The sequence below is a fragment of the Podarcis pityusensis genome (genome assembly GCF_964106645.2).
Source record: "Podarcis pityusensis genome assembly, chromosome: 13".
Classification (NCBI taxonomy): domain Eukaryota; kingdom Metazoa; phylum Chordata; class Lepidosauria; order Squamata; family Lacertidae; genus Podarcis; species Podarcis pityusensis.
This window is the reverse complement of record NC_138038.1, coordinates 34,682,052-34,744,019: the sequence shown is the minus strand read 5'-3', so window position 1 is coordinate 34,744,019 and position 61,968 is coordinate 34,682,052. Positions and strand designations below refer to the sequence as shown.

At 47.4% G+C, this 61,968-nt stretch overlaps 2 protein-coding genes and 2 gene segments (V, D, J or C); all 4 read left to right on the top strand.

Annotated features, from left to right (window-relative positions):
• The first annotated feature begins 2,031 nt into the window (after positions 1-2,031).
• On the top strand, positions 2,032-26,050 carry CD19 (CD19 molecule). Of its 4 annotated transcripts, none has more exons than XM_080976183.1 (17): positions 2,032-2,182; positions 6,478-6,723; positions 7,763-7,873; positions 9,802-10,101; positions 11,478-11,585; positions 12,687-12,732; positions 14,643-14,719; positions 15,976-16,086; positions 18,501-18,557; positions 19,165-19,224; positions 21,943-22,020; positions 22,106-22,174; positions 22,920-22,988; positions 23,400-23,468; positions 23,583-23,672; positions 24,250-24,330; positions 24,796-26,050. In XM_080976183.1, exons 1-17 carry the CDS (start codon positions 2,173-2,175, stop codon positions 24,876-24,878), a joined length of 1,665 nt encoding a protein of 554 aa, XP_080832309.1. In that variant the 5' UTR covers positions 2,032-2,172; the 3' UTR covers positions 24,879-26,050. The 4 variants fall into 4 exon arrangements, with proteins under 4 accessions (XP_080832309.1, XP_080832310.1, XP_080832308.1 ...); XM_080976184.1 differs by lacking the exon at positions 2,032-2,182 and adding an exon at positions 2,346-2,948; XM_080976182.1 differs by lacking the exon at positions 2,032-2,182 and adding an exon at positions 4,288-5,102 and having other exon boundaries at positions 21,943-22,005.
• Positions 26,051-26,153: 103 nt separating this feature from the next.
• Positions 26,154-38,967, top strand: LOC308460184 (natural cytotoxicity triggering receptor 3 ligand 1-like). 6 transcript variants are annotated; one of them, XM_080976257.1, is made up of 7 exons: positions 26,154-27,801; positions 28,563-28,663; positions 29,762-30,100; positions 31,174-31,470; positions 37,456-37,800; positions 37,939-38,007; positions 38,166-38,967. In XM_080976257.1, the coding sequence occupies exons 2-7, from the start codon at positions 28,621-28,623 to the stop codon at positions 38,258-38,260; spliced, it is 1,188 nt and encodes a 395-aa protein (XP_080832383.1). In that variant the 5' UTR covers positions 26,154-27,801; positions 28,563-28,620; the 3' UTR covers positions 38,261-38,967. The 6 variants fall into 6 exon arrangements, with proteins under 6 accessions (XP_080832383.1, XP_080832382.1, XP_080832381.1 ...); XM_080976256.1 differs by having other exon boundaries at positions 38,163-38,967; XM_080976255.1 differs by having other exon boundaries at positions 26,161-27,801; positions 37,906-38,007.
• Positions 38,968-39,665: 698 nt separating this feature from the next.
• LOC308460188 (tyrosine-protein phosphatase non-receptor type substrate 1-like) lies at positions 39,666-46,542 on the top strand. The segment is given in 6 exons: positions 39,666-40,179; positions 41,277-41,615; positions 43,874-44,170; positions 45,046-45,339; positions 45,445-45,546; positions 45,705-46,542.
• Positions 46,543-57,434: 10,892 nt separating this feature from the next.
• LOC308460168 (Ig gamma-2C chain C region-like) overlaps positions 57,435-61,968 on the top strand; it is a 19,074-nt gene continuing 14,540 nt past the window's right edge. The window contains exons 1-4 of the C gene segment in view: positions 57,435-57,637; positions 58,798-59,136; positions 59,830-60,126; positions 61,059-61,355.

The window sequence follows — 61,968 nt, the reverse complement described above, 5'->3', positions numbered from 1 at the left end:
TCCTTTCTCCTCTTTCTGCAGTTCCTTAATTTTATCGTTTCCTGCATATTCTAAATTAACTTAAGTTATTCTTTTATTCATCTAATTTAATTATTTACTCTTGTGAAACTGCAGGTTATTACAATAATCCTGCCAATGTCCCTATCTGGTTACAATTTATTTGTACATATTCAATAAACCATTCTTTTATAAAGCTGCCCCTCACAGCAATCGTGCCACTCAGGACAAGTGGTCTCCATCGTCCGCCATTGCCTGCAGCTGGCAGGCAATATAACAGGAAGACCCAGCCCGCCCAGGCTGATGGCCTTTATGGTCTTTATATTGGATCTGGAGACTCCAATAGAGAGCATTCCATGTAAAGAAGGAGGGCAAGTGGGCATCCTATCAAATGACAAGGCAGGAGCTACACGGAGCAGCGCCTTTTCACTGGTGGTGCCCGTTGTACGGCTCGCTCTTTCCAGACCTGCCCTCTTTTGGCCTGTATTTTGGAGCTTTATAATCTCGGAAGATTTTGGAATAACAGGTTGACAAGTCTTATCAGTTGCTGACATATGAGCGGATTTTATTTGCTGTTATTCTGGGTTCCTGGTGCACCAGGGTTTATACCAGTGTAATAGAATTGGCCAGGACAAAAGAAGGGATACAATTTATTAGCTTTCTCCATTATCTGCACAGCAGGGGGTGTTTAGTCAACAATGCAAAGGCTGAGCTGAAGTGTTTCCTGCTGGTTACCTGCTTTCAGCTATAGCGGTCGCTGTTTGGTACTACACAATTGGTTAGCTGTCAGATTCTAGAGCTCCCTATTGGTGGCTCTTAGGTAATTCCAAAAATACAGAGTCCATTAATAAAGCACAGTGTTCATTCATAAAGCAGTAACATAAATCTCCATTGCTACATATTGGGTGTGTATTTCAGCGGTTGAACGTACAGCTTTATGGCCATGCTGTAGTGCAGTGCTTATACGACTGTGAATAAAAGGTGGCTGGGCTCATCGTCCTGGGGTTTGGCGGGGGAGAGGTGACAAAACTGATTTCCAATAAGTGCCCCCCCCCTTTATTTCCATTACAAGTCCTTGAGTCTGTACTCTGAATAGTGACACCAGGGACCTAGAAGATGCAGGGCTTCTTAGTCCAACCCCTGCACAGACTCATCAGAGCTGACCTTAAGGCAATTGGAACAACTGGGCCAAATTGAGCCCTGTGGGCTGCTCCTAAGAGGGCCCCCACACCACGGCAATCTAGATGGATTTTATTTATATCTATGAGATTTTGCAGACCTTGGCTGTGAACTGGGGCCCTACAAAAAAACACACCTAAAGTTGGGCCTCACTTCTTCAAATTGGGCCCCCACTGGCTAGCCCTGAGTCTCATAGTTGCTGGGCCTGAGTTTCCCTGCTCTTGCATGAAGTCTTGGGTTTCCAATTTTGGGAGAGGGGAGACTGCGGCACTGGGGAGATGGCAGGCTCACGAGGCCCCCTAGATTTAGAGGCCCAAGTTGCCCTGCCCTCACATGAAGTATTGGGTTTGCAATTTTGGGAGAGGGGAGGTTGCCTGCTGGGGAGCAGGCAGGCTGGCGAGGCCCCGTAGAGGCCCTAGGATTCAGCCTACTTAGCCTATACATAAATCTGGCACTGGCTATATAAATAGCTCCTCCTTCACGGCCTTGGCAGGCCATCAAGTTTGTTTGTTTTTACAAAAGTTATTTTAAACATTTTTTTCAATTCATTATACCGGTACTTGACTAGAGAAACGCATTGGCAAATTCAGAAATGTGTGAATTTCGAAGAATGGTTATGTTTCGGTTCTCGTATTGTTTCAGAAAGTATGAATGAAGGAGGCTTGCCATTAAGTGTGAACTGAACACAATTGCTCCCCCATCCCTACACCAGAACGGAAGTACGATGCAATGGGGAGTCTGATAGTGACTGCCCCCTGACCAAGGGCCAACTACCACCAACAGCCCTTTAGGAAGGAGTCTTATGACTTGCTTTATGTTGATTGTGTTTTGCATGTTCTTAGTTGTTTGCTGGTTTGCTTTGTTTCACAGTGGCACCGATGTTACCGCTCAGGACTGCCGTGCCCTATTTTGGCACTTGAGGCGAAACAGGAAGTGCAACCCACTTGCCACCTCCATTGTGCGTTTTTATCTTGTGAACTGCCCTGAGACCTTTGGATGAAGAGTGGTATATAAATCTAATTTTATAAATCTTACACATTCTTATAAGAATTCCAATAATAATAATAATAATAATAATAATAATACATTTTTATTTGTATCCTGCCCTCCCTGGCCAAAGCCGAGCCCAGAGCGGCTAACAACAGGTAAAAATAGCATAGTGTACATAAAACCACACAGTCAATTAATTAAAATACATTCTAGAATCAATTCAGAATCAAATTAATGGGAGCCACCGGGTTAGAGTTCTATGAATGTTACAGAAGGAGAGAGAGCATCAGACTGTGCCCTGGCCAAAGGCCTGGCAGAACAGCACCGTCTTGCAGGCCCTGTGGAAAGATGTCAAGTCCTGCAGTGCCCTAGTCTCTTGTGACAGAGCATTCCACCAGATCAGGGCCACGGCTGCAAAAGCTCTGCTTCTGGTTGAGGCCAATCTAACCTCCCTGTGGCCTGGGATCTCTAAGATGTTTTATTTGAAGTCTGTAGGTCCTCTGTGGGACATACCAGGAGAGGAAGTCCTGTAGATACGAGGGTTCTAGGCCATATAGGGCTTTAAAGGTTAAAACCAGCACCTTAAACTTGATCCTGTATATTTGCTTCTCAATATTCTCTGGCTGGCCTCTGTTATTTTCTCCCACCGATAGAAAACCTACATAAGGACTGTATACGGACTCTTGGATACCCCATAAGGGGGAAAGGAACAGTAAGGAGCAGTTTTTTCTTACAATACACATCGTTCAGCAAAATGTCTTAGGGAGACCCTGGTATGCTATGTAAGCAGCAACATTCTCTTTATCTAGTGTTTATCTAGTTCCAACTCCTGGCGTTAGGGTGGAGGCCCTGCTGCTCTTTTTGATGCCTCTTTTTTTCATCTTGCCACATCCTTCACAAATGTTTTGTTTTGCTTTTTAAAACAAAAGCAGTCCTACAGTGCAGGGCCTTCTGTTGCGCCTCTTGAGGAGAAGGTGGCTCTTTGCCTCTCCCCTCCCTCCTTCTCCTCCTCACCCTCACCCTGCTGGTGCTGCCCATTCTTGGCTTCCCCACCCCCAATAATTTGTTTCGTTTTAACTGTTGCTTTTGCGGCAGCAGAAATAGACTCTCCTCTCCCCCTCCTTCCTGCCTCGCTCGTGAGAAGGGACAAGGAGGACATCCTTCCGTGGAGTGAGGCCTTCTGGGCGAGGTGGAGGAGAAAAGGGCCTGTGACACCGCTGCTTGAAGCTCCAGTTTGTTATAAGAATTTAAGGTCTCAAATATATAAATTAAATGTTTATAAAATTACAAGGCAAACACAAACATAAGTATATAAACCACGTGTCTGAAATAGTACAGGAGAGCAATCCTGGAGCCATTTTGACTCTCCCAAATTGACCTCAAATGTTTCTCTGCAAGGAGGAAGGAAATGGGAAAGCCTCTCTCTTTAGGGTGTATGAATAGGGGGAGGCTGTGACTGGATTCAAGGAATTAAAATATTTACCATCACAAAAGAATGGCCGGGCTGCCCAAGTAAAGCAATCAGAGACTATTGTCAGGTATCCTGGCAGACAGGATTTCTGTTGTAGACTGCCTCCTTCTGTGATACATGTATGATGTTTTTTGGGGTGGTCTTGAGCTATAGGGTGGGCAATTTCAAAACTCTATATAAGGGCTTGTGCACCATTGTTCTGGGACCCTCCTGCCTCCTGCGTGTGGTTGTGAGCACCCTGTTGCAAGAGTTTAATAGCGATCAGGCTTACTAGCTGCTTTGCTTCTCAATATTCTCTGGTTGGCCTCTATTATTTTCTCCTACTGATAGGGAACCCGCTTAAGGATTGTATACGGGCTCTTAGATACCCCTCAGGGGAAAGGAGCAGGTTTTTTCTACATCAGCTTGAAATACGTTACAAATCTAAAGTCTCTGGAAATTTAAACTGTTAGCTTATTTTCAGCAAGACTTTTAGCTGGTTCAGCTGGCAGGCAGGTGGCCCAGCAGCGAGGCAAGTAAAGAGGGTGTCAGTTTTGTTTTGTTTGGGGTTTTTTTTTAACAATTTGCACCCCCTGCTCTTATTCCCTGAGACAATGGTCTCATTCTATCTCATGACTGGCCCTGCGACAGTGTGCAAAACCCACAAATATCCACCATTTCGGAGGTGAAAATAGCGAGGAGCTTGTAGAATCTCAGTTGTCATGGAAAAGACCAGGCCAGGGAGCTCCTGCCAAAAGTTCCCGAAGAGACCACCAACTGCCTGAAGGAACTTTTTTTTTTTATTATTATTATTATTATTATTATTATTATTGCTGGGTGATGTTCAACTAAGTTTTACTCAGTGTACGTCTGGTTACATGATGTAACTTAGTCACGCTCACTAATTTCAGTGGGTCCTCTGAGTGGAACTCGCTTGAATATCACCCGCCGTGATTATTTCTTTCATCGCCACTGCGAGTAATAGTAACAAGTCACCTTTTGTCACCTTCATTTTTGTTTGGTTTCAGCAAGTTACATTGCGAACTGCCTCAGATATCTAGGGGTAGATAAAGTGTAATTATAAATTGTGGAAAGAAAGAAAGAAAGAAAGAAAGAAAGAAAGAAAGAAAGAAGCCTGGCACAAGCGGTCTAATGCTGGAGCTTCTCTTCTTAGTTGCTTCTGTGCTTTACATAGTCTCCCCGCCCTTCCTTTCCTCAGCCCTCAGGGGAGCATGGTGGGAACTTCATGCTCCAGGGACCCCCTTTTCTGCCAAAGCAGCTAGTCATCAAACTACCGCCCCTCTGGGACTGCCTGTTGGGCCTCACTCTGCCTGGCTGCCCAGGGGGATGGATCGGTGTGCAAGTGGGGCTGGCTGCAGGGAGGCGATGGAACCCGCTCTGCGTTATCTGTTTTTGCTGTGGCTCGGTTGGTTGGGAGCAGCCACTGGAGTGCCGGGAGAGCTAACTGATGTTGTCCAGGCCACAGGTGGGTCCTGCAGATGGGAGAGGATGGCGGAAGGCAAGAGACAGAGGTTGATGGGGATGGATTTCAGATATAGCGGTGGGTGGGCAGGCGAGGACCACCAAGGTAGCGGTAACAAAGAGTGCCTCTGAGGATGTGCAGGATGCTGTTTCCTGACCACAGCTGGTAGCATCTGGGAATAGTAAGCAGGCAAGCTTCCAGCTGCTAACTGGAAAGGTCCATGGCACCTGAATTTGCTTGTTTTCATCCTCCTTTCCTTTGCTGTTGCGTCTTCCAAATTGAAAGCCTGTGTCATTTATTTAAATCTGTGCTATGCAGCACCTAGAAAAGCCTTAGGGGATCATTGTCACCATTTGGCAAGGCTTCAGATCAGAGATTCTGCTGTTAAAGCAAGTAATCAGTTGTGTGGAGCTGTGATATTGCTCATGAGGCTAGGAAAGGGAAAGTTGACATGGCTTGACGTTTGCCAGCACTGGCTGCAGAGGCGAGAGGAGAAGGTATTTTTGATCTGGGGAATGTGCCTTCATACTGGGTAACATGCAGAAAACAGCATTTTTAGAAAATCAAAGACTGGAACTGAGGGAAGTCAGGGGCTGGGAGATGGGTCCCTGAAGACCTACCTAGTGCCATGAAAACAGTCTTGGGTACTCAGAGGTCTCTTTATAGACACCTTGGCTTTCAGAGGCGAGGCAGGAAGCAATCAGGGAGAGGGCCTTTTGCGATGTTGGCATTTTGCTCATGAAACACCCAGGCAAGGAAGTCTACCTGGTACCTTCACTGCTGAGTTTTAGGTGGGAGGTTAAGGCCATGCCATTTGCCTGAACTCTGATTCACTTAATGAGCTTGAATGAAAGGTTGGACGATGATGACACAGGTGGGTTTACAGGGCTGGCCAAAAACATTTCATTGCCTCAGTAAATGGCAGTAAATGGTTCCTCTGCCTCCACCACCTCTCTGCCCGAGTCAAGGCCAACCAAGCTTAAAATTCTACAAGCCCCTCTCCCTGCCAGTAAAGATTACAACAAATTAAACAACTAACCGTTTGCTGCTTTTTCATGTCACCCAGAACCAGCTGCCTGAGACAGCCGCCTCACTCTCTCTACTTGGCCCTAAATGCTACTTTACCATCTGTTTCTTTTCCTGTTTAAATGACTGTTTTGCTTGTTGTTTTATTGCTGCTTTAAGATTTTTAAGAATTAATTTTCACTGTCTTAAAAGCTTGCTGCTGCTATGCATGTTTTAACTGGCTGTATATTAAAGGTGGTGGTTGTTTGCTCAAACTGTACGCTTATCACTTTGGAAACATTTTAAGTTGAAAAGTGTGTAAGAAAGGAATAACAAAAAATGAAATGCTTGATGTTTTCCTCCCAAATCCCAGCGACCCAGGTGGTTCTTCTGCCCTGCACTTTTAACCACACACTGGCTTCTGACGATTTGAATCTGACTTGGCTTGGTCCGTCTGGGAAGGAACTCTCGTATGTCCATGTCAAGTATAAACACTCAGAGGCAAATCTGGGTGAAAAGTGGCGTCTGTTCATTTACAGCATCTCCAGGCAAGATGGCATATGGTTTACCTGCAGCTGGAATGGCATCTCAGGAAAGAACCACACACTCACACGGACTGGTGAGTAGGTATGGTGAGGGGAAATTAAACTTGAATTTGCATATTGTCTTTTTGGTGCCTACTGAAGACCTTCCTCTACCAATAAGCCTTTTAAACAGAGATCTTTCCCAGTCTATATCTGAATTGAAATGGTTTTTAGATACAGTGGTATTTTAATTGTTTTATCATGGTTCATTTGCTGCCCTGGGGTGCTTTGGGAGGAAGTTGTGGGATATTAAATCAATCAATCAATCAATCAATCAATCAATTAATAATCAATACTGCTACTAATAATAATGGCGAACCAACCTAACTTGCACTTTCTGAAACAATTCATGAACTGAAACACAACCTTCCTTTGAAATTTACACTTCTCAGAATATCACAATACTTTTCTCTAGCCAAGTATTGAGAAGTGTGCATTAAAATGCATGCATTAGTGAAAACAGCATTAAAATTTGCATTGTGTTTGGGGATATTGCTTTGCAAAAAATGTGCATGTTAAGAGAAATTTGCTGGTGAGGATTTTTTTTAAAAATGTATTTTTTGTGTGATGTGGAAATACGGAGAACTGAACTTAAGACTGGCAGAATAAGAAACTGAGAGAAACCAAAACTGGCAGATTCACTCATCTCTACCAGTGAGCAGTTAAGATGGCGGTAAAAAGCAGAAACCAGACTCTACAGATACTATTATTATTACCATCGCCTCTAAGAACTGCCAGGCCCCCATGGCTGACAAACAGTGCAAAAGTCTGTACCTGCTACAGTTGCTCATTTACTTGGCACAGAACCCCTGAATGCTATGCTGGAGAAACTGGTACAATTGGAGGTTATGTGACACACAACCACGCTACACGGAGGGAGGGGAGCTGCAGACCTCTAGACAAAGTGGTGTTGGGACCTTTAACTGGAAGCAAGATGGGCTTGTTCAGCCGGAATGAGCACAGCATAATGTGGGGGGTGGGGGTGGGGGGTGGGGTAGACAAGAGTGGGCAGGGCAGATTGTCTGGGCTGAGAAACAATGGGCTGGGTTGCTCATCTGGGTCTGTTTACTACAGGTGATGATGATGATGGTGATAAAGACCCTGAGGACATTGAAGAGGAAGTGAAAGACAGCATGAGAGATGCTGGTTCGGGCAGTAACAGCAGCTTTTATCCACCACAAGCCTGTGAGATCACATCCAAGTTGTATTTCTACATTTCACTAGGAAATTGGGCGAGGGGTGGATTACTCCTTCCCCCACCTCATAAAGGCCTGGTGGGCTGTGGCTAAAGTACACCTACATTTGTGGGGAAGGACTTCCGGGACTGTACGTTTTAAGGCTTTTTTTCTGTTTGGTTCCTGGTAGTTTTACTGGGGATTTGGGGTGTGGGTGTGTTTGTGACTGGGCTTTTAATGACAAAATTCTGGGTCCAAGGTCAGTGGGCGTAGGGATGGGAGAACCAATTTGTGGGGTTGCTCCATGGGGAAGGTGGGGCAGAACTGGGGGAACTGACCCAGACACCCTGGGCTTGGGGGTGGGACCCTGCAACTGGCACTGGTGGCCATGGCTAGCAGCCTCACTCCCTGACTGGCCCTTCTGCCTCCTTCACACCTGACTAATCTCTCAACCACCTTCCCTTTTGGAGCAAGGGAGGGAGAAGAGAGACAGAGGAATGGGGGAGGAGGTGGTGAGTACAACACAGCAGGTTGTCTCCACCTAAGTTCTACTCCTCTGAAAATCAATACCACTGAAATCAATAGATCTAAGGTAGTTATTACATATACCTCACCCAACTGACTCATTTGCCCCAGCTACTCTGGGTGCCTTCCAACCTAATAGCAAGACAGGAAAACATCAAACATAAAAAGCTTCCCAATGCAGGGCTGCCTTCAGATGTCTTGGGAAAGTCCTATAGTTGCTTATCTCCTTGACATTTGATGGGAGGGGGTTCCACAGGGCAGGCGCAACTACTGAGGTGGTCCTCTGCCTGGTCCCCTGTAACTTCACTCCTTGTAGTGAGGGAACGGCCAGAAGGCCCTCGGAGCTGGACCTCAGTATACAAATAGCAGACAGGTCTTACAGAGCCTGCTCCATTAAAAGTCCGCGAGTACTTGGTAACTGTCAGGGAACTGCCATCGGCTCAGAGGCGAGAGATAGAGGGGCAGGTGTGCTACAGGGAGCCTCCAAAATTCTTGTAAAGCAGTTCCTCTTCCAGCGAGGAGGGAAGCCCCACCTCCAGTTGGAAAGAGGTGCAAGGACCAGAGGATGCTAGTAAGAGCCTTAACACCGCGCCTGAGCAAGGAGGGAGGTGACGAAACTTTTATGTTGGGGGAGGTACAAAAACAGACCACTCCCGGATTCTGCTAGCGATTGAGCCAGACATGAACTTGTGATGCTCTTCACTGTAAATAGTTTGCACCAAAATAAAGCCTGTAAAAGACAGGTCGGAATCCTGCCTGGTTACTCTCGAGCAACCGCAACAGCATCTGACAGTAACCCTTCAAATTAAGGGCAAAAAGCTGGTGGGCGGGGTGTGACAGGGAGGAAAGTTTTTGCCTGGCACCTTTCAATGGGTCAATATTAACTTCAGTGAGAGTGGATAGGAAGCAGTTAGTGTGTAGCTTGCTCTGTCAGTCCCTTCTCAGCTCTGGAGCAAGGAAGGCCCCAAGGCTCACCATGTAGTTCCACATCCTGTTGGAATTTGGGAGTCCCCACCCCGCTCAAAGACTCAGATGGTTTTCTTCCTCTCTGACAGCAGTGGCACCCAGGGCCTTGCATTCCTTCGATTGGTTCTTACAAGCCTAATAGCAGACGTTCTGCTGTGTGGCTCTCTCCTGAAGTTTCACAAACTGGTATTGGGTAATGCCGGATGCTTTTCAGCTGAAGGATTTTGCAAAACCCAAGATGATGGCATCTGGGCAGACATATTCAGTTTACATATTGCTTCCTTAAAAATGTATCGCTAAGGCTTACCCCTCTGCATCATTTTTTTTTTTTTTAGCCAGAATTTTAAAATCATTTTTGAAATTTTGGAAAACATCAGCCGTTAAAAAATATTTAAAAATTGCAGAAAACTGTGTTTCAGCTCAACTTCTCACTACCCTCTTCTGTAGGGCGCCAGGCCGACTCCCCACATCCTGCAGATGGTATGGAATCTTTTCCCTGTGATGCCCCAATACCCAGGAACTGGACCAATGGGACTCTCCTCTGGATTCAGCACGATTCAATGGGCAAAAAGACTGTGCTGGTGACTGTGTCGCTGTGGCGCTCTGTCACTAACCACTTGCTGTTGATGAGGACCAACGACATCATTCTGATGCTGCCATCGGTGACATCCACAGATGCTGGGAACTACACCTGTCAGTGGAAGGATCAGGCCCACCATTTTCAGCTGGAGGTGGCAGCAAAGCCAGGTGGGCGAAGGCGAACAGGGGTACAAGTTTGTATGCATTTGAAATGTGGATCGTCTTTGCAAAGTCCAAATCTCCAGTTTCAGATCCGAAATGTTTCCAAATTTTAATTTTTTCCAGTGCAATGTTGATGATGTTTTTAAAAATAAACACCACTATGGAATATTTACTTTGAAATATGGGGGCGGCGGGATCTATATACATACACACACACATACATAAACAAATAGGAAGCCTCGAAGGGCTCGCCCACACTTCCCTTTTGTCCCATGAGTTCTTCAGTTTGTTCCGTGATTTCCAGGCATGGGTCCGAGAGGTTTTTCTTTTGTCCCACCACTACCCCCAGGAAAACTCTGTTTACTGCTGAATGTCAATCAAATGTCAATCTGCAGAAAACCCAATTGATGTTTGTTCTGATTCAGCAGTAAACAGTGAGTTTTCCTGGGGGAAGTGGCAGGACAAAAGAAAAACCTCTCGGACCCATGCCTGGAAATCATGGGACAAACCCAAGTGTGGATGAGCCCCAAGTTCTACAGTGGGAAAAGTTCTGCAACCAAAATAAATAATAATTCCATATTTGCACACTTAAGGTAAAGGTAAAGGGACCCCTGACCATTAGGTCCAGTCGTGACCGACTCTGGGGTTGCGGTGCTCATCTCGCTTTATTGGCCAAGGGAGCCGGCGTACAGCTTCCGGGTCATGTGGCCAGCATGACTAAGCCGCTTCTGGCGAACCAGGGAAGCGCACGGAAACACCGTTTACCTTCCCGCCCGAGTGGTACCTATTTATCTACTTGCACTTTGACGTGCTTTTGAACTGCTAGGTTGGCAGGAGCAGGGACCGAACAACAGGAGCTCACCCCATTGCGGGGATTCGAACCGCTGACCTTCTGATCGGCAAGTCCTAGGCTCTGTGGTTTAACCCACAGCGCCACCCACATCCCTTATTTGCACACTTACTAGTTTACAAACCCTTCTTCCCTCTGGTGTGCACAGCAATGTGCCGTTGCGACTTGAAACATAGTGGTGGGACAGGGGGAATGGCATTGCTGCGTTGTAGTCATTGATGCTTCCTGCAACACATGTATGTATTACCTAATAACAGAGTAAGCCTGCTTCATGCTTCAGAAATACTGTATTTCCTTGAATGTAATGCACACCTTTTTTGGACAGATTATGTCATGAAAATTAGGGTGCACATTAGATTTGATGGTGCATTAGATTCACGGTATTGGTTCTATCCATCTACAGATTTAAACTGGCAGTTGAATCAATTGAAACTTGTAGGATGAATAGCTAAAATTGAGTTGCAGCCATAATAAAGACATGCATATAAATAGAGATTCCAGTTAATTGTTTTCTTTCTTCTTCCCCCACAAGCTGCTTGGCTACAATTAGGAGCCCAACACTGGATAATCTGGACTGCGACCTTGGTACATATGATTGCCTGCCTTGGTTGCCTTTTCTGTTTCCTGTGGCTCCGGCGAGGTAAGTACAGGAACAAAGGCAAGATCAAGCACAGAAGTGGGTAGCCAAATTCTTCTGGCAACTCATCTTCCTGGTCTTGTAGCTTAACAGTAATTCTTCCGATGTAAATACATATTCTGCCCTTTTAAGCAGCATGTTAACCCAACAATAACTTCATGCTGAGAGGGTTTGCCCTGGAAAGGGGCTGAGGAACTAAATGTGGAATGGTTGCTGTGGCAGGTGTCATTACAATGAGCAACTTGTAAAAGGATTGTGTGGTGGCGGATTGTGATATACGACTCTTGTGTGATTGTTAATATTTTGTTGATCTGAAATGAAATTTGAATTGTCTTTTTTTAAAAACAACAACAACAACATAATAGAGCAAGAATGGGGAGCCTGCCCCCATGTCTCCAAACCTCCCTTGTCTGTCCAGCCTCTTCCTAACAGCAACACACATCCCCTCCTTTCTCTAGGCCCTATTGAGTTTCCTCTAGTTTTTTTTGGCCCCTGAAAATGATTCTTGTGCTCCCCAGATTTATTGTTTTAAAATAAATAAACTATTGAGCACTCTTACATGTCCCTCACTGTATTCTCCCAATTCTGTTTGTTTGTTTGTTTGTTTAAAAAATGTTTTTACTGACTTATCCCATAAACCCATTACTGTGATGCCAAAGGTTTTTTTGTGGCTCCCCTCCCTGATTAAAACAACAACTTCTTCTTCTTCTTCTTCTTCTTCTTCTTCTTCTTCTTCTTCACCTGAATTTAGTGATTAATAATACAGTGATTTAAAACACTGTAGAATTATGTGACAGGAAAGTGTTTTGCAAGACAGCATTGAGAAAGGGCGCTAACCATAGGTTAACACAGTCCTCAAGCCAAAAAAAGTTAGGCACCTCTGGTACAACACTTACACTGTTTATTAGCAGCCTAAAACTAGTAGCTCCTTTTGAATAATATTTGCAAACAGCAGTTCAGCTACAGTAAAATAAGAGCTCTCCTGTGACAACCCAGGTATTTAGCCTATCTGATGTTATTAATGTAGACCAATATGTCACAGTGGCTGCACGGGAAAGGATTTTTTTTATTTAATGTGTTCCCCTTCTATCCTTCTCATTTCAGCCATTCGTGTTCGTAGGCAGATGAAGCTGAAGGGTCCTGTCCGGAGGTAAGTAGTGGTGTAGGGAAGAGTGCAAGAGCATTAGTAGGCAGACCATGGGTAATAAATAACCTGTGGAGGGAGAATCTGGGAGGGTGGTCTCTCTCCCCACAAGACAGCACTGGAGAAGAGGGGATCTCTGGATAACCCCTCTGGAACCAGAGGTGGGATGTGGGGTATGGGAAGAATAAATGAGGGCCGGATTAAGACCTTTAGAGGCCCCGAACCCTGAAAAAATTATGGTGCTCCCCTGTGTTATTCAAAATGAAAGCAAATACTAAACCATAAAATAAAAAATTAAAACAAAACATACATTGCAACACATGGCAGGATCTGATTTCATCGCATCATTTCCATCTACTTTAGAAGGGTGCCCCCTGGTTTAGGTTGGGATAAGTCATAAAAAGAGAACAGGGAAACAGGGAAAGAGTATGTAAGTGGAGTGTAAGGAAGTCTAACAAAGTTCTGTTTTCTCGCATAAGGACTACTTCAATGTTTTATTGAAATATAAAATGTCAATTTCTATTTAAAAAAAACCAAAAAACACCAAATTTCTTTTGTGTGTGTGTCCCTGCTTTGCTGGTATCCTAAATGCATGGCTAGGCTACTAAGGTTACCATATTTTTATGTAAGGTTACCAGATTTTTTTCAATGAATCTGGGGACACTTTTCAACTTCAATGGATTTTCTATGGGGACTGATTTGTAAATCCAGGGGAAACGGGGACGTCTGGTAACCTTAGCCTAGGGCTTATCCACACTTGCATTTACTCATCTCTTTCTAGGCATGATCTGTGATTTAAAGCTCCTTGTTCGAGCGCCCTTTTTGTTGTTGTTGTTGCTCTGGAGCAAATGGATGTTTGCTCCGAGTTTCAAAGAGCGGGGTTTTGTAGGGAAAATGCGGGGCAAAAACAAACAAAGACACAAAATGCCCAAACACAGAGCGTTAAAGCGCAGAGTTCTGCCTGGAAAGAGTGGAGTAAAAAGATAAGTGTGAAGAAGTCCTTAGTCTGCCTATTGGGTAATCTGGTACTGGACTAAGCATCTCTGAGAAGCTGGGATGAGAGGTGGCAAATTATGTCTGAGGGTAATGGGCATTTGAAACCTTGGGTGCATCTCTTGCACTGGCTGTGGTGCCACCTACTTGCAGATATATTTTTATTCTGGGCCTTTTCCTTACCCATCAACAGACTTTCCAAGGTCCAGTAGTTCCGTCTGGTAATTGTAGGCTCCAGACTTAATATGTTGTGTTTGTTTTGGGGGTGGCTTTGGAAGGTTGATGTTTATTACAGTGGTACCTCAGGTTAAGAACTTAATTCGTTCTGGAGGTCCATTCTTAACCTGAAACTATTCTTAACCTGAGGTACCACTTCAGCTAATGGGGCCTCCCGCTGCACGATTTCTATTCTCCTCCTAAAGCAAAGTTCTTAACCTGAGGTACTATTTCTGGGTTAGCGGAGTCTGTAACCTGAAGCGTCTGAAACCCGAGGTACTATACTTCACTTGCTTCAGCGTGTGAAAGCCAGCTGTGCTGCATTTGGGGACCCTTTTGCTCATTCTGCTATGTGGGGGCTCTGGACATTTGCCCTGAGCCCTGCCCAGATGGTACCACTGCCATGTCCAGCCATTTTTGCCACCAGATGTTCCTCTGGGCTCTCCATGGGATGATCAGACTTCCATGGGGATCTCAGCTGCATTCCTAGCACATTGATGGTGGTACCCAACAATCTTTTCCAAGTGAAGTTCGCAGAATCTGGCACGAAGCCTGTGTTGTCGGTTTATCTATTTACTGCTGTTCGTGGTTTTTTAAAAATAATATATATATATCCTGCCTTTGGGCCTAATAAGGATTTTCGAGGCAACATGCATTGAATTCATAGTTTGGTGTCGTTCATTATTTTACTGTTCTGTGGTTTCTAGAAGGTATTTCTGTGCCAAGAGGAACAGGCCACGTGCTTCCAATGGGGTTCTGGTGGGACCCGCAGCAAATGAAGATGGTGAGTTAATGAGTTAATGACTTACTACCCTAACCCCGCCCCCTTCATTCCTTGAGCTTCTGGGCAGGAATCTGTCTTCTTGTGAGGGAAAGTAGAAGTGGCACCAGAACAACATTATTTGACTTTTTTAAAAAAATAATAATTGTTTATTTATTTTTCCAATACAACATTATAAAAATCCATATATATCTCCATATACAGAGATTTCTCCGAATCTCATGACTTCCACCACCCCCCAGAGCTCCATTTTAAACATTTAAAACTGCATCTTCTTCCAAACTCTTAACTCTTATATCAATCCATATTGTCCATGGTAATGGTTACACTACAAGTGAAATAAAAATCCTGCCAGTGTTTCCATCTGCTTAAAGTGGTCTCTTAGATAACTTATAATCCCCCCCCCCCCCCCGTTCTTTTGTAAAAATTTTGTCCTCTTGGTTCCTGAGTTTTCCAGTCAGCTTTGCCATTTCGGCAAAGTGCAACAGCTTGGTTTGCCAATCCTCTCTGGTAGGGACCTTGTCTTCTTTCCATCTCTGGGCTAGGAGCATCTGAGCGGCTGTTGTTCCGTACATAAAAAGTCTTTTCTGGTCCTTTGGGGTGTCTTTGACTTATTTATTAATTAACTATTGCTACTACTGTTGAAGGGACGTGGGTGGCGCTGTGGGTTAAAACACAGAGCCTAGGACTTGCCGATCAGAAGGTCGGCGGTTCGAATCCCCGCAACGGGGTGAGCTCCCGTTGTTTGGTCCCTGCTCCTGCCCACCTAGCAGTTCGAAAGCACATCAAAATGCAAGTAGATAAATAGGTACCGCTCTGGCGGGAAGGTAAATGGCGTTTCCGTGTGCTGCTGTGGTTCGTCAGAAGCGGCTTAGTCATGCTGGCCACATGACCCGGAAGCTGTACGCCGGCTCCCTCGGCCAATAAAGCGAGATGAGCGCCGCAACCCCAGAGTCGGTCACAACTGGACCTAATGGTCAGGGGCCCCTTTACCTTACTACTGTTGAAAGACCTGGTTTACCCAGAGATGGCCAGGTATAGCAATTGAGAAACTGGTGGTACCCTAAACTAACAGTTTTATAATGGCCAAAAACTTTTGTTCACAAGAGTCTGCTTCAATTGAGATTGATGTGCATTGTGTTAGTCTTGGGAGGCAGCAGGCTTTACATGGCTACCTCTGTAAGTTGTCACCTAGGTGGATGGGTGGATGGGAATTGTATCTAGATGGAGCATGTGTTTTTACCCTCACCCTCCCACAGTCTGTGAGCGGGTGGATCCCTACGAGAATGTGTTGCCAGACGGGGGTCCAAGGCGTAGCTGTCAGCTGCTTCAGAAAGGAAAGATCCTACCCAATACCACCAACATGGAAGGTATGTTTGGGGCGGGGGAAGAGGTGGAAGGTTGTTTGTAGTTAGAGGAGAAACAGAATTATGAAGGAGGAGTGAACATTTGCATAAAGTGCATAGATCATGGAATGGCTATTAGGGGATGGGGAAATCATTTAGTTCCGTTCATAGCTGCATGAGAATCTACCTAACCTGCACTCTCTGAAACAACACATAAACCAGAATGCAGTATATGAGGTTTGAAATATGCATTTCTCTAAATTTTGTGGTAAAGTCTCCAACTAAACAAATGTGTGCAAAATATGTGTATTAGAGGAAAGAAGACATCAAGATGCCTTCTATATCTGTGAAAAATGTGTATATTAGGAAAAATGCACACTAAATTACTAATGAATTTACAGGAGGGCTTTTAAAAAGGAAATTCACAAACGGATGCAGAAGTGCAGCAAAATGAGCCTAAGACTGGAAAAAAGGGAAAACAAAATCAACAGATTTGTTCATTCCTGGTGGTGATACTGAATAACATCACAGGGCAAATCTAAAAGTGTTGTTTACAATCGGAATTTATTTCCCCCTTGATTAAAGAATGTACTTTTGTGACTGTACTAAATTGCCCTTCACCAACTTAGTGAATATTTAGACTACATGCTCTCATCAACCCTCTAGGGTGATCTAAAGGCACAAAAATGCATTCTTTAATCAAGTGGGGAATGGTTATGTTTTGATTTGCATAATGTTTCAGAAAGTGCAGGCTTGATAGATTTGGGTGTAAATGCATAGTGAATCAAATTTCTCCTAATTGTGAGTCGAAGTCAGAACACAGGAGACAGAATACACTGAAGCCTGATACGGGTTTTCTTCAGTTACGCATAAAGTAGGGATGGGAGATCAGGGGGTGGGGTCTTATTTAAAGCAGAAAATGTTTGTGCATGCAGGGGATTCTCATGGGGCCAAAATGACAAGAGGGGAGGGTTCAGTACCTCCCACCCACATACCCCATTCGTGCTTCAAATCCCACATCAGTGCTTGACATCTGATTGGAGCAAATGTATTTTTTTAAGAAACGGGCCTGCCACCATCATGCATAATTTGGTACACTGGGTTCAGGGCGTGAAGCTAGTGTCACTAAGGTCACTGCAAGGAGTTCAAGCATAGCAGGAGCAAAACAAATGGAGGTGTTTTCAGACAGGAGGCTTAAACAGAAATGGCTCCAAGCATGAGGCCATCTGAGGTGGAAGATTTGGGTGCCATTAAATAGGGCAGAATGGTGCAGGCAGATGTGGTCCGCAGAGCATCGTATACTCAAATCTTCTCATGAGCCCCTTTGAAATGAACATTGTCATTCACTTGTTAGATGTGTTCTGGAGGTTTTTGAACATTTACATGCAAATTTCCTGTAACTGCGAGGGAAAAGTACAGCCATAGTTACCGCAAGTGTGGACAAAAACCACCTGTGGGAGGCCTTCTCAAAATGCAGAAGTTTTAGCACAGGAAACACATAGAACTGTTTGAAGAGAAAGGAAAAGGACCCACTTCCTCCTCATTTAAGATGAAGATTGCCATGGCGAGCATCTTGCCTCTGCCTGTAGTGTGCAAGGGGCAGGACAGAGAGGCTTTGCACATACACAATACACAGTTTGGGAAAAGAGCCAGCCCACAGCAGCACCAAGCTGAGCTCTTGGTGGCAGGGGTGGCAGTGTGCACAGCAAGCTCTACATGCTGCCCCAAAGTGGGGCACAATGCATGGCTGCACAACTGGCCCCAGCAGCTTGAGGCTCTTTCACAGCATCCCACAGCTGTGATGCTGTGTTGCTCACTTTCACATTCAGAGCACAGTTTTGCAAGGGGGTGGTTGTGGGTGGAAGAGGGAAGGAACTTTGGTCCATTTCACAGAAATAGCAGATGATGCAGTAACCTTCCTCCTGGACTGTTCTGCTTCATACAATCTCATGGTTGAATGAATGCCCGTCAGGGAGGAAAACCCTGCACACATATAATTAGCACAGCGGGGGGGAAGCTAATGCTAGAGCTCTTCTCCCTGTCAGGCTAGTTGTCTATGTGCAGGGATGTTGTCCCCCCACTCCCACTTAATCAGATTTAATAATGCAATCCCCCACTTGCAATTTGAAGTGGCACACTTGAGGAACAGGTTTTTACCACCTCATCCAAGCCTTTGTCTTACCATGCTGGCGAAGCAGCACCCAACAGTATTGAAACCTACCCATCACCCAGTGTCATCAGTTAATTGGCAGGTGGCCATTATTTGGAAGAAATAGTTTTGCAGGCTGAGACTGGCCTGCAGACTGGAGATTACTTGCCTGTCCTAAACATTTATGGAGTCAACTAGAAGAGTGCAGTGATTTCAGACCAGTAAGATGAGTAGAGTAATATCGGTTTTTATGTACATCTCTCTCTCTCTCCCTCCTCTCACTCACCAGATGAAGATGAAGAAGAATATGAACATCCAGACAGTGAAATAGAGCTCAAGTCAGATGGTAAGTGGTGTGGGGGCATTGGGATGAACTTGTGTGACTGCCATGCATTGCAGTCAACTGGGTGCCCAACAAACCCTTTGCTGATTAACTCAGATGGGCTGAATAAATATGGCAGAGGCTACAGGTGGCTTACTTACTATGTGCCTGGTAGGAAACAGCATGTTGCTTGAGAGGGACAGCATAAGAGGATGGAAAAAGCATAGGGGCTGCTACAGATCCACATCCTTCCGCACTTGCTGTGACACACACAGGGAGAGTGCAGGTTGTAGGCATGGGTATGGAACTCAGAAACAGCATAGACCCCTGAACCTGTTTGTGACACCCACTTAGCTATAACAGGTCCCCCATATGCTGCACTGTATTGGGGAACTTGGTCCAGTTAGAGCGTATGATGCACAACCCAAAGAAGCAGGGGAGTCACAGTCACCGAGTGACTGATGGTTGCTGGGTGCTGTGTGACTGGAAGCAAAGTGGGCTGGTGGAGTGGGAGAAAGCACAGCATAAAATTTGGGAGAACAGAATATAAATTGGGGTATGGAAGAGAACAGGGCACCGTAGGCAGAGAGAATGGGTGGGCCTAGTCATCCAAAAATTTTTTTTGCTTCAGATGATGACAACTACGAGAACACCCAGGAAGAAGTGAAACAGGGAGAGGCGGCTTTGAACGGTAAACAATCCTTTCCTTACTTTCGACTCATCAGTCTCCCACATTTTATGAGTAAATGGAGATAACCGAAACCTTTCAGCATCTCAGGGAGGTGACTCTCTGTACAGCTGCCCAAGCATGCTGGCCTTTGTTAGAGCAGGCGGCGGAGACTGTAGTGATTTGTAGAGTTGCTTCATAATGTAATGGAGTTTTATTGAGAATTAGGAGGTGTGTGTGTGTGTGTGTGTGTGAAATGCCCAGTGAGGAAGACCTGGAACAAATGAATCCTGGATTCAGAGGAGGAAAAGCAGACCGATCACAGGAGCACTACCTTGGGAGTCCTTTCTCAGTGCAGAGAGGAAACCATATCTCCCTGAATGGGCAGCTCATTCTGGACTGTAACAGGCAGAAGGAGGGTCATGGCCGGGCGGAAAGGGGGTTGATTTGGGAAAGGCCCAGATTAAGAGGTCTGGTGGGCTGCAGTGGCAGAGGAAGAGGGGTGGGGGGTGCGGGACGCCCCGGGTGTCATCACTGAGGGGGGTTTTTTTGACAAAAATATTATGGTAGTTAATAATAATAATAGTAAGGCTCATGAAAACTTTTTAGTTCAGTTCAGCAAAATACAGCTGGCACCGGGCTCCGCACCGCGGGGCCAGCACTTACCATGGGGCCTGCAGCGTGCCCGAGCCACACATCTCTCTTGGGAGTGACGTAGTAGCTTGGGTGTCTGCAGGCTCCACGCTGCCTAAAATGGCAGCGTGGAGCTTGTGTCTGCCCTCTTCCTCTCCCTCCGCCACCCTACAGCTGAGGAAGAGGCTGTGGAGAGGCCCTGCCTCCGTGGGCTGCTCGCCCCCCCCCCATGCTGGCTGCAGGCTGCACGGGCCAGACCTGGCACCCGAGCAGCCAGCTACACCGCTGGTGGGCCGGATTAGTTGGAGGTCTGGTCCCCATATCTGATCTAGTTTTAATAATTATCGATACTAATAATGATTTATTATTTATACCTCACCCATCTGACTGGGTTTCCTAGGACTTTGAGTTGGGGGCTGTGTGGTGGTGACTGTGTGAGGTCAAATTTTCCTTCTGTATAAAGATGTGGAAGAGGCTAGAATGGGTGGGCTACTGTGCATTTCCACAGTTCAGGAGAAATATCTCTCTCTAATATATCTCTCGAGCAATTGCATCCAGCCCCCCCCCCATCCCAATACAATGGTTCCAAATAGATAATTCTCACTTTAAAGATACTGAGCGTTGGTGAGATGAGTCTACTAACAGTATGTGAACCACAGCAACCCCGTAGGCCTTGTTTCGTAAACTGCCCTATAATAAATCAGACCATCAGCCTACCTCAGCCTTTGCCATAACACAGAGGCAGAGCATTCGCTTCCCAAGCAGAAGGCCCTGGGTTCAATCTCCAGGCAAGGCTGGGTGAGACCCCCTGCATGAAACACTGCCAATCAGTGTAGATAATACTGAACTAGATGGACCAATGGTCTGACTCAATGTAAGGCAGGTTCCTATGTTCTTGTTCCAGCTTAGTGCCCTGCAGATGGTTAGGACTTCACCTTCCCTCAGTTGGCCAGTGATGGGGGATGTAGTCTAAAACACCTGAAGGTCGACAGGTTGACAAAAGCTGGTGTATCCCTGGACACTGCAGTGCGACAGTGCAACGGCACTTTCCCCCCTGGCGCCATTGGGCCCGCCCTCACTTAAATATAGTGCACCCACCTCACAGAACACCAATTCCACGAATTCCCACAAACTACCCCAGATTATCTTGTGGGGGACTTGTGTGAGGGGGAAATTTGGAGTCTCAGGCAGGATTTGATCAAATAAACAAAGATTTTATTTAACAAAGGAAGTTTATGGCACAAGTGGATAAAACATAGGATACTTCAGATTATAATGTTACTTCACTTCAGTGCTTTCTCAGTTGTTGCACAGCTGTTGCCGCTTAATACTTTGGTTCTTAAACAAGGTGGTACTTCCTGTCAATTACACACCCCTTAGACAACCCTACTCCTGAAGTACTCCAAGTAACAGACTCAAGGGATCACCACACCCCTCTTAACAGGTTTGGGAGTCTTCTCTTTTCGTAGAAGAATCTCTCCCCTCCTGACTGGAATGAGACCTAAGTAGACTGTATCTTTCCAGCTTCTACTTCTCCTGGCTTACCCTCAGTCTCCCAGTTAATTCCTGGCCTGTTACTCTTACAGGACACCACACACTGTCCTTCACCCTAAGATCAGAGACTACTTTCTCTAGCTTGTGATATATTCCTCAGAGTGGATGTTTCTATCCAGAACCAACTCTCTCTCCTCTCACTCCCTATCTCCCTCCCTCCCCCCCAACCTATTCTCCCAACCTACAAACTGTCTCTCAAAATCTTCTCCTTTTCAACTCCCCCTCCTAGAACCCCGGCCAACCATAAACTGCCATTCGTTAACCATGTGCTAGCAGGGAAAAGGAAAAAGAAAACACTTGGTGAACCAACCTACCCAGCAAAAATAAACTTTTCCATCACATGCAGCAGCTAGCAGAAGCTCCCCAGGCTCTCAAGAAGAGGTTCTTCCTAGACATGTTGCTGTCTTGGGAGTCTCTTTAAAGTGAAGGTTTCAGCAAGTGAACCTGGGGGTTTCTGCATGCGACACATGTGTGCTGTCCGCCACTGAGCTATGGTTCTCCTTTCCCCACGTTCCAGACTTCATTAAACAACAGCTGCTGTTCTTCCATCTACAGATCTATCGCTTTATGAAAACAGAAAGGACGAGACCAAGTCCGGCTCCCAGAAGTGGGACTCAGGTATTTGGAAGTGCGGTGAGCTATCCGTGTGGGGTGAGGGGTGGATCATGTCAGTCTGTTTACCTGATCTTCTCACCAACGGCTTGCTTGTGACCCACAGCTGACCCATTGTATGCAAACAATACTCAGCACTCCGTGAAGAACCTGGTCCAAGATCCACTTGCTGAAGGTGCGGGATCTGGGTGTGGAAGCAGAGACAGGGGCAGCCAGCTCACAAACACACACGTGTGTGTGTGTGAATGAAAAAGAAGACCAACTGTTTAGAAAATCCAGTATCCTTCATTCAAGACACACTCTTCCTTAAAGGAGGCCGTCTGTACAGTTCCGGAATTATTCAATATGTTGATCAGAACCTGGAAATATTGGGGCTGAAGCTGGAACCTTCCAAATGCAAAGCAGAGTCTCTAATCTGCTGCTGAGTTTTGAACAGCTTTGTTTCTTAATTTCAGAAGTGTAAGGATAAACTGAGCGTGTAACTCAAAATGTGTTGGGGAATAAAGGAGAGTGGAACAACCACACTTCCCTTGTAACTGTGTAATCTGGGAAGTCGGTGCTAACTTGCAGAATTTTGCTGAGAAATGTGGAAGGGCACATGACTGCTGCAGTAGCTTTTCCTCCATTGACTCAGCAGACTGCTTTTGTGGTTGATTACTGCTTGCCATGGCCACCCCTTTTAGCCATCTTCCCTGTAGTAACTGGAATCCAAGTGATACCAGCAAATTGCCATGGGGACACTATGAACCGTCTCCCTTCCCTTCCTTTCTAGCATGGCTGTTGCCCTGAGTAAAAGCTGCCTGGGAGGATTTGGAGAGTTTGCCCCATAAAAATAACACCCTCAGTACATTTGCAACCACAACCCACTGCCATTCAATTCCTCTGGTGACGTTCAGTCTTTCTGTGTTTCCCCCTCACAGATAGTGAAAACTATGAGAACTTGGAAGAAGAGGTTTCTGTTTCCCCTGGTGCAGCCCGACTTATAGCAGGTACTGGATAGGAGCTTGGAGAGGGCAAAGAATCGAGACCCTCTTTCCTGAATCCTCCAAATCATCATCATCATCACCACCACCATCATAAAATAATAATAATAATAATAATAATAATAATAATAATAATAATAATAATAATTTGTATCCTGCCCTCCCTGGCCAAGGCTGGGCTCAGAGCAGCTAACATCATAAAAACAACACAATAAGCATAAAAACAGACATCAATTAATTAAAATACATCTTAATACATTGTTTGGGGACTACATAGCCCCAGTTCAGACAGAGTGTAGCAATTCCAAATGGGGCTTGATCAATGCTGAATACATGGGCACAATGACTGTGTAACAATACTTCTGTAGAGGCAACCTGATATGACACTGGCCTTTGGTATCTCTCTCTGTCCCCCAGACTTACGCAGGCAGCTGGCCCTGGACCCCCATGTAGACAAGCAGGATGGATGCAGTGAGACATCTACAGGTAAACATTAAAAAACAGTTGCTCCTGCTAGTTAAACTCCAGCTCTGTTTAGCTGCCATCCCACTTGGCATAATTTATTCAGTCCCGCTTGTGACATTTCTGCTGCCCCTTCAGGCTCCCAGTCCTATGAAGAGATGAATGGGTCCTTGTGCCCCACTTCAAGCAAGCTTCTCCAGCTTCATTCCAACATAAGCAACGAGGAAGGTGAGTGCCATTTCCAGTAATGCCCCGGAATGCCCCAATAATAATCTCTGGGGCGCTGTGGGAAATTCAAAATGCTGATTCACAGTCACATGCCACCCAACCCTGGCAAGCATCAATGGGACAGAACTCCTGTGAGCAACTTAAGAGGGAAATAGAATCTAGCAATTTGGAAAGAAAAACTCCCAGGATCTCCAGACAGGGTTAGCATCAGGGGTAGGAGAGCTGACGCCCAAGTCTTCCAGCTTTGTTCTTTCATATATTCAATGCTGTTGGTCAGTAGACGTTAGGAACGACCTCTGAGGATTGTTCCTCCAAGCAAAATGGGAGATGCCGTTTTCTAATCCCTATTATACCAGTTGATTAGAGTGGCTGGGCACATGACGGGAAGAAATCCAGCAGGTCAAGTTTTCCTAATCATTCTCCTTATAAATTAGGGAAAGCTACATCTGTTGGGTTTTTTATAGTCAGTCTTTTTAAAAAAATGTTTGGCCAATTATCCTTAGTCCCATAGGCCCCTGTTTAAGGAACTGGAATTCAGGGTCGCTTCATCTCTGACCAGCCCCCCTGCTCCTTGCAGATGCCGATTCCTATGAAAATATGGAGAGCCCCAACAGTGTCAGTTCGCGGAAGGAAGGCAACATGGATTCATGTGGAGAAGGTAGGTGGATGGGAGTACAGGATTGTGCTCTAGGAGAGTTGGGACACTTTCACTAGGCATTGCCCATGCACTTTCAAGCCTGTATTTCCATCCACAGGTCTAGAAGCTTGTATTTATATAAAGGGCGTTTTTTCCCAGCCAGAACTCACTGTAACTCAGTTCCGGCACCTCTCAGGTGGGTGCCATAGCCATTATAAGAGAACAAGGGAGGTGTTCATGGTGAGTTCTGGCACCTCTTTTTCTAGAAAAATAGCATTGTGTGTGTGTGTGTGTGTGCGCGCGTGCGCGTGCGCACATGCGCACACACACACACACACTCTTAAATAGAAGTTGAGACTCTCAAATTGCTGGCTTCAATAATAGCAACTTCCACGTTTGCACAGAATTCATACAAGAAGTCCTGCTCAGATTTAGACCAGGACCCAGGATTTATCTAACCTCTGTTTTCCTTTGTTTCTTTCACAGGCACTGCCTTTGGTCTCCCACGGCAACATCACTCCATACCTTTCGGGGTTGATCTTAGAGGGGGGATGCTGTGTTCAGACTAGAACGAGCCAAGGCGTTGGGGAGGCGGGCTCAGGAGCTTGAACCTTCGGCAATTCCTTTCCTCTCTCAGCCAGGACGCAATGTTTCGACCCAGAAACTGGGACCACAAAAACTATTCTTCTCGTCTTGGCACTACGGATCCTCTGGGAGCAGAGGAGTGAGGGGTGCTTCCAGAATGCTAGAAGAGGGGGTCCGGAGATTGGATTCCTGGGTTTGATCTCCAGGACTAGGAGCAATATCTGAAATGGAAGCAGAAAGACTGAGCTGGAGATATGCAAGCACATTTTTTTAAAGAGTTGAAAGTAAAGAGAGGCCATTTCTAGTGGAAGAAACAAACCTTTCTTTTGTTCCACAATTATTACCTCCAGCCACACTTTGAAACAATACAAAAGCTGATTTTGTGGGTGTTCTAGAGTGGTTAGGCTGATGTGGGTCTGCACACACTCATTTTTAGCCAGATGTAGATATTTCCTCAGAGAATCAAGCTCTGGCGCAATTGGTCCTTCTTTCCAGAAGCCAGTTGTGCAAAGTCCTGACTGTTAGGCCCTTGTGACAATCATGAAGGTACCTCCTTCCTTTCAACCCAACTGGCTGTGCAGAGTGCTGATTGGCTGACCCCTACAATGATTACAAAACCACACTTTCCTACCCTTGTCAAGCTGTCCAATGAATCATCTGTTTGAGACTTGGTGTATTGGTCAGGAATAGTCTAACATTTCAAAATCCTGTAAGCAGTGCCTATCCATATGGCTCCATTTTTTATTATTATTGCACACTATTACAATGGATGTTGCCCCAGAGCAGAAAAAAAAGACACTGCTACCTATATAGGTAGTTCCACCAGAGCAGAAAACAAGACATTGTCACCTATATCTGAATGTAGTCTTCCATGGACAAAAGTGGAACGAGCACATACAATGAGCAACCTCTCTTTCAAACCACCTTCAGCTCTGGGGTGGGGGCACACACAATTGTCTGTTTCTAGCCTTTATTCACCATTGATTTCATTGTGAGTTGATGCATACTTGTATTTTCATATGGGGAAAGGTAGGCATTGTCGGGGGTGGGTACTTTGTGTCTCACACAATGTGTGTGTCTCCCCAGCCTAGCACCTTACTTTGCCATTTCTCCTGCTGCCATATCCTGTAAAATAAAACTGAAATTCTATCATAAACTCCAGTATTGTGGGCTGTCTGTTGCTTCCCACATCTGTTTTTCCTAATGTAAAACAGCCCGGCTCCTGAGGTTTTTTCTTTGCCCTTGAGCAGGAAGAGGGAAAGAAGGAGCTCATAATTCTGTTTTGCTCTTACAACATGCGAAAAAGAAGACAACAGTTCCCTTGAAAATGTACAAAGTCATTTCCCTTGCCTGCATTAAACAGCTGAGATGAGAGGGAGGGCTTTCCAGGACAAATCTTGCTACTTCTGAAGAGGTAGCACCTCTAATACAGGGCCAGCCCACCTATGAGGCAAAATGAGGCGACCACCTCAGGTGGCAGGATCCACAGGAGGCAGTGATAAATTAAAACAGTTGCTGCCACCATTGCAGCCAGACAAGTACTCAAGGAGCCCCACTGATGCAGGGAAAGGCCTGGGGGTCTCTCAAAATTTGGAAGCTGGCAGTGGTTGTGCTGTTGTTTCTTTTAAAAAGATAAAACAAATGGTCATTGCTCTCCTGCTATGGAATGCTATAAGCATGACAGCAACAAAGAGGCTGGCGGCACCTTAAAAACGAAAGAAATTGGTTGTGCATCAAGCCTATGCTGAGTTGCAGATATGGTGGGGGTGGATACCAAACAGTGAGGTAAGAAGGAAATGAAATGCAGAAAAGTGCAGACATTGACAAGTATCTTATTAACACCAGCCTGTTAATGTAATTATCAGGATGTTGCTGAAGTTGCTCACTTGTTCCCAGTTCCTAATTTGCATGGAAGTTCAAAACACAGCTCTCAGAAAATGTAAAAAGAGAACTTTATCTTCACCCCAAATAACCTGTGATCTGCTACATGTCATACATCTCCAAGCCTGAGGGGCAGCCCCCATTAAGAATCACAGTACATTTCTCCAATCAAAACTGTTGCATTGGGACAATGCTCATAAATGCATGAAGATACCCGTCCCCCCGGCAACGACAAACAAGGATCTGGAGATGTGCGTATCACAATAACCTTTGGGAGACTTGGCTAACTACTTAGTGGGTGAAATTGTTCCACAAATTGAAGCATGTACAGAATTCAGCTTTTAATAACACCTTTCATCTTTGGTGCCAACATCTTTTTTCAAAACTTTTTCAAAACACATATTATGCCCTTAGAGGGCCACTTAAATGGCAATTGTTTAGGGAGAAATGAATTGACAGCACCAGTGCCTGACGTTGGGCAAAGGATTCCTGCAATGCAGAGGGTTGGACTAGACAGCCCTCGGGGTCCTTTCCAACTCTTCAATTCCATGAAATCATAGAATCATTGTGGGAGGCAGTGGAAGACAGGAGTGCTTGGCGTGCTCTGGTCCAGGGGTCACGAAGAGTTGGACACGACTAAACAACAATGAAATCATCTGTCCTTTAAACAGCATTAAATTCTGCCCAGGGGCTCAATGCTGCTTTGGGGAACAGCGCACTGTCCCAATGCCCACATGCACCACAATTTGTGGGTGCCCAGCCCCTTTATGGAGAATTTGTGGGTGCTCAGGGGCCCAGGGAGTTGGCACCTATGGGCTTCCAAATAAGCTTTGGGCCGCTACAAATCATTCTAAACAGAGAAGGAGATCTGTGACTGCCAGCTGCTTATGGCAAACTCTGCCTCTAGTTTGTGATCTGCTCTGCCTCTGCCCTGCCATTTTGTGACTGTTAGGCCTCAATAATCCTCAAGGCCGGAAGCAGAAAGTTTTGAGAACACGGCGCTTGATTGGCCATCGAAAAACTAAGGTGACGTTCTCCCCTCGGCAACCATTTTTTAAAAGCAGGTGTATACACATTCTATTTTAAATTACAGTGGTACTTCCAGTTAAGAACTTAATTCGTACTGGAGGTCCGTTCTTAAACTGAAACTGTTCTTAACCTGAGGTACCACTTTAGCTAATGGGGCTTCCCGCCGCCGCGCGATTTCTGTTTTCCTCCTGAAGCAAAGTTCTTAACTCGAGGTATTATTTCTGGGTTAGCGAAGTCTGTAACCTGAAGCGTCTGTAACCCGAGTTAGCACTGTATTTAACAACATTCATATATACCACTTGGTGTTAAGAAAACCTCTAAGCGGCTCACAAAAATATCAAACAGAACATCGTGTAGAACATTATTTTAAAATATGCAAAGGAGACTTTGAAATCACCAGTATAAACTGCAGTGGAACCATGGTTTTCAAACTTCTCGGTTGACAAACGTTTCGGAACTCGAATGCTGGAAGTAACTGCTTCAGTTTTCGAACACTTTTCAGAAGTCAAACATACCACATGGCTTCCGTTTTGAGTTTCCCTATTGTATTGATGCTTCTGTATTGAGTTTTCGGTTTTTGAATATTTTGGAACTCAAACGGTCTTCCGGAACGGATTGCGTTCGAAAACCGGGGTTTTTGTAAAAAGAAACGAAACACGCCCAACTTCTACATGCCCGTCTGGGCTGGCTTGCTTAAAAGCAGGATGTTTTGATCTGACACCCGGGAGTCACAGTTCAACTGAACTTTTGTCTCTCAGGTGCATATTGCTCTCGCATCTTTTCTGGAGAATACAAAGTAAGCAAGGTGGCCCCAAAATGCCCAGCTTCTCGTGTTTGCTGCTCTCCTTGCAGGGTGCATGTAAGTCACATCCCCTCATCCGGAGGACCCTTGCCAGTTGGGGGGGGCTCCTGGGGGCTAGGGCAATGGAGGAGGAGGGAGGGAGGGAGGGAGGGAGAGGCGGCTTCGCAAAGACCAGCAGGAGCCGGGAAGCGGGCGGCCAGGCGGCCTGGTCCTAGAAGGACGAGGAAAGGTTTCCTGTCTGAAACCCTGGAGAGCCTCTGCCAGTCAGTGTAGAGAGTACTGGCCTAGGTGGACCGATGGTCTGATTCAGTATAAGGCAAAGCAGACCAGAGCAATACGTTTGGTACCAGCTTGGCTCAGGAGTTGCCGGAAGTAGGCGTAAAAGGCGCCATCCAACTGCCCAAGGGACTCCACTCCAGATTTGTGTAGGGTTTGCTCCTTAACCTTTGCTGAAGATGTCCCACAAGGGAGTGGAGGTTTAGGGTCAGAGTTTTTTCCTTCTCCTAGATGGGCCACCTTCCCAGATTGACGAGCCCCATCTGCCCCTCACTTCCCTCTATAGCTGGAACTTGTCTTCACACGCAGGGGAAATCTCTTAACTCACTGAGGGTTTGAGACACGTTAGCTGTCCTCACGTCATTTAGCCGTCCAGTCGAAGCCTTCCCCGGGGTGTGGCCGCTATCGCCTGCTGACAGCTTCTTGGCTCTTTTTATGTGAATTGCCCTGAGACCTCTGGGTATAGGCCAGAATAATAATAATAGTAATAATAGTAATAATAATAATAATAATAATAATAATAATAGCCACAGGTGAGAGCTGAGTGACGACTGAGGACCAAAGTTGGACAAGCCACCCCAGAAAAAGCTTGACGTGTCCCACACCAGAGGCACTTCCCCTCCTCTAGCGCCCACAGTGGATGGTTACTTTTTTTGAGCAGTCAAAGGCGCATCCCACATTCAGATTTATAGTAGTCCTCAGACTCCTCTAACCAGCCTGGTTTTTTTGTTTTGTTGTTTTTTTAACCAAAGGGCTTCAGGAATCCCTTTTTTGCATAACTACAGTTTGCAGGAATCTTAAAACTGGCTTATGATAGCTTTAGCCTGTGATGGAGGTCCAGTCTAATTACAGTCTAACAGTATTTCTTGTCCTTTTCAGGGGCAGCCATGATAATCCAAGTCCCTTCATCCCCAGTCCAGGCAGGGCCACACTCTAATGTATCCCTGCCTTGCCACTTCTCCTTAGACCCTCCCAGGCCCATAGACGTTGATTTCCTGATTGTGAGATGGTCGCTGAGAGGAGAAAATGTTGCAAAGTTCGATACCATCATCACAGTGTTTAGACCGAGGGGAGCAGTGCTTGATGCGACACAGCTGCCAAAGGGCAACGCCTCCCTCTACCTCTCGGACGTAAGGGATGAGGATGCCGGGGAGTATACGTGTTTTGTTCTCCATACTCCTGACAGTGCTGAAGGGAAGGTGGCATTGAAATTAGAAGGTAAGGGAGGCAAGGCGGCGGGTGGAAAACCTTTTTTAAAGCACCAAACATATTTCACATTAAAGTCCTTGATGTAGGGCCTCCTTTGTGGTGGTACTACAGAACTGAGATATGACCTCTCAAGAGAGGCTTGACAAAAGCATGCTTTAACAAATATCATCACCATTTATTTATTTATACCCCACCCATCTAGGTGGGTTTCCCCAGCCACTCTGGAAGCTCCCAACAGAATATTAAAAACACAATAAAACATCATACATTAAAAACTTCCCTAAGCAGGGTTGCCTTAAGGTGTCTTCTAAAAGTCAGATAGTTGTTTGTTTCCTTGACATCTGATAGGAGGGTATTCCACAGGACAGATGCCACTACTGAGAAGGCCCTCTGCCTGGTTCCCTGTAACCCCACTTATCGCAGGGAGGGAACCACCAGAAGGCCCTCAGCGCTGGACATCAGAGTCTGAATGATGGGGGTGGAGATGCTCCTTCAGGTATACTGGGCCAAGGCCATTTAGGGCTTTAAAGGGCAGCACCAACACTTTGAATTGTGCTCAGAAATGTACTGGAGCCAATGTAGGTCTTTCAGGACTGGTGTTATACGGTCTCAGTAGCCACTCCCAGTCACCAGTGTAGCTGCTGCATTCTGGATTAGTTATAGTTTCCAGGTCACCTTCAAAGGTAGCCCCACGTAGAGCGCATTGCAGTAGCCCAAGCGGGACAGTTTCCCAGACCTTGAGGGATGGCATAGTGGAGATACAGGACTGCAGCTCTTACTGCATTTGGGAGCGGGCCAGGCAGGACTTGGGGCTAAGAGGATAGTGAGTAACTTAAAGGCCACCTAATGAGTTCATGGGCAAGGTGAGATTTGATCTGCAGATTCCTAGTGCATGTTTTCAACCATGACTTCTACGCCAACTTCCTCGTACTGAGAGCTGCCTTTTATTGTGTGCCTTTTTATTGTGTGGCTTCCGGTGAAGAATCCTGGGAACTGCAGCTTGCTGGTCACAGATCTACAGTTCCCAGCACCCTTTAAGCTGCCCAAGGAGATGCTCTCCTAACTCTCCTCTCTCCCTCCAGCTCCCCCACGCCTAACACTCGGACCCACAAAAGTGCCGCTGGGAAAACCAATCAATTTCACGTGTGCAGCATCCGACTTTTTCCCTGATGGTGTCTCTGTGAAGTGGCTGCGAGGCAGTGAGACTCTGAAAGTTGACTCGCCCCCTGCCAAGCGTGGGGCCAATTACCTCTTCTATGCACAAAGTGTCCTGGAGTTCACAGCACAAATCTCTGACACTGGCGTTACCTTCTCATGCCACATCCAACACCAAGCAGCGAAAGACCCAATCCGTCAAGATATTGAACTGAAGGTGGTAGGTAAGTGGGAGCCTTTCCTGTGCGACCTGGAGTCCTGAAATGCCCGTGCTAAGCACAGTTCCCCCTTAGTGAGACCCAGTTCTGACTCGCACTCTCTACCCTGTTCTGCCTCTGCATATTTTCCTCATCAAAACACTGTATCCCTTTGCTCTAAACAGTAGTGTCTGCTCCATGATAAAGAATCCTGCAAGAACTTACCTGCTGAGGTAGGTGAAGGCCCACCCAGTCGAATTTGCTTCCACACTAGGACCCCTCATGATTGCTGAGGCACCGCTTTCCTGCAAATCAGCTGGAAATCACATTAAAATGGTGGTTTCACACGCTACTTAACATGGTGCTATATTTAGCAAAAAAGGCTTAATGTTCCCTGTTATGTAGTGTAGTTTCACCCTGGGCCAACAGGGGGATACTGTATATAGTTTTCACTCAGGTCTGTAGATAGTTTTCACTCAGGTCCGCGGCAGTTATTTTAGGCGGGAACTCTGGGCTGTTGTGGTTACAATGTTGACAGCCGGCTGCCTATAAATACAGGCCGGCTGAGCTGTTCGCAGTTAGTTCTATTCCAGCTTACCATAATAAAGAGCTACTTGAAGAAATCGCTGTGCCGGCTGCTATGTCAACCCACCACCTAACACTGGCGACGAGGATGGGATTGATGGACATCAGAGCACAGCCAGATGCGGCCAGCCTCTGAACTGAGCTGAATCACTGAGCTGAATCACAGAGCGAAATCACTGAGCGAAATCACTGGGCAGAACCAATTCAGAGCTGACTGTTCTGGGTAGAGCACTGTGTTCCATCCATCGCCCTTCACGCCGGCATCGGAATCATGGCTTCACTTGTGCCTCTACCGCCGTTTGCGCCAGCCTCTGAATCATGGGACTCCTACCTCGCTCGGTTCGACTGCTACCTCCAAGCCAACGAGCTGACAGAAGTATCACAGGAGTGGAAGCGGGGCCTATTCCTCAGCCTCTGTGGGCCTGAGGTGTTTGAGACGGCCCGAGCGTTGGTTGCGCCTGAAGCAGTCCAGGCAACACCATGGGACACGATCCAAGAGAAGCTCCGCAACCACTACGCACCAAAGCCGTCCAAGATTGCTGCCCGCCATGCGTTCTACCACCGGAACCAGGCAGAGGGGGAGTCAATCAACAACTACACCACCGCCCTGCGACAGGCTGCAATGCACTGTGAGTTCCGAGACTTAGACGATGCCCTGATGGATCGAATCGTCTGCGGGGTCCGGGACATCCATCTGCAACGGCGCCTCCTAGCCAAGCCAGACCTCACGCTACAGAAAGCCATTGAGGAGGCTGTGGCCTCAGAAGCTGCTGAACGCTCCGCCCAGGAGATCCGCAAGTCCAGCAGCCCGCGTCTTGCTAGGGAGCCAGTTCCGGTGCATCATGAAAAGGCCAGCAGTGAGGAGGCATCCTCCAGTGAAGACGATGACGTGCACCAGACAAAGCGGGAGCGCAGGAAGTTCCAACAGAAGTCCAAGGGCCAACCGGAATGTGCTGGCTGCGGAGGCAACCATTCCCGTGCCAAGTGTCGATTCAGAGACGCCATCTGTAGGAAGTGTTCCAGAAGGGGCCACATCGCTAAGGTCTGCCGATCGGCTCCGTCTGACACCCCCCCTTCATCGATTCGCAAGTCCAAGTCTTCACTCCAGTCTGCCAAGGAAAGTTGTTTCGCTCTCACCAACTGCCGCTGCCCGTCTGGAACCACGATTGGCCAAACCGACTCGCCTACGCGACGCAAGCTGAACGTCACGGTGCTCATTGAAGGAGCTCCATGTGACATGGAGATCGACACCGGGTCTGCCCTGTCCATCGTGTCATGGAGCACCATCAAAAGACTGGTACCCAGAGTGTCCAAAAGGCAACTCGACTCTCACCGCGTACACCTGAGAGACTACCAGGGAAACGACATTCCCGTGGTAGGCGTTGGCCGGTTCCGGATCGCCTTCAAGGATTTTTCGGGCCTGCTCCGGTTGGTGGTGGTCGAAGGTCAGCGGCCAAGCCTCCTAGGGCTAGACTGGTTTGATGCCCTCGGCCTGGAAGTCACCGGCATCAACTGCATCTCTAACGCAGAGACTGAGGGTCTGGTCAAAGACTTTGCCGAGGTTTTTGACGGCACCTTGGGCCAATATACAGGTACGCCCATCTCCTTTAGCCTTGATCCACAAGTCGCCCCCATCAAGCTAAAGCCACGCCGGGTTCCCTTTGCTCTCAAGGCTAAGGTGGATGAACAACTGGACAAACTGATCGCCCAAGGAGTTTTGGAGCCGGTTGACCACGCAAAGTGGGAAACCCCCATCGTCACGCCTGTCAAGCCAGATGGGTCGGTGAGAATCTGCGCTGACTACAAGTGCACGATCAACAAGGCACTTCAGCAGCACGCTTATCCGGTTCCTGTTGTCCAACACCTGCTGCATTCCCTGGGTGAGGGTAAGGTCTTCGCTAAGCTGGACCTTGCCCAAGCCTATCAACAACTGCCAGTCGATGATGCCACTGCTGAAGCCCAGACGATCGTCACCCACCGGGGGGCTTTCCGTTGCCGCCGGTTGCAGTTCAGGGTGAGTGTGGCTCCTGGCATCTTCCAAAGCCTTATGGAGCGTCTCCTGCAAGGGCTTCCGGGCGTGGTACCATATTTTGATGACGTCTTGGTGTCTGCAGACTCACACCAGCAGCTGTTCGAGCGCCTCCGTGCCGTGCTGACCAGGTTCCAGGAGGCCGGGCTCAAGGTAAAGAGGGAGAAGTGCCAGATCGCCGTTCCACAGGTAGAGTTCCTGGGCTATCTTATCGATGCCTCCGGTCTTCATCCAACCACATCCAAGATCCGCGCTATCCAGCAGGCCCCCACCCCAAAGAACAAAACGGAGTTGCAGGCATTCCTGGGGCTGCTGAACTTTTATAACATGTTCCTGCCCCACAAAGCCACAGTGGCTGAGCCTCTTCACCGACTCCTTAGCACTAAGACGCCTTGGGCCTGGGGTCATCGGGAGACGGCGGCCTTCAACGCGGTCAAGGCTCTCCTTTCTTCAGACAGTGTGCTGGTACAGTACAGTGAATCCAGGCCGCTGGTCCTTGCCTGCGACGCCTCACCTTTTGGCATCGGTGCTGTCCTTAGTCACCGTTTTCCAGATGGAAGAGAAGCACCGCTCGCCTACTTTTCCAGGACACTATCTCCGACGGAACGGAATTACAGCCAGCTCGACAAGGAGGCATTGGCACTTGTGGCTGGAGTGAAGAGGTTCCATGAATACCTCTATGGCAGGACTTTTGACCTCATCACTGACCACAAGCCACTCCTGGGCCTCCTCGCCGGTGATCGTCCAACTCCACCGGTCCTCTCACCACGCATGCTGCGGTGGACTGTTTTCCTGGCTGCCGCGATGGACTGTTTTCCTGGCTGCCTACCACTACCGGCTCATCCATCGCCCGGGGAAATCGATGGGCCATGCCGACGCCCTCAGCCGTTGCCCTCTTCCAGCATTTGTGGAAGACCCGGCTCCAGCTTCATCGCTCCTTCTGATTGAGGATCTTCCGGCAGCGCCTGTATCGGCTGCCACTGTGGCCTCCGCATCTGCCCAGGATCGCACCATCAGCCGGGTGCTCAACTGGGTGTGGAGGGGGTGGCCACAAGGGCCTTTTGCATCGGAGTTCCAGCCCTTCGCAACCAGACAACATGAACTCTCAGCTCATCGTGGCTGCCTGCTGTGGGGAGACCGCGTCGTGATTCCCCAGGGACTCCGTCAGCGCGTCCTGGAGGCTCTGCACGTTGGCCACCCGGGAATTGTCAAAATGAAGGCGTTGGCTCGGTGTTACGTCTGGTGGCCTAATATGGACGATGCCATCACTGCCTGGGTGTCCGCCTGTCAAGCGTGCCAGGAGTCGAGGCCTGCACCACCGGCAGCTAAGGGACACACCTGGGAGACGCCAAAGACACCCTGGTCGAGGGTGCACATCGATCTGGCTGGCCCCTTTCACGGCCGGACCTTTATGGTAGTGGTGGACGCCTATTCCAAATGGCTGGAGGTCGCCCTGATGCCCTCCACCACTACCGAAGCTGTCATCCGGGTGCTGCGAGGCCTGTTTGCAACGCATGGGTGTCCTGATGTCCTTGTCTCTGACAACGGACCGCAGTTCACGTCAGGCACGTTTGAGCGGTATCTTTTGGGACTGGGCATCCGCCATGCCCTAACGGCACCTTTTCATCCATCCAGCAACGGGCAAGCGGAAAGAATGGTGCGCTCGACAAAAGAGGCACTGGCGCGCCTGGACCGGGGAGACTGGCATGAGCGGGTCGCCGAATACTTGTTCGTGCAACACATCACCCCTCATGCGGCCACAGGGAGGAGTCCTGCTGAACTGCTTATGGGCCGCCGCCTCAGGTCACCGCTCGACCGGCTACACCCAGACTTTGCCGTGGCTGAACCCCCAGGCTGTGCCAACGCACCACGGTCATTTGTCCCAGGAAACCAGGTCTTTGCCCGGAACTATGTGGGGGACATCCCTTGGGTGCCAGCCACAGTAGTGGGAGTCACTGGACCTCGCTCGTACCAGGTGGCACTCGAAGACGGACGCTTGTGGCGACGGCACATAGACCAGCTTAGGCGCAGGGTTGGGGACTTGGACACTACCGAGGTGCCCCCAACTGCGCTTGCGGCTCCAGAAGAGACACGTACAGATGGCGAGGCCCCACCTACACCTCTCTCACAAACTGCCAGCGTGGAGCCGAACCAAGCCGTTTCAGAACAGACTCAGACCACTCCACTTGCGGAGGCTCCACCCACAGCAGCGGATCCAGGGGAGTTGGTTCCAACGCCACCTAGGGTCGCACCACAGCCTCAGCGAGAACTGTGTGGCCCTCTGGACTTGGCTACCAGTCCCCGGCGGTCTGGCAGAGTTTCCAAGCGCCCAACTTATTTAAAGGACTATGTTGTTGGACAGGTATCACTGTTGGTCTAAGTATGGGAAATGTAACCGATATGCTTTTGTGCTTAATTGAACCATTACGCGTAGTGCTGTATATAAGGAAACCATTACGATTGTAACTAACGCCTTATCTCGGTGGGGAGGGGTGTTATGTAGTGTAGTTTCACCCTGGGCCAACAGGGGGATACTGTATATAGTTTTCACTCAGGTCTGTAGATAGTTTTCACTCAGGTCCGCGGCAGTTATTTTAGGCGGGAACTCTGGGCTGTTGTGGTTACAATGTTGACAGCCGGCTGCCTATAAATACAGGCCGGCTGAGCTGTTCGCAGTTAGTTCTATTCCAGCTTACCATAATAAAGAGCTACTTGAAGAAATCGCTGTGCCGGCTGCTATGTCAACCCACCACCTAACATTGCTTCCACACTAGGACCCCTCATGATTGCTGAGGCACCGCTTTCCTGCAAATCAGCTGGAAATCACATTAAAATGGTGGTTTCACACGCTACTTAACATGGTGCTATATTTAGCAAAAAAGGCTTAATGTTCCCCATGTTCGGAGATGGGGAGCCTGTGACCCTCCAGATGTGGATGGGCTCCTGCTCCCATCAGACTTGGGCAGAGAAGCCAATGGTCAGAATGGTGGGAGTTGTAGTCAAAGGACATTGGAGAGCCACACTTTCCCTGTCCTTCTCTCACAGGACCTGTAGTGAGGTCCGTCTGGCGCCTCCATTGACCTCGTTCCCCCCAGGCTGTGATGAACTAGAATGGCATTTTTACTCCCTTTAAGGGAGTGCATAGGTCTGACTAAAAATACAGTCGTACCTTGGAAGTTGAACCGAATCCATTTCAGAAGTCTGTTCGACTTCCAAAATTTTTGGAAACAAAAGAGCAGCTTCTGATTGGCTGCAGGAAGAGATTGAACCTGAGACCTTCTGCATGCAAGGCAAATATTCTGGTGCTGAGCTGCTCTTGTGTAATGCATTTCATACAACTGTGGCCTTTAGAGACTGTTAGGTGGGTTGCCTTTATAATCAGCAATGTCTCCCTCTAGTGGCCTTCACCAGACTTGCAGGACCTCAACATCTCTTTCTTCTCCTCGCAGCTCGCCCAGAACTTCATATGCTCACCAGGCCATCAGGGAAGACGTTCTTGGTAGCGGAGTGCCTAGCGTGTGGGTTTTACCCACAAAATGTTACAGTGCAGTGGCTGCAAAATGGGGAGCCGATCCAAGGGAAAATATACGAGTCTGAAGTTGAACAAAATCCTAATGGGACGTTCTCAACCGGAAGCGTCTTCTTCCCAAAGCAGGGCCATTTTGCAGCCAGTTTTACCTGCCAGGTACAACATGAAGCTCTGGAGGCACCACTGGAGGAGAGGATCCCCTGGGAGCCAGAAGGTGAGGCTGATGGAATTACCCACCCCTCATTCCCAGAATGTAGTACCAAATCACATTGGCCAAAACTAAAACCTGCATCTCCAACTGACTCTCCTCCATCTCCAGGATACTTTAGATCACTGTTGACTTGGCTTGTAGGATCTCTGGGACACCTTGTGGGACTTGGCATGGGAGTTGGAGCGACGTTGATGTACCAAAGACGCAGAGGTGAGTTGGGGCTGCTGGGAGTGGTGGCAGAAAGGGCAGCAGAGTCCGTGGGGAGACAAGGCTGCAGTGCTGGGGCACGGGACTTCAGATTGCAGTTTGGAGACACCTGATTATTGCATTCTCTCTCTCCCTCTCTCTCTCTCCCTCTCTCTTAGCAGCCAAGTATAAGCAAGCTGAACCGAATGACCAAACCCTCCTGAAGAAGACGTCGAAAGTCAGGAGGGAAAATCCAGATGACGTTTTTGTTATTTAACAGTCCACGGAATTAAATTTTGGCACAGGGTTGTTCCAGGCAATGAAATATTGTTCCATTTCATTATGTATTTCCTTAAAAATGCATTTCCAGTATGATAATTGCAGGAGGCTTCGTTTTAAAGTCAAGGCGATTTAAATCATTTAAATTCAACCTTCCATTTTGAAATTATATACATATAGTAGAGCTCTGCACTCTTCGGGAATTCAAAGAAACCAAGGGATATTGAGGCTTTTGGGATGGATATTATAATTTGTTAGTTTCAGGGCTGTGCCTCTGCCAACTCAGGGCCCCAAACGAGCCCAAAGAACGCCTGATCCAGCCTGATCTTCATACTGATGACCAGTTGTGTTGTGACATACAAAAGAGTGCCTAGCTTGAGGGTTGGGCTACTGTTTAATTAGGGTTAATAAACCCTTAATGTCAGGAAGGAGGTTGGAGAACAAGAAGCTGCATCTCCTTGCCTCCCTGCTCTGACTGCAGCATCGAGAGCAAGAGGGTTCAATCCTGCCTGGTGCTGCTTTACCAACACATCTTCCAGTCTGCCTCTCCTCTTTCCCCATCATTTCCCTCCCCGTTCCAGTTTGTGTGTAATATGATTTCTTTTCTCCTTTAGTTTTTCACCTTATACGCTGCATTATCTGTATGGCTATATTTTAGCTTCACCTGTTCCAAGTTATGTTTCTTGTTTTCTTGTGTTCTGAATTCTGTATGGAAAAAACAGATTTCAATAAAGTGTTTAAAAAATAAATAAATCCCAAATTTGTAGTAATTCAGATGTAGGAGAAAATAATTGACAGCACCAGTGCCTGACGTTGGGCAAAGATTCTTGCAATGCAGTGTGTTCTTGGGGTCCTTTTCAACACTTCAATTCCATAATTCTATGAAATCATCTGTCCTTGAAACAGCATTAAATTATGCCCAGGGGCTCAATGCTGCTTTGGGGAACAGCGCACTATCCCAATGCCCACATGCACCACAATTTGTGGGTGCCTGGCCTCTTCAAGGGGAATTTGGGGGTGCTCGGGCACCCAGGGACCCAGGGAGTTGGCACTTATGGGTTCCCAAATAAGCTTTGGGCCGCTACAAATCATTCTAAACAGAGAAGGAGATCTGTGACTGCCAGCTGCTTATGGCAAACTCTGCCTCTAGTTTGTGACCTGCTCTGCCTCTGCCCTGCCATTTTGTGTCGGTTAGGCCTCAATAATCCTCAAGGCCGGAAGCAGAAAGTTTTGAGAACACGGCGCTTGATGGGCCACCTAAAAACTAAGGTGACGTTCTCCCCTCGGCAACCATTTTTTAAAAGCAGTTGTATACACATGCTATTTTAAATTATATAACAACATTCATATATACCACTCGGTTTTAAGAAAACCTCTAAACGGCTCACAAAAATATCAAACAGAACATCGTGTAGAACATTATTTTAAAATATGCAAAGGAGACTTTGAAATCACCAGTATAAACTGCAGTGGAACCTTGGTTTTCAAACTTCTCCGTTGACAAACGTTTCGGAACTCGAATGCTGGAAGTAACTGCTTCAGTTTTCGAACACTTTTCAGAAGTCAAACATACCACATGGCTTCCGTTTTGAGTTTCCCTATTGTATTGATGCTTCCGTATTGAGTTTTCGGTTTTTGTATATTTTGGAACTCAAACGGTCTTCCGGAACGGATTGCGTTCGAAAACCGAGGTTTTTGTAAAAAGAAAAGAAACACGCCCAACTTCTACACGCCCGTCTGGGCTGGCTTGCTTAAAAGCAGAATGTTTTGATCTGACACCCGGGAGTCACAGTTCAACTGAACTTTTGTCTCTCAGGTGCATATTGCTCTCGCATCTTTTCTGGAGAATACAAAGTAAGCAAGGTGGCCCCAAAATGCCCAGCTTCTCGTGTTTGCTGCTCTCCTTGCAGGGTGCATGTAAGTCACATCCCCTCATCCGGAGGACCCTTGCCAGTTGGGGGCGCTCCTGTGGGCTAGGGCAATGGAGGAGGAGGGAGGGAGGGAGGGAGAGGCGGCTTCGCACAGACCAGCAGGAGCCGGGAAGCGGGCGGCCAGGCGGCCTGGTCCTAGAAGGACGAGGAAAGGTTTCCTGTCTGAAACCCTGGAGAGCCTCTGCCAGTCAGTGTAGAGAGTACTGGCCTAGGTGGACCGATGGTCTGATTCAGTATAAGGCAAAGCAGACCAGAGCAATACGTTTGGTACCAGCTTGGCTCAGGAGTTGCCGGAAGTAGGCGTAAAAGGCGCCATCCAACTGCCCAAGGGACTCCACTCCAGATTTGTGTAGGGTTTGCTCCTTAACCTTTGCTGAAGATGTCCCACAAGGGAGTGGAGGTTTAGGGTCAGTTTTTTCCTTCTTGTAGATGGGCCACCTTCCCAGACTGACGAGCCCCATCTGCCCCTCACTTCCCTCTATAGCTGGAACTTGTCTTCACACGCAGGGGAAATCTCTTAACTCACTGAGGGTTTGAGACACGTTAGCTGTCCTCACGTCATTTAGCCGTCCAGTCGAAGCCTTCCCCGGGGTGTGGCCGCTATCGCCTGCTGACAGCTTCTTGGCTCTTTTTATGTGAATTGCCCTGAGACCTCTGGGTATAGGCCAGAATAATAATAACAGTAATAATAGTAATAATAATAATAATAATAATAATAATAATAGCCACAGGTGAGAGCTGAGTGACGACTGAGGACCAAAGTTGGACAAGCCACCCCAGAAAGAGCTTGACGTGTCCCACACCAGAGGTACTCCCCCTCCCCTAGCGCCCACAGTGGATGGTTACTTTTTTTGAGCAGTCAAAGTCGCATCCCACATTCAGATTTATAGTAGTCCTCAGACTCCTCTAACCAGCCTGGTTTTTTTTGTTCTGTTGTTTTTTTAACCAAAGGGCTTCAGGAATCCCTTTTTTTGCATAACTACAGTTTGCAGGAATCTTAGTTAAAACTGGCTTATGATGGCTTTAGCCTGTGATGGAGGTCCAGTCTAATTACAGTCTAACAGTATTTCTTGTCCTTTTCAGGGGCAGCCGTGATAATCCAAGTCCCTTCATCCCCAGTCCAGGCAGGGCCACACTCTAATGTATCCCTGCCTTGCCACTTCTCCTTAGACCCTCCCGGGCCCATAGACGTTGATTTCCTGATTGTGAGATGGTCGCTGAGAGGAAAAAACATTGCAAAGTTCAATACCAACATCACAGTGTTTAGACCGAGGGGAGCAGTGCTTGATGCGACGCGGCTGCCAGAGGGAAACGCCACCCTCTACCTCTCGGACGTAAGGGATGAGGATGCCGGGGAGTATACGTGTTTTGTTCTCCATACTCCTGACAGTGCTGGAGGGAAGGTGGCATTGAAAATAGAAGGTAAGGGAGGCAAGGCGGCGGGTGGAAAACCTTTTTTAAAGCACCAAACATATTTCATATTAAAGTCCTTGATGTAAAATACCATTTTAAAGCGCATCCTTTGAAGCGCTGCATGTTAACTCCAGGCTAAACACACCAGACAGGGCCCTAGTTTTATTCATGTATCTGCCTCATTGTGATATTAAGCAGCTGGGCTGTGTCTATTTCTACAAGAGAATAAAATGTGTGGTTGCTCAACCCTTGCCTTGGCTCCCTATGGTCCATTGCTTGAAGCACTTTTCTCCCAGCCCAGCTCTGATAACCAGATTTGAACCATCCTGGAGAGAAAACTACATAAGGCAATGGAATAGAGAGGTGTAGCGAGGAACACCTCTATGTTCACTTTTCTGTAAGACAAAACCCACACACTGCACCAGAACAGGGCAGCTAAACTAGGATGGTAAAGCTAAGACCTGCCACTTCCACATCTGTCATTGGAATAAACCTACCTGTGGAAATCATCTCTCCTTTCTCTGGGTACTACAACCAACTTCACCATGACACATGATGACCAGCAAGAGATCCTTTTCAGTGGTGGCTCCCTGCCTTTGTCATGCTCCAGGGCAGCCTGCCTAGCTCCCACATCAAAATATTTTAGGCTCCATGCAATACTACCTTGCCTTCTCTGGCTTTAGAAATGGTTATTTGCTGAATGCTTACAGTGTGGTCCTAAAAGTCCAGCTGAGTTAACTGAAGCTTACTCCCAGGTAAGTGGGTATAAGAATTGCAATTTGTACACTTCCGTTTCTTGAACTGCTGCAACTGTGGTTTAATGGTTTTTATTTTGTATGGTGTAAATATTGTATTTTTATCTTTTATCTGAATTAGATTTCTGGCCCATAATACAAAATGGCTGCTGATGGTGTGGGACAGAAATATTTAAATAAATAAATACTTATAATTTGAGTCTCAGTTTTGGGGAGCATAGCCACGGTGCTCCCTGAGAAAGAATTTGCCTATATGAAGCACATAACACTGGTTCTCTCTCAGCTGTGTTGGCTGCCATTATACTTCCCAGCATTTTTCAAGATGCATATCTTGATATCATAAATTGGTTAGGGCCGTGTATTACAGGGAACACCAGCTCGCATTCAAGCCTACTCCTCTGGAGATGAGGTTTTGGGGAGAGCTGCAGTTTCATGTTCCATCATTTAGAGATGTTCATTGTAAAGAAACAGAGCAGGGCCTCCTTTGTGGTGGTGCTACAGAACTGAGACGTGACCTCTCAGGAGAGGCTTGACAAAAGCACACTTGACAAATATCATCATCAGCATTTATTTATTTATTTATTTATACCCCAACCATCTAGGTGGGTTTCCCCAGCCACTCTGGGCAGCTCCCAACAGAATATTAAAAACACAATAAAACATCAAACATTAAAAACTTCCCTAAGCAGGGTTGCCTTAAGGTGTCTTCTAAAAGTCAGATAGTTGTTTGTTTCCTTGACATCTGATAGGAGGACAGATGCCACTGCTGAGAAGGCCCTCTGCCTGGTTCCCTGTAACCCCACTTATCACAGGGAGGGAACCACCAGAAGGCCCTCAGCGCTGGACATCAGAGTCTGAATGATGGGGGTGGAGATGCTCCTTCAGGTATACTGGGCCAAGGCCATTTAGGGCTTTAAAGGGCAGCACCAACACTTTGAATTGTGCTCAGAAATGTACTGGAGCCAATGTAGGTATTTCAGGACTGGTGTTATACGGTCTCGGTAGCCACTCCCAGTCACCAGTGTAGCTGCTGCATTCTGGATTAGTTGTAGTTTCCAGGTCACCTTCAAAGGTAGCCCCACGTAGAGCGCATTGCAGTAGCCCAAGCGGGACAGTCTCCCAGACCTTGAGGAATGGCATAGTGGAGATACAGGACTGCAGCTCTTACTGCATTTGGGGGCAGGCCAGGCAGGACTTAAAGTGAGTAACTTAAAGTGAGTAACTTAAAGGCCACCTAATGAGTTCATGGGCAAGGTGAGATTTGATCTGCAGATTCCTAGTGCATGTTTTCCACCATGACTTCTACGCCAACTTCCTTGTACTGAGAGTTTCCTTTTACTGCAGAAGGGAAGAGGGAAGTCACATCCATGCCATACATTTAAAGCACACTTAACTTGTGTGGCTTCCGGTGAAGAATCATGGGAACTGCAGCCTCCTGCTCACATATCTAGTTCCCAGCACCCTTTAAGCTGCCCAAGGAGATGCTCTCCTAACTCTCCTCTCTCCCTCCAGCTCCCCCACGCCTAACACTCGGCCCCACAGGAGTGCCGCTGGGAAAACCAAGCACTTTGACATGTACAGCATCCGACTTTTACCCTGACGGTGTTTCTGTGAAGTGGCTGCGAGGCAGTGAGACTCTGAAAGTCGACTCGCCCCCTGCCAAGCGTGGGCCCAATTACCTCTTCTATGCACAAAGTGTCCTGGAGTTCACACCACAAATCTCTGACGCTGGAGTTACCTTCTCATGCCAGATCCATCACCGAGCGGTAAAAGACCCAATCCGTCAAGATATTGAGCTGAAGGTGGTAGGTAAGTGGGAGCCTTTCCTGTGTGACCTGGAGTCCTGAAATGCCCGTGCTAAGCACAGTTCCCCCTTAGTGAGACCCAGTTCTGATTCGCACTCTCTACCCTGTTCTGCCTCTGCGTATTTTTCTCCTCAAAACTCTGTATCCCTTTGCTATCTGCTGAGGTAGGTGAAGGCCCACCCAGTCGAATTTGGGTCCACACTAGGACCCCTCACGATTGCTAAGGCACCGCCTTCTTGCAAATCAGCTGGAAATCGCATTAAAATGGTGGTTTCACACGCTACTTAACATGGTGCTATATTTAGCAAAAAAGGCTTAATGTTCCCCATGTTCGGAGATGGAGAGCCTGTGACCCTCCAGATGTGGATGGGCTCCTGCTCCCATCAGACTTGGGCAGAGAAGCCAATGGTCAGAATGGTGGGAGCTGTAGTCAAAGGACATTGGAGAGCCACACTTTCCCTGTCCTTCCCTCACAGGACCTGTAGTGAGGTCCGTCTGGCGCCTCCATTGACCTCGTTCCCCCCAGGCTGTGATGAACTAGAATGGCATTTTTACTCCCTTTAAGGGAGTGCATAGGTCTGACTAAAAATACAGTCGTACCTTGGAAGTTGAACCGAATCCATTTCAGAAGTCTGTTCGACTTCCAAAATTTTTGGAAACAAAAGAGCAGCTTCTGATTGGCTGCAGGAAGAGATTGAACCTGAGACCTTCTGCATGCAAGGCAAATATTCTGGTGCTGAGCTGCTCTTGTGTAATGCATTTCATACAACTGTGGCCTTTAGAGACTGTTAGGTGGGTTGCCTTTATAATCAGCAATGTCTCCCTCTAGTGGCCTTCACCAGACTTGCAGGACCTCAAATCTCTTTCTTCTCCTTGCAGCTCGCCCAGAACTTCATATGCTCACCAGGCCACCAGGGAAGACGTTCTTGGTAGCGGAGTGCCTAGTGTGTGGGTTTTACCCACAAAATGTTACAGTGCAGTGGCTGCAAAATGGGGAGCCGATACAAGCGGGAATATACGAGTCTGAATTTGAACAAAATCCTAATGGGACGTTCTCAACCGGAAGCGTCTTCTTCCCACAGCAGGGCCATTTTGCAGCCAGTTATACCTGCCAGGTACAACATGAAGCTCTGGAGGCACCACTGGAGGAGAGGATCCCCTGGGAGCCAGAAGGTGAGGGTGATGGAATTACCCACCCCTCATCCCCAGAATGTAGTACCAAATCACATTGGCCAAAACTAAAACGTGCATCTCCAATTGACTCTCCTCCAGCTCTAGGATACTTTGGATCACCGATGACTTGGCTTCTAGGATCTCTGGGACACCTTGTGGGACTTGGCATGGGAATTGGAGCGACGTTGATGTACCAAAGACGCAGAGGTGAGTTGGGGCTGCTGGGAGTGGTGGCAGAAAGGGCAGCAGAGTCCGTGGGGAGACAAGGCTGCAGTGCTGGGGCACGGGACTGCAGATTGCAGTTTGGAGACACCTGATTATTGCGTTCCCTCTCTCCCTCTCTCTCTCCCCCTCTCTCTTAGCAGCCAAGTATAAGCAAGCTGAACCGAATGACCAAACCCTCCTGAAGAAGACGTCGAAAGTCAGGAGGGAAAATCCAGATGACGTTTTTGTTATTTAACAGTCCACGGAATGAAATTTTGGCACAGAGTTGTTCCAGGCAATGAAATATTGTTCCATTTCATTATGTATTTCCTTAAAAATGCATTTCCAGTATGATATTTGCAGGAGGCTTCGTTTTAAAGTCAAGGCGATTTAAATCATTTAAATTCAACCTTCCATTTTGAAATTATATACATATAGTAGAGTTCTGCACTCTTCGGGAACTCAAAGAAACCAAGGGATATTGAGGCTTTTGGGATGGATATTATAATTTGTTAGTTTCAGGGCTGTGCCTCTGCCAACTCAGGGCCCCAAACGAGCCCAAAGAACGCCTGATCCAGCCTGATCTTCATACTGATGACCAGTTGTGTTGTGACATACAAAAGAGTGCCTAGCTTGAGGGTTGGGCTACTGTTTAATTAGGGTTAATAAACCCTTCATGTCAGGAAGGAGGTTGGAGAACAAGAAGCTGCATCTCCTTGCCTCCCTGCTCTGACTGCAGCATCGAGAGCAAGAGGGTTCAGTCCTGCCTGGTGCTGCTTTACCAACACATCTTCCAGTCTGCCTCTCCTCTTTCCCCATCATTTCCCTCCCCGTTCCAGTTTGTGTGTAATATGATTTCTTTTCTCCTTTAGTTTTTCACCTTATACGCTGCATTATCTGTATGGCTATATTTTAGCTTCACCTGTTCCAAGTTATGTTTCTTGTTTTCTTGTGTTCTGAATTCTGTATGGAAAAACAGATTTCAATAAAGTGTTTAAAAAATAAATAAATCCCAAATTTGTAGTAATGCAGATGTAGGAGAAAATAATTGATAGCACCAGTGCCTGACGTTGGGCAAAAGATTCTTGCAATGCAGTGTGTTCTCGGGGTCCTTTCCAACACTTCAATTCCACAATTCTATGAAATCATCTGTCCTTGAAACAACATTAAATTATGCCCAGGGGCTCAATGCTGCTTTGGGGAACAGCGCACTATCACAATGCCCACATGCACCACAATTTGTGGGTGCCCGGCCTCTTCAAGGTGAATTTGGGGGTGCTCGGGCACCCAGGGGCCCAGGGAGTTGGCACTTATGGGCTCCCAAATAAGCTTTGGGCCACTACAAATCATTCTAAACAGAGAAGGAGATCTGTGACTGCCAGCTGCTTATGGCAAACTCTGCCTCTAGTTTGTGACCTGCTCTGCCTCTGCCCTGCCATTTTGTGACTGTTAGGCCTCAATAATCCTCAAGGCTGGAAGCAAAAAGTTTTGAGAACACGGCGCTTGATCAGCCATCGAAAAACTAAGGTGACGTTATCCCCTCGGCAACCACTTTTTAAAAGCAGGTGTAAACACATTCTATTTTAAATTATATAACAACATTCGTATATACCACTCGGTTTTAAGAAAACCTCTAAACGGCTCACAAAAATATCAAACAGAACATCATGAAGAATATTATTTTAAAATATGCAAGGGAGACTTTGGAATCACCAGTATAAACTGCAGTGGAACCTTGGTTTTCAAACTTCTCCATTGACAAACGTTTCGGAACTTGAATGCTGGAAGTAACTGCTTCAGTTTTTGAACACTTTTCGGAAGTCAAACATACCACATGGCTTCCATTTTGAGTTTCCCTATTGTATTGATGCTTCCGTATTGAGTTTTCGGTTTTGAATATTTTGGAACTCAAAGGGTCTTCCAGAACGGATTGTGTTCGAAAACCGAGGTACCACTGTAAAAAGAAATGAAACAAGCCCAACTTCTACACGCCCGTCTGGGCTGGCTTGCTTAAAAGCAGAATGTTTTGATCTGGCACCCGGGAGTCACAGTTCAACTGAACTTTTGTCTCTCAGGTGCATATTGCTCTCGCATCCTTTCTGGAGAAACGAAAGCAAGCAAGGTGGCCCCAAAATGCCCAGCTTCTCGTGTTTGCTGCTCTCCTTGCAGGGTGCATGTAAGTCACATCCCCTCATCCGGAGGACCCTTGCCAGTTGGGGGGGGGGCTCCTGGGGGCTAGGGCAATGGAGGAGGAGGGAGGGAGGGAGGGAGAGGCGGCTTCGCACAGACCAGCAGGAGCCGGGAAGCGGGCGGCCAGGCGGCCTGGTCCTAGAAGGACGAGGAAAGGTTTCCTGTCTGAAACCCTGGAGAGCCTCTGCCAGTCAGTGTAGAGAGTACTGGCCTAGGTGGACCGATGGTCTGATTCAGTATAAGGCACTTCCTGTGTTCTTAAGCAACTTCTTTTTCCTTCAACGGCAGGGTGGGGAGGGGCGCAAGACTCCCCTCTGGGCCTTACTGTTGAGGTCCAAAGCAGACCAGAGCAATACATTTGGTACCAGCTTGGCTCAGGAGTTGCCAGAAGGAGGCGTACAAGGCACCATCCAACTGTCTAAGGGACTCCACTCCAGATTTGTGTAGGCTTTGCTCCTTAGCCTTTGCTGAAGATGTCCCTCAAGGGAGTTTTTTCCCTTCTCCTAGATGGGCTACCTTCCCATATTGATAAGCCCCATCTGCCCCTCACTTCCCTCTATAGCTGGAACTTGTCTTCACACGCAGGGGAAATCTCTTAACTCACTGAGGGTTTGAGACACGTTAGCTGTCCTCACCTCATTTAGCTGGCCGGTCGAAGCCTTTCCTGGGGTGTGGCCACTATCGCCTGCTGACAGCTTCTTGGCTCTTTTTATGTGAATTGCCCTGAGACCTCTGGGTATAGGCCGGAAGAATAATAGTAATAGTAATAGTAATAGTAATAGTAATAATAATAATAGCCACAGGTGAGAGCTGAGTGACGACTGAGGACCAAAGTTGGACAAGCCACCCCAGAAAGAGCTTGACGTGTCCCACACCAGAGGTACTCCCCCTCCTCTAGCGCCCACAGTGGATGGTTACTTTTTTTGAGCAGTCAAAGGCGCATCCCACATTCAGATTTATAGTAGTCCTCAGACTCCTCTAACCAGCCTGGTTTTGTTTTGTTTTTTAACCAAAGGGCTTCAGGAATCCCATTTTTGCATAACTACGGTCTGCAGGAATCTTAAAAGTTAAAACTGGTTTATGATGGCTTTAGCCTGCGATGGAGGTCCAGTCTAATTACAGTCTAACTGTATCTCTTTGTCCTTTTCAGGGGCAGCCGTGATAATCCAAGTCCCTTCATCCCCCGTCCAGGCAGGGCCACACTCTAATGCATTCCTGCCTTGCCATTACACTTTTGACCCTCCCAGGACCATAAACGTTTCTGCCCTGATTGTGAAATGGTCGCTGAGAGGAAGAACCATTATAATGTGGCATGGGAGCATTTCAATCTTTAGACCGAGGGGAGCAGTGCTTAATTCGCAGTCGCTGCGAGAGGGCAATGCCAGCGTCTTCATCACAGATGTAAGAGGCGAGGATGCCGGGGAGTATACGTGTTCTGTTAGCCATACTCCTGACGTTGCTGAAGGGAAGGTGGCATTGAAAATAGAAGGTAAGGGAGGCAAGGCGGCGGGCGGAAAACCTTTTTTAAAGCACTAAACATATTTCACATTAAAGTCCTTGATGTAAAATACCATTTTAAAGCACATCCTATGAAGCGCTTCATGTTAACTCCGGGCCAAACAGACCTGACAGAGCCCTATTTTGATGATGATGATGATGATCACCACCACCATCATCATCATTTATACCTTGCCCATCTAGGTGGGTTTTCCCAGCCACTCTAGGCAGCTTTCAACAGAATAATAATAAGTATAATGATAATGATAATGCGATCAAACATTAAAAATTTCCTGAAATAGGGCTGCCTTCAGATGTCTTCTAAACGTCAGATAGTTGCCTATTTCCTTGACATCTGATGGGAGGGTGCTCCACAGGGCGCCACTACCGAGAAGGCTCTCTGTCTTGTTCCCTGTAACCTCACTTCTCGCAGGGAGGGAACCGCCAGAAGGCCCTCAGCGCTGGACCTCAGAGTCCAAACTGAACAATGGGGGTGGAGACGCTCCTTCAGGTACACTGGGCCAAGGCCATTTAGGGCTTTAAAGGTCAGCACCAACACTTTGAATTGTGCTCAGAAACGTACTGGGAGCCAATGTAGGTCTTTCAAGACCTGTGTTATGTGGTCTCAGCGGCAGCTCCCAGTCACAGGTCTGGCTGCTGCATTCTGGATTAGTTGTAGTTTCCAGGTCACCTTCAAAGGTAGCCCCACGTAGAGCGCATTGCAGTAGCCCAAGCGGGACAGATTCCCAGACCTTGAGGGATGGCATAGTGGAGATACAGGACTGCAGCTCATGCTGCATTTGGGGGCAGGCCAGGCAGGACTTGGGGCTAAGAGGATAGTGAGTAACGTAAAGGCCACCTAATGAGCTCATGGGCAAGGTGAGATTTGAACTGCAAATTCCCAGTGCATGTTTTCCACCATTACTTCTGCGCCAACTTCCTCGTACTGAGAGTTTCCTTTTACTGTGGAAGGGAAGAGGGAAGTCATATCCATGCCATACATTCAAACCACATTTAACTCGTGTGGCTTCCGGTGAAGAATCCTGGGAACTGCAGCTTGCTGCTCACGGAGCTACAGTTCCTAGCACCCTTTAAGCTGTCTAAGGAGATGCTCTCCTAACTCTCCTCTCTCCCTCCAGCTCCCCCACGCCTAACACTCGGCCCCACAGAAGTGCCGCTGGGAAAACCAATCAATTTGACGTGTGCAGCATCCGACTTTTACCCTGGCCGTGTCTCTGTGAAGTGGCTGCGAGGCAGTGAGACTCTGAAAGTTGACTTGCCCCCTGCCAAGCTTGAGGCCAATTACCACTTCTATGCAGAGAGTGTTCTGAACTTTATACCACAAATCTCCGATGATGGTGTTACCTTCTCATGCCACATCCAACACCAGGCAGCGAAAGACCCAATCCGTAAAGATATTGAGCTGAAGGTGCAAGGTAAGTGGGAGCCTTTCCTGTGCGACCCTGGAGTCCTGGGCCCTCCTCGCCCATGCTAACTCCCAGGGCTTTTTTTGATCCGGAACTCAGTTCCAGCACCTCTCAGGTGGGTGCCATGGCCATTGTTAAGAGAAATAGGGAGCTGTTCATGAGTTCTGGCACCACATTTTCTAGAAAAAAGGCATTAGGAACCACTTCCCCTTCTTAATGAGACCCAGTTCTGGCTCTCTAGCCTGTTCTGCCTCTGTGTATTTTTCTCCTCAAAACTCTATAGCTTTTTGCTCAAACCAGGTTGTGTCTCCTCCATGATATAGAAACAGTCAAGAATTTCTTTGCTGAAGTGGATGAAGCCCCACCCAGTCGAGTTTGCTTCCATACTAGTGTCCTTCAGCATTGCCAAAGCACATCTAGGCCATACATTTAAAGCACATTTAGCAGACACTTGGTCCCACAAAGGTGCAGCTGGCCAAACCAAGCACCATGATAAAAATAGACTTGAAATTGCATAGTTTTGCCCTTGGCAACATGTTTTTCCCCAGCAACAGGTTTTCCCTAGCAACAGGTTACCTTGGCAACACACTTCTTTATTAGACAGGCTATGAATGAGAGCAGGCTGGCTGTCACTCTGCCCAGATGCCTGAGGAGCACAGAGAAGGAATGATTCACTGTACTTAGTTTTACTTTATTTTCCTCAGGGCAGCAGTTGTATAAGTTGTCATGTTAATTCTTCAATAAGTACTTTAAGCAGAACTGGAATGGGTGAGGTGTTTATTCCCACATGGGAATTCAATAACAGATGAGCTGAACTGAGAAAGAAGATTCAGGAAGAATTTCTGGGCGACTCCGCTGAATGAAAACGGAATCCCAAACGACTGGCATAGTGCACTGATGTGCCATACATTTAAAGCACATTTAACGGATATTGCTTCCTCTGAAGAGTCCTGGGAACTGTAGTTTGGTGCTCACAGAGCTACAGTTCCCAGCACCCTTTAACAAAGCACAGTTAAGCTGCCAATGGAGATGCTCTCCTAACTCTCCTCTCTGCCTCCAGCTCTCCCACGCCTAACACTCGGCCTCACAGACGTAGAGCTCGGCGAACCAAGCAACTTCTTGTGCGTGGCATCTGACTTTTACCCTGGCAATGTCTCTGTAAAGTGGCTGCGAGGCAGTGAGACTCTGAAAGTTGACTCGCCCCCTGTCCAGGAAGGGCCCGATGGTCTCTTCTATGCAGAGAGTGTCCTGGAGTTCACACCACAAATCTCTGACGCTGGCGTTACCTTCTCATGCCACATCCATCACCAAGCGAGAAAAGACCCAGTCAGTCAAGATTTTGAGCTGAAGGTGGTAGGTAAGTGGGAGCCTTTCCTGTGCGACCTGGAGTCCTGAAATGCCTATGCTAAGCACAGTTCCCCCTTAGTGAGACCCAGTTCTGACTCGCACTCTCTACCCTGTTCTCCCTCTGCTTATTTTCCTCCTCAAAACACTGTATCCCTTTGCTCTAAACAGTAGTGTCTGCTCCATGATAAAGAATCCTGCAAGAACTTACCTGCTGAGGTGGATGAAAGCCCACCCAGTTGAATTTGCTTCCACACTAAGGCCCCTCACGATTGCTAAGGCACCACTTTCCTGCAAATCAGCTGGAAGTCGCATTAAAATGGTGGCTTCACACACTACTTAACATAGCCTATAATTAGCAAAAAGGCTTTACGTTCCCCATGTTTGGAGATGGGGAGCCTGTGACCTTCCAGATGTGGATGGGCTCCTGCTCCCATCAGACTTGGGCAGAGAAGCCAATGGTCAGAATGGTGGGAGTTGTAGTCAAAGGACATTGGAGGGCCACACTTTCCCCGTCCTTGCCTCACAGGACCTGTAGTGAGGTCCGTCTGGCGCCTCCATTGACCTCGTTCCCCCCAGGCTGTGATGAACTAGAATGGCATTTTTACTCCCTTTAAATGGAGCGCATAGGTCTGACTGAAAATACAGTCGTACCTTTGAAGTCGAACGGAATCCGTTCTGGAAGTGCATTTGACTTCCAAAACATTCGGAAAACAAAGCACAGCTTCTGATTTACTACAGGCTCTAGTCCTGTATTGTTCCTACAGTTAAGGGGCAGAGTCCGTAACAGCATACATACTCCAATTCCTTCTTCACCCCATTCTTCTCTTTGGGTCAAAATGAAGAAGCGTCTCCACCCCCATCGTTCTGCCCAGACACTGAGGTCCAGCTCCGAGGGCCTTCTGGGGGTTCCCTCCCTGCAAGAAGTGAGGTTACAGGGAACCAGGCAGAGGGCCTTCTCGGTAGTGGCACCCGCCCTGAGGAGTGCCCTTCCATCAGATGCCAAGGAAATAAACAACTATCTGACTTTCAGTAGACATCTGAAGGCAGCCCTGCTTAGGGAAGTTTTTAATGTTTGATGTTTTATCCTGTTTTTAATATTCTGTTGGGAGCTGCCCAGAGTAGCTGGGGAAACCCAGCCAGATGGGTGGGGTATAAATAAATGATGATGATGATGGTGATGATGATGATGTCAGGAGTGCAACTCTTAATTTGACTTGGGGGAAATGATGGCATGGGAGGGGAATATCAAACTTCTTAAGGCAAACTGCAGCTATTCAATAGTGACTTTTGTTGGTCTCAGGATATAGTTGGACTTGGACCGGTGTCCATCTAGCGCAGTATTGTCCATCCTGCCTGGCAGCAACTGTCTGGCTTTCAGGAGGCAGCTTTTCTCAGCCCTGCCTGGAGACACCAGAGATTGAACCTGAGACCTTCTGCATGCAAGGCAGATGCTCGGAGGCTGAGCTGCTCTTGTGTAATGCATTCACACAACTGTGGACTGTTCAGAGACTGTTAGGTGGGTTGCCTTTATAATCTGCAGTGTCTCCCTCTATTGGCCATCACCAGACTTGCAGGACCTCAGCATCTCTTTCCTCTCCTTACAGCTCGCCCAGAACTTCATATGCTCACCAGGCCACCAGGGAAGACGTTCTTGGTAGCGGAGTGCCTAGTGTGTGGGTTTTACCCACAAAACGTTACAGTGCAGTGGCTGCAAAATGGGGAGCCGATCCAAGGGAAAATATACGAGTCGGAACTTGTACAGAATCCTAATGGGACGTTCTCAACCGGAAGCGTCTTCTTCCCACAGCAGGGCCATTTTGCAGCCAGTTATACCTGCCAGGTACAACATGAAGCACTGGAGGCACCACTGGAGGAGACAATCCCCTGGGAGCCAGAAGGTGAGGGTGTCAGGGAACTGCCATCAGCTCAGGGGGGAGAGGGGAAAAGCCGATGGATTACAGAGAGCCCCCAAAGATTGTGGGAAGCAGCTCCTCCTCAGAGGAGGAGAGTAAACAGGCCTCCAGTGGAGAGGAGCTTCAGGGCTCAGAGGAGGCGAGGCGGTGCCAGGCGCACCGAGAGGGGAGGCACAACTGGGCATCAAGAAACTACTTTGCTGGGGAAGGTTTAAGGACCCCCCACTCATGGATTCTGCCAGCCATGGGAAAGTGGCGCTCTGGACAGATAAAGTTTATTTTGGCATCAAAAGCAAGGCTTCACAGCTGAGGAAGGAGGGATTTGCCTGCTTGCTCTCGAGCAACCGCTTGGAACCTTAACAGAGGGTGATGGAATTACCCACCTCTCATCCCCAGAATGTAGTACCAAATAACATCGGCCAAAACTTAAACCTGCATCTCCAACTGACTCTCCTCCAGCTCTAGGATACTTTGGATCACCGATGACTTGGCTTCTAGGATCTCTGGGACATGTTGTGGGACTTGGCATGGGAATTGGAGCGACGTTGATGTACCGAAGACGCAGAGGTGAGTTGGGGCTGTTGGGATGAAAGGGCAGCTCTGGCAGAAAGGGCAGCAGAGTCCGTGGGGAGGCAAGGCTGCAGTGCTGGGGCACGGGACTGCAGATTGCAGTTTGGAGACACCTGATCATTGCGCTCTCTCTCTCTCTCTCTCTCTCTCTCTCTCTCATCAGCCCCGTAAGCTCAAGCTGCGCTGAATGACGAAACCCTCCTGAAGAAGATGTCGAAAGTCAGGAGGGAAAAGCCAGATGAAGTCTTTGGTATCTAACAGTCCACGGAATGACATTTTGGCACAGGGTTGTTTCAGGCAATGCAATATTGTTCCATTTCACTATGTATTTCCTAGAAAATCTATTTCAAGTATGATAATTGCAGGAGGCTTCATTTTAAAGTCAAGGTGATTTAAATCATTTAAATTCAACCTTCCATTCTGAAATTATATACATATAGTAGAGCTCTGCACTCTTCGGGAATTCAAAGAAACCAAGGGATATTGAGGCTTTTGAGATGGATATTATAATTTGTTAGTTTCAGGGCTGTGCCTCTCCCAACTCAGGGCCCCAAACGAGCCCAAAGAACGCCTGATCCAGCCTGATCTTCATACTGATGACCAGTTGTGTTGTGACATACAAAAGAGTGCCTAGCTTGAGGGTTGGGCTACTGTTTAATTACGGTTAATAAACCCTTCATGTCAGGAGGGAGGTTGGGGAACAAGAAGCAGCATCTCCATGCCTCCCTGCTCTGACTGCAGCATCGAGAGCAAGAGGGTTCAATCCTGCCTGGTGCTGCTTTACCAACACATCCCCCAGTCTGCCTCTCCTCTTTCCCCGTCATTTCCCTCCCTGTCCCAGTTTGTGTGTAATATGATTTCTTTTCTCCTTTAGTTTTTCACCTTATACGCTGCATTATCTGTATGGCTATACTTTAGCTTCACTTGTTCCAAGTTATGTTTCTTGTTTTCTTGTGTTCTGAATTCTGTATGGAAAAACAGATTTCAATAAAGTGTTTAAAAAATAAATAAATCCCAAATTTGTAGTAATTCAGATGTAGGAGAAAATAATTGACAGCACCAGTGCCTGACATTGGGCAAAAGATTCTTGCAATGCAGTGTGTTGGACTAGACGGCTCTCGGAGTCCTTTCAAACTCTTCAATTCCACTATTATATGAAATCATCCTGAAGGAAGGTGAGGACAGGAACTTATCTTTTGGCTGCAATCTGACTGCATGCCTGACACGCTTGGTGTGGGCTTCAGAAGTGGAATGTAGTGTCTTTGCTCACAGGCGTGTGTCAGGCAGGCTTATGGAAGGCAAGCTGATCATATCCTCCCACAGGGATGGTATGAGGTGTGCTAATTCCTACCATGTGGATTTCTGAGCAGGTAGCTACTGCACCCCGTCAAAGGAGACATTCAGCTGACCTAGGAACAGTTGCAGGAGGCAGCTCCCAGCTCCCAAACTTGGGGCAAGCATCAGTAGCCTCAAGAAAGGATAGTGGCCCATTTGGGACGAGCCTTGGCGGCTGTCCAAAAATCAAGAGGAGGGAATGAAGGAAGGTGAGGACAGGTGACCCCACCTAGGCCTGAAGTCACCCCCCCTCAATAATCACCCCAGGCCTCAAAACTGTAAAAATCCACAGCTTTTCTGTGGATTCTCACAAGATGCTGTTCCAAAGGCAAAATGTTATTCTTTTATCAGCACGAGAAGGCTTCAAAAAGCTAATGAATGGGCTCTGTTCAAAGCAGGCTTGAGAACTGAATCTTATCTCACTCTAGTTGCAACATCTTTGGACACGCTGAACGCAAGACTCGGCCACCCCCCCCCCTTGGCTTCTCACCCCCCTTTTCCAAAGACAGCAGCTTTCTGTTCATGCTCAGAGGAACTCATGGGCAGGACTCTGGAGGAAGGAGGAGAAAGGGGAGGGAACTAGAAGGGGAATATATACTCTGTGCAAATGCATGTGAACCCGTGCATGTTTTTGTGACTTATCACACTTGCTCCTTCTACCAGTTCATGGATGGTAGAAATAAAGCTTTTTCTCTGAAACTATTCCTTGAGTGTCCTTTGACTCCCACTTCCCTTTCCCGGGTGCAATATTTTTCCCAACCGAGGGCAAAACCTTATAAGGCTACAATCCGTCCTTGAAACACCATTAAATTATGCTCAGGATCTCAATGCTGCTTTGGGGAACAGCGCACTGTCCCAATGCCCACATGCACTGAAATTTATGGGTGCCTGGCCCCTTCATGGGGAATTTGTGGGTGCTGGGGCACCCAGGGCCCCAAGGAGTTGGCACTTATGGGCTCCCAAATAAGCTTTGGGCCGCTACAAATCATTCTAAACAGAGAAGGAGATCTGTGACTGCCAGTTACTTGTGCCAAACTCTGCCTCTAGTTTGTGACCTGCTCTGCCTCTGCCCTGCCATTTTGTGACTGTTAGGCCTCAATAATCCTCAAGGCCGGAAGCAAAAAGTTTGGAGAACAAGGCGCTTGATGGGCTACCTAAAAACTAAGGTGACGTTCTCCCCTCAGCAACCCCTGTTTAAAAGCAGGTGTATACACATTCTATCTTAAATTATTTAACAACATTCATATATACCACTCGGTGTTAAGAAAACCTCTAAGCGGCTCACAAAAATATCAAACAGAACATCATGAAGAACATCATTTTTAATATGCAAGGGAGACTTTAGAATCACCAGTATAAACTGCAGTGGAACCTTGGTTTTCAAACTTCTCCATTGACAAACGTTTCGGAACTTGCATGCTGGAAGTAACTGCTTCAGTTTTTGAACACTTTTCGGAAGTCAAACATACCACATGGCTTCTGTTTTGAGTTTCCCTATTGTATTGATGCTTCCGTATTGAGTTTTCGGTTTTTCAATATTTTGGAACTCAAAGGGTCTTCCAGAACGGATTGCATTCGAAAACCGAGGTACCACTGTAAAAAGAAACGAAACACACCTAACTTCTACATGCCCGTCTGGGCTGGCTTGCTTAAAAGCAGAATGTTTTGATCTGACACCCGGGAGTCACAGTTCAACTGAACTTTTGTCTCTCAGGTGCATATTGCTCTCGCATCCTTTCTGGAGAATACAAAGTAAGCAAGGCTGCCCCAAAATGCCCAGCTTCTCGTGTTTGCTGCTCTTCTTGCAGGGTGCATGTAAGTCACATCCCCTCACCCAGAGGACCCTTGCCAGTTGGGGGCGCTCCTGGGGGCCAGGGCAATGGAGGAGGAGGGAGGGAGGGAGGGAGGGAGGGAGAGGCGGCTTCGCAAAGACCAGCAGGAGCCGGGAAGCGGGCGGCCAGGCGGCCTGGTCCTAGAAGGACGAGGAAAGGTTTCCTGTCTGAAACCCTGGAGAACATCTGCCAGTCAGTGTAGAGAGTACTGGCCTAGGTGGACCGATGGTCTGATTCAGTATAAGGCACTTCCTGTGTTCCTATGAAACTTCTTTTTCCTTCAACGGCAGGGTGGGGAGGGGCGCAGGACTCCCCTCTTGGCCTTACTGTTGAGGTCCAAAGCAGACCAGAGCAATATATTTGGTACCAGCTTGGCTCAGGAGTTGTCGGAAGTAGGCGTACAAGGCGCCATCCAACTGTCTAAGGGACTCCACTCCAGATTTGTGTAGGCTTTGCTCCTTAGCCTTTGCTGAAGATGTCCCACAACGGAGTTGAGGTTTAGGGTCAGAGTTTTTTCCTTCTTGTAGATGGGCCACCTTCCCAGACTGACGAGCCCCATCTGCCCCTCACTTCCCTCTATAGCTGGAACTTGTCTTCACACGCAGGGGAAATCTCTTAACTCACTGAGGGTTTGAGACACGTTAGCTATCCTCACCTCATTTAGCTGGCCAGTCGAAGCCTTTCCTGGGGTGTGGCCGCTATCGCCTGCTGACAGCTTCTTGGCTCTTTTTATGTGAATTGCCCTGGGACCTCTGGGTATAGGGCGGTATAATAATAATAATAATAATAGCCACAGGTGAGAGCTGAGTGACAACTGAGGACCAAAGTTGGACAAGCCACCCCAGAAAGAGCTTGACGTGTCCCACACCAGAGGTACTCCCCCTCCTCTAGCGCCCACAGTGGATGGTTACTTTTTTTGAGCAGTCAAAGTCGCATCCCGCATTCAGATTTATAGTAGTCCTCAGACTCCTCTAACCAGCCTGGTTTTGTTTTGTTTTTTAACCAAAGGGCTTCAGGAATCCCATTTTTGCATAACTACGGTCTGCAGGAATCTTAAAAGTTAAAACTGGTTTATGATGGCTTTAGCCTGTGATGGAGGTCCAGTCTAATTACAGTCTAACTGTATCTCTTTGTCCTTTTCAGGGGCAGCCGTGATAATCCAAGTCCCTTCATCCCCAGTCCAGGCAGGGCCACGCTCTAATGCATACCTGCCTTGCCATTACACTTTTGACCCTCCCAAGACCATAAATGCTTCTGCCCTGATTGTGAGATGGTCGCTGAGAGGAAGAACCATAGTAAAGTTGCATGGGAGTATTTCAACCTATAGACCGAGGGGAGCAGTGCTTAATTGGGGCACAGTGCGAGAGGGCAATGCCAGTGTCTTCATCACAGATGTAAGAGGCGATGATGTCGGGGTGTATACGTGTTGTGTTAGCCATACTCCTGACGTTGCTAAAGGGAACGTGACATTGAAATTAGAAGGTAAGGGATGAAAGGCGGTGGGCAGAAAACCTTTTTTAAAGCACTAAACATATTTCGCATGAAAGTCCTTGATGTAAAATACAGTGGTACCTCGGTTTACAGTCGCTTCAGGTTACAGACTCCGCTAAGGCAGAAATAGTATCTCGGGTTAAGAACTTTGCTTCAGGATAAGAACAGAAATTGTGCAGAAGCAGCGGGAGGCCCCATTAGTGGTGCTTCAGGTTAAGATCAGTTTCAGGTTAAGAACGGACCTCCAGAATGAATTAAGTTCTTAACCAAAGGTACCACTGTACCATTTTAAAGCACATCCTATGAAGCGCTTCATGTTAACTCTGGGCCAAACAAACCTGACAGGGCCCTATTTTAATGATGCTGCTGATGATGATAATTTATACCCTGCCCATCTGGCTGGGTTTCCCCAGCCACTCTGGGTGGCTTCCAACAGAATAATAATAATAATAATAATAATGTGATAAAACATCAAACATTGAAAACTTCCCTTAATAGGGCTGCCTTCAGATGTCTTCTAAAAGTCAGATTGTTGTTTATTTATACATTTAAAGCACACTTAACTCGTGCGGCTTCCGGTGAAGAATCCTGGGAACTGCAGCTTGATGCTCACAGATCTACAGTTCCCAGCACCCTTTAAGCTGCCCAAGGAGATGCTCTCCTAACTCTCCTCTCTCCCTCCAGCTCCCCCACGCCTAACACTCGGCCCCACAGAAGTGCCGCTGGGAAAACCAATCAATTTGACATGTGCAGCATCCGACTTTTACCCTGACCGTGTCTCTGTGAAGTGGCTGCGAGGCAGTGAGACTCTGAAAGTTGACTCACCCCCTGCCAAGCTTGAGGCCAATTACCACTTCTATGCAGAGAGTGTCCTGAACTTCATACCACAAATCTCCGACGCTGGTGTCACCTTCTCATGCCAGATCCAACACCGAGCAGCGAAAGACCCAATCAGTCAAGATATTGAGCTGAAGGTGGTAGGTAAGTGGGAGCCTTTCCTGTGCAACCCTGGAGTCCTGCCCCACCTCCCCCATGCCCATGCTAAGCACAGTTCCCCCTTTTAGTGAGACCCAGTTCTGACTCGCACTCTCTACCCTGTTCTGCCTCTGCATATTTTTCTCCTCAAAACTCTATAGCTTTTTGCTCAAACCAGGTTGTGTCTCCTCCATGATATAGAAACAGTCAAGAATTTCTTTGCTGAAGTGGATGAAGCCCCACCCAGTCGAGTTTGCTTCCATACTAGTGTCCTTCAGCATTGCCAAAGCACATATAGGCCATACATTTAAAGCACATTTAACAGATACTTGGCCCCACAAAGGTGCAGCTGGCCAAACCAAGCACCATGATAAAAATAGACTTGAAATTGCATAGTTTTGCCCCTGGCAACAAGTTTTCTCCCAGCAACAGGTTTTCCCCAGCAACAGGTTGCCTTAGCAACAGACTTCTTTATTAGACAGGCTATGAATGAGAGCAGGCTGGCTGTCGCTCTGCCCAGATGCCTGAGGAGCACAGAGAAGGAATGATTCACTGTACTTAGTTTTACTTTATTTTCCTCAGGGCAGCAGTTGTATAAGTTGTCATGTTAATTCTTCAATAAATACTTTAAGCAGAACTGGAATGGGTGAGGTGTTTATTCCCACATGGGAATTCACCAACAGATGAGCTGAACTGAGAAAGAAGATTCAGGAAGAATTTCTGGGCGACTCCGCTGAATGAAAACGGAACCCCAAACGACTGGCATAGTGCACTGATGTGCCATACATTTAAAGCACATTTAACGGATATTGCTTTGTCTGAAGAGTCCTGGGAACTGTAGTTTGTTGCTCACAGAGCTACAGTTCCCAGCACCCTTTAACAAAACACAGTTAAGCTGCCAATGGAGATGCTCTCCTAACTCTCCTCTCTGCCTCCAGCTTTCCCACGCCTAACACTCGGCCATACAGACGTAGAGCTCGGTGAACCAAGCAACTTCTTGTGCGCGGCATCTGACTTTTACCCTGGCAATGTCTCTGTAAAGTGGCTGCGAGGCAGTGAGACTCTGAAAGTTGACTTGCCCCCTGTCCAGGAAGGGCCTGATGGTCTCTTCTATGCAGAGAGTGTCCTGGAGTTCACCGCACAAATCTCTGATGCTGGCGTTACCTTCTCATGCCACATCCATCACCAAGCGACAAAAGACCCAATCAGTCAAGATTTTGAGCTGAAGGTGCAAGGTAAGTGGGAGCCTTTCCTGTGCAACCTGGACTCCTGAAATGCCCATGCTAAGCACAGTTCCTTAGTGAGAACCATTTCTGACTCGCACTCTCTACCCTGTTCTGCGTCTGCTTTGTTATGTACTGAAGTTCTCACCCTGGGCCAGCAGGGGGATACTGTAGATAGTTATGCAAATGAAGGATCGAAAAGTGACGTTCAGTGATTGGATAGTTTGTATGCAAATGAAGGATCGAAAAGTGACGTTCAGTGATTGGATAGTTTTAGAAAATGGCAACAGTTACATTGTTCTGGAGCTCTATATAAGCAGGCTGACTGAGCTCCTCAGCTTAGTTCTGTTCCATCTTACAAATAAAGAGCTGCTTTGGAAGAATCGCTGTGTCGTCTGATATGTTCGCCCACAACTTAACACTGGCGACGAGGATGGGATCGATGGACATCAGAGCACAGCCAGATGCGGCCATCCTCTGAACTGAGCTGAATCACTGAGCTGAATCACTGAGCGAAATCACTGGACCTTTGCGCCAGCCTCTGAATCATGGGACTCCTACCTCGCTCGGTTCGACTGCTACCTCCAAGCCAACGAGCTGACAGCAGTATCAAAGGAACAGAAGC

Coding starts and splice junctions, on each gene's coding strand:
- CD19 (XM_080976181.1), top strand. CDS start 4,769: ATGCTGGAGCTTCTCTTCTTAGTTGCTTCTGTGCTTTACATAGTCTCC. Junction 19,225..21,942: donor GGGAGAGGCGGCTTTGAACG/GTAAACAATCCT, acceptor TTCCATCTACAG/ATCTATCGCTTTATGAAAAC. Junction 24,331..24,795: donor CATGGATTCATGTGGAGAAG/GTAGGTGGATGG, acceptor TTTCTTTCACAG/GCACTGCCTTTGGTCTCCCA.
- LOC308460184 (XM_080976254.1), top strand. CDS start 28,621: ATGCCCAGCTTCTCGTGTTTGCTGCTCTCCTTGCAGGGTGCAT. Junction 31,471..37,455: donor TATTGAACTGAAGGTGGTAG/GTAAGTGGGAGC, acceptor GTCTCCCTCTAG/TGGCCTTCACCAGACTTGCA. Junction 38,008..38,162: donor GATGTACCAAAGACGCAGAG/GTGAGTTGGGGC, acceptor CCTCTCTCTTAG/CAGCCAAGTATAAGCAAGCT.